Below are 72,089 nucleotides of genomic sequence, written 5' to 3'. Positions count from 1 at the left end.
TCCAGCAACTCCAACTTTCTGTGCACCCAGAAAATACGGAAGGCACGTATGGGAGGCAGAGCCTTCTCCTACCTGGCAGCCAACTGCTGGAACACGCTCCCACAAAACCTCAGGTCCTGCAGGGACCTAACCAATTTAAAAAAACTGCTGTAGACATGGCTCTTTTAATCTCACCCCCTCCTGACCTTTCTCCTGCATAGCGCTGAGAGATCCTTCCGGGGATGATTCGTTTTGCGCTCTACAAATCCACAAATAAAATAAAATTAAAATAAAAGAGGACAAGGGAGATTCAAATTCCAACTGAGTGAATACCTGTGATTCCTAGTGACGTGAACTGGAGCTTCTGATGGATAATGGCCACCACCCCTCTTCTGGGAAGCACCTCTTAATGCACATTATGTATGTCAGATGTTCCAAAACTTATGTCAGAAATTCCATATTCTGATAAGATTTAGGGCTTATTTATGGGACTTTTGCATAGGGCAGAAATACAAGGCACCTTGCTGGGCTGCCCTATGCCAAAGTGAAATGGCAGAATTTCACTGTATTTAAGTAATATGGCAGCCTAACTCCAATGTAGGCACACTTGCACCATGGGGCAAGGGTGCCAACGTTGCAAGCAGGATTGTTTTTGTGCAGGAAGGAGTACGATTTGCGAGGCCACTCAATGCAACACAGTGTGGCTTTGCATGGCTTCATAAATCGAAATTATGACTTCCTGTGGGAAAAAGTGACACACTCTCATAAATAAGCCTCTTAGTATATAAAAACTATCATTTGACCACTTGTCAGGAGAATCCCTTCACCCAGATTATCACACAAGATTCTGCTAGTGACAGCCTTACCTTCTGCCACCACACTACGAACTTTGAAGATTTGACATCTTGTCTGAAACCGAGAAAGCTGAGTCCAGTAGGAAGACTTCTACTGCAGCATGTGCTGCTTTCGTAGGGAGCACTGTCTTCATGCCTCTGCTCTTAAAGACAATGTTTGCTGTCAACAATATAAGCAGTGCGCCTTTTCTCCCTAGGAAAGTCTAGAACGCAAGTTGCTTGGCCTTTCATGTTCTTTTAGGGTAGCGCATAGAAGTAGACGTAAAGATGTTAGGTTCTAGATGACATTGTAGCCATCTAGAAATATTTATTTTATTCTCGCTATTTATAATGTGCCATCTTGCTGTTTTTATAATATTCTGTGTAGCTGTTTAGATGTACTGAGAAACAAGTTCCTCTGTAGTGAAAAAGTACTTTTTCTTCAAAGTGTTCTTTCTTCTTAGTGCAGTGTGTGTGTGTGTGATATTGTGAATAATTAAATGGATTTGTTGCTATTACCATAGTGCTCCTGATTCATCAGGGCACTTGTTAGTAACCCAAAAGTAATAACTCTTTATCAATAAAACATTAAGTAGTATTTTGCTGGGCTGCAATAATCTATCTTTCAGATTTATCGTTGGTGCATTGATCCAAGTTTATCTGTCTCACCTGTTATACTAGAATGCAAGTGAATCTTTCAATGATAGTCACTCACCCTATGGTTTGAATAACATGGAAGAATGGAATAGAATACTATAACAGTTGTATCAGATTATTCCTTCAGTAACTCCAGCTGTCCACCCACACTGGACATTTACCTGACTTTAGTAAATCATGTATAATTTATATATATCGTTTTTATGTGTATATGTGATTACATCTGCACTATGTCTTTTGATTTATTCTCTGTACTTTGTTCATTATTAATTTTCATATATACCTAATACTTTCTTGGTTTATGGATTCTCTTGTTCAGTGAACTTTGATATTTACATGTAATTTTATAATTTTGATAATTTTTTAGTTATATTATTTGTTGAAGGACCTTAGTTATTTATATATATTTCTGTATATTTTAAATTGCTATTGCATGGTTTGCATGTTGCTGAGGGTTTGTTTTAATTCATTCTCTTATGAATTTGTTTCTATCTGTACTATTTGTTTCCCCGTGAGTGCTCCATTTAAATATGCCTTCCACTCTTTCTATAGATTCCCTGGAACTATCGTCCATCTGGTGTGTTCCCTGCCCCCACCAGCAATCCATTATGACATGCCTGCATGGGTCGCGCACACTGCTGTCAGCTTTGACATTGGAAGAGAAACCTTCATTTATTTACTCACAGTTCTCACTTCCATGAAAGAAATTCTTCTAGGTTGCATGCACAACTGCTAGGCGGCACCCCTTGCTTTGGCATCTACCACCGAGAGACTTAATTCACCTGAGTGTGTACATTTGGTATGCCATGCTCCTTACATCAGCATCTGATAGCTCCAAGTTCAATCTGGTGAGCATCTTAATGAATTTGTGGTGCCTGAGCATTCCCACATTGATAGCCCTGAATGGACCTGGCAGTACCAGCGATTCTTTCCTGTGGAACTCTCCATAAGTAGGTCATTCAATTACTCCCCTTGCCTCCCTCACTCCCCTCTCTTTTTTTCCTAGCATCCATTGTTTGTTTAATTCTGTACAGGGTCTCTTCTACTACTCATCAGGAGTTCACCATGTATTCCCTGGATTGGCTCCATTCCTCTTCTTTTCAGAGGCTTGACCTGTGTAACACAAGTTATTTTATTTTAGAATACCATCCATTAGTGATTTCTGCCCAACCACTCTAGTAATTATGTATTTATTACTTATTTAGATAATTAGTGCTCCCTCCTCATCCTACTGTCCTCATGATGTTCAGAAATCAATCAAGGGGTCAAGAGTAATACCTCTTTTTGTTGTTGATGCACTTTTCTACAGATATACGTTGTTACCACGTGATGTATTACATAGCGGTACTTTACAACGCGTCTTTTACAACGCAATTCGTTACCACGACTTGTGCTGTAGAGGTGCTGGACTTAGAAATAGTTAAATTTACTATTCCAACACCAGCCTATGTTCAGTAGGGAAGGTGTTGGAATAGTGAATCTACTATTCCTTAGCCTAGAGCGCCCTCCAGCGCAAGTCGTGGTTACGACTTGCATTGTAAAAGACGCGTCGTAACTGCACTGAGGGGTAACATCCGTGTTGTAAAGGATGTTCCCCCTTTTCTACTTACCTCGCATTTATGAGCACTTTATCACTCAGAATTATTGCAGTCCCAAATGGCGTAAATAAATTGTTGTGATTTTCATGTAATAGGGTGGTCCTGTGAACTCTTTAATAAGGGTCACTAAATATTATAAGATTGTGTATATTTTTGATTTGTGTATTTTTTGTATATAGGGGCTGCATCCCCAAAAGTAATCAAACATTGGTGCTTTATGGGTCTACAGTGAACCATTGTTGCTGTAACACAATTTATTGTCCAAGGGTCATGGTTTAACAAACTTGGCTTACCCCTTGTGTCTTGGCATAGATTAAAAAGGAACAGATCTACACCTATTGGTCCATGTTATACGAGGGAATCCTCAGTAGTTTCATGTAGCAACAATAAGCCTCCTTGAAGTGAACAACCTTTACATTATTCTTGGCTCAATGAATCAGTACTCTCTACCACATATCCATAACAAACTAAATCAGTGAACTATCAATCTCACATTCTTCACTTACATCCCAAATAATATATTGTATATCGTTTTCTGAGGATTTCACTACTTGGAGTTGTGCCATCATAGTGTCCTAACTTCAATAGTATGTCCCATCTTCAAATTGACTAATTTCACTGTGGCAAAATCAGACAGAACCTTCTCGCCAGATGCCTCCATGTTCAGAAAAATTCAATAAACAATAGTATGTAATACCCATACTCTAGTGATTATGTATCAGAAATTAGTAGTAGATCTCTTACCTTTTAAACTCAACTAGTCCATGTTGTTGTTGGTCGAAGTACTGAAGTAGTGTATGGCTTGGTGATTCAGCTTCACAGGACATAAGATACTGGGTTTTAATACACACTTTATGGATGGTGGCCTTTTCTGCCCCCATTGTGGGGTGGATTTTAGGGTAATTCTTCTTTGATGCTGGTGTACTTGTGCTTTGGATGCAAGTACGAGGGACGAATAGTGCTCATAGTGTTATTCTGCAGTGTTCACAGCATACCTAAATGTTCTCACTTGGTGACGTGCAGCTGACGGTGATAGGTGTGGATGGTCAAATCATGACATGATGTGTTGTTACACTTCAATTGATTGTTGTTTTAGTTGGTGGGAATAAGTAACAGTGCCTCTGAATGTGCACAAGGCATTGTTTGTTTAGTGTTTCTTAATTATTTTTCTATCAGGTTGAAACTAAATATAATGCCATTGGGGTGCTTATGCACCATTGCATTCTGCTTTATGATGTGGGTACATTTTCCATGTGAGAAGAAAAATTGGAACACATATAGAACTTCATGGGTTTCAGTAATATATGTTTTTGATTTGATAATAGTTTAATATGTTCACTTCCTGTTCAAGAAAACATGGAATATTGGACCTTGGAACAACAACACCAATAGAGTGAATAATGTACATGAAGTATGAGTGTGAGCCATATCCCTAACACCGTACTTCTAATTGCAAGCCCAGTTGATGGGATCCTCAATGGCGATGAAGCAGGGCCTAATACCACAACCTTGCTGCTTCCACGAACCAAAGCGTCGCTTTGACTATGCGGTTCATATTTGACCCGGATCGATGCAACGCTCTACAACCAGGATTTAAGGTATTCTGTTCATCTGTCCTAACTGGGTTCCTGTAAGCGGCCTGCAAGCCACCACAGTTGCCCTGAACTTGTGACTTTGTCCAGTACCAGCTCAATGAAATATCCTCAATCACAATTTATGTTTTTGGGTGCTATTTGTACTATAAACTTTCAAATTCAATATCTTTAGCTCCACTAATTGATTGTTTTTATTTATTCAAAATTATTTTGCTTACTCTGTTTAGGGCTCCTTTTGTGGTGTGTGTTCACTGTTTTACTGTTTGAAGTGTTGCACAAATATTTTACCAATTGCCTCTAAGTTAGGCCTCTCTGCTCTGAGCCAAGCTACTAGAGGGATGAGCACATGCTAATTTGGGATTTGCTAGTGGCCTCACCCTGACAAGGATTGTGGGTGCTGCTTGACCAGGACGTACACCCCAGCCAACCAACAACCAATTTCTTACAGCAAGGGAAAAGGCCTTAGAGCATAGGTACTCACAAACTAAGTGGGGTAACTGGCAGATGGCACTAAAGACAGGCAATATGTCCACAGAAAAAAGTGCAGTAAGTGGCAGATGGCACAAAAAAAGCAGGCAGCACATAACTCACCAAGCTTGAGTGGATGTTGGTGATGGAGAAAGGTGGCAAAACAAAATTTTGTGTACCCCTTGTAAAGTCAATGTTCCATAATGTTAACATTTACTAATGGTGTGTTGTGATGAATGAATCAACAATAGTATAAGATGTACACACATGAACACGTGGGAATACTAACATTGCCTGCATGAAGCAATATAATTACCTCATTTGTATTGTTTTTGTGTTGTGAACTAATGCACAGCTTAATAAATATATAAACACAATATGAATGTGCTTATTGTACACGTTATTATGCTGGAAAGTCGTCGAAATGTAAGTATAAAACGCATTTATGTAGCTTACCCTGCTAGGTAACAACTAATAGGGAAACCTTAGTACGGTGGGAGGTAAACAGAAGGGCTTTAGTTCCATATTTAACATGAATTTGTGTTTGTTTCTATGATAGTTCCAAAAGTGGCCTCTGAGGCCTAGCCAAACATGGCCACTCTGATTCACTGTGAGCAAGTGCTGAACTGCACATGCGTGCCCAAAGCCTGCCAGCGAGAGTGAACTGCCTGTGCTCGGATGGGAAGTTCAAGGCTACCATGCCCTAGAAGCCAGGATGATTGCCAAAACATGGACGGTCGAGTGTTCTGAACGTGGGAAAGTAATGTGACGTTGCAAGTCAAGGAAGTGACCAGGCCAAAGACTGTCCTAAACAATACCCCTTTATAATTTGGTTGATTCACTGGGAATATGATGTTGTAATGGTGAGGAGATGCTCACCCATCCCAAAGTTGTCCAATCAGAACCTGATTAGAAGATGTTAGTTACTTTTTAGATAGATTAAGTTAGGAAATTAGTGTATAAAAATCCCTGATTTTGCTTAGAGGGGGTCGCTCTTTCAATTTCCTCTCGAAGTGCTGTCGGATTGCAGATCGATTCCTGGATGTAAGAACTCTTTGATTTATTTCTTGTTTTTCTTTGCAGGACTGACTGGATAAGATGAGGGTGTTAGTTAGGGACTTTAGGAGAGAATGAATTTGGAACTATCTATCCTTTGCTAAACTTTTAACTGACTTCTGAATAAAAATGACTATTTTCTGAGCTCTAAATAAAATGATCATTATGAAATAAAGTTTAAGATTTTACTGAATAAAGAATTAATTAATGCCTCAATGTCAGACATACTAAAGTTTTGCTTTTAATAAAATTAGGAAAATGGAATATTATAGCTGGTCTTGTGATTTTCCTACGCCTGATTTTCTTTCTAGCAGGTCCATTGCCACTATGGTGGTGTGTCTGAATAAAATGCATGTTTGTTAAAACCATGGTAAATCGTATAAAATATAGGTGTAAATAATAGCTGGTTAAATAGGTTTAGACACTCCACCAAATGTTACAGCAGTACTCCTTTGTGATTCACCAATCTTTGAAACCGATTTAAGTGAACAGAGAAAGTGTGCAGTGTTATGAGCTCCACTGGAGAATAAATGTATGTTCGGAGATTTCAGGGAAAGGTGATACTAATTTAAAAATGATTTTTGGAGTCCCGCTGTAGCATTGGCACACCCAGGTGAGGCTGACCAGTGTCTTTTGGTCACTGGTGGGGCTGCCAAGTTCATAGGGTTCAAGCTTGAATTTCTTGAAGTACTTTTAGTATTTGTAGGTTTCTTAGTTGTTGTAGGAAGGTTACTTGTAATATAAGTCCATTGAATTTGAATTCACGCAGGGTTTGAAGACCAGATTGTCGGCAACATTTCGTAGTATGAAAGTCCACAGGAGGCCAGGTTGTGGTTCCAAGATGTAACTTTATTCAGGTACAAGTTACAGAAGATATAAGTATAGCCAAGATGGTAAGTAGGCCTGAATGTAAGCCCCAACAGGAGCAGCCTCGTAGCTGCTCAGCCTGCTGACACCACTGACTCACATCAGGGATTCAACATTGCATGACCTAACCAACATTCCACACATACTTAGGAACAGCAAGGGGAAAGGGGAAAGAGAGAGCACAGAAAGAACAGGAACATTCACCCTACTACACAAAACTTGCCTACAAACAAGCCCCAAACCAGCAGGCCTGCCCAGAATGGAAATGAAAATCATTAAATAAAACTAAAAGCTGAGGGAAGCAATCCGACTCCAACTATACTCAACTTTTTCAGATTGATAGCAGTTTTCCGCGCTGATAATGTTTCAGACAATCTGCCTAAAAGTCCAGAAGCTGGCAAGAGAACCCAAAATAAAATAGGCAGGGAGGGAGCCTACCTTTCGAAAGGCGTCTCTGGTGCCCAGTACAAAAGAGTAAGCTAAGCAAATAGCACAAGTGGAGCAGGAAGCGGGGCAGGAAGTGCAGGATGAAACAATGCTGCATAGCCCCCATCTAAATATGCATGTTGAGAAGAAACTACACTGCGAAGGGTCAGAGCTTTGCGGATCCAGCACTAAACGTTAATATTAGTATGAGCATATCTTATTTTAGTCCCTGTGCTTTGGGTCTGGGATGTGACCCATATACATCCCACAAGGTAATTATGAATCACCACTCACAGAAAAAGTAAAAGTGAACCCGCAACCGAGCACAACAAAATATCTCTCTATAGTGTGTCTAGATATCCTAGTGCATCATATAACAACAAAGAACATGGTATTTCAATAAATAGCTTCCCAGAAAAACAAGTTAGACAGTGGCAAAACTTGATTGCAGTTTAATCTTTTTTCATTCAGATACACTTTATTCTTTTAAAACATCACAGCATTGCTTGCCACCAATCCGTTTCACTTTAATCAAACAACTGCACAGCAGATGACTGCTTACTGATATTAATGACAACACTTCACACCATTATTCAATCATTAAAATTTCACTTTGAGAAACTATAGGTTCAAGTCGGCTTGTTAAACACTCTTGCTGTGTTCGTGTCAGGTATTGACGTCAGGCTTGAAACAATTAACTCCCTCATAATGCGGGTGCAGGAAACGCCCACCACCAGAGCCAACCCACAGTGTGCTGTGCTGATGTTAAGTGTGCCTGCTCTTCCACCCTTGACACACTTTCAACTGTTCAGGAAGTTCTATCGTCAATTGTTATAGATTTTAAAGGGAAAAATACGGCATTATCTCTGAGCGGCAGTATTAATAGAGGTACACCTGCAACCCACAAGGATGTCGAGTCCAATAGGTGAATCAACAACGGAATACCATATTGATTCTTCAACCACACCATGCACCTTAATGATGTGCCCAGCCGGACCACAAATAAATTTGGCTTCAGGGCCCTTAACTTTCCAAACATTCCAAAGGAGTTGCATAGAAAGGAACCCCTCAGAGAACATCAATCCAGGCCAGGTCCATATATGATGTGCACAGCTGAAATAAATACACAACTAGACCCCGGGAATACTATTGTTTGCAATAAGAGTACAAATGCTCCAACTTCTTCACCAGAAACACAAACGTTTAATTCAAAGCAGTGAGCACTCACCCACACCTGCAACGTAGCCCGCCCGGAGGACAGCAATCCAACCCTGTAACATCACCTGTCGCCTAAAGGAAGTCCTTTTCCTAATGTGAATGTAAAAGGCTGAGAAAAGCATAGAAAAAATAGATTATCAGGCAACCAACTGCCCAACTTTGCCCAATCTTTGAAAAAAAGAAAGTGGACTCCACTGACATAACTCCACACTCCTCATGGACAATACATACTTACGGATACATAATGTCTCTCGAGTCACTAACAATAATAAGGAATTTCTTGCAACAGATGAGACACAAGATCACGCTAAAGGAAGAGCTCAGTTAAGCAACCTCTCACCCACCATAATACATAGGGCACTAACTAGGACAAGAAAGCATCATGATGCTCCCCATCAATTGGGCTGAAAGATATGCTAATGCCAATACACGGCCAAGGCCTGAAGCACCAACCTGCTCAAATGCCAGAAAGAAAATAGAAGACAACAACACGGTTTTAATTGGCAAAGATAGTCACCCTCCATCAGGAGGCCAGGGCCACTATATGGCAAAAGAATACATTTCTGCTACAGCTGAAAATTTGCCACTGCAGACTAACCTTTTATCAGGGGATGACATCCTGAAAGGCATTGGAAACATGAGCTTCACAGGAATAAATCAACATCCAACACTATCAGAAATGTAGTCCTCCAAGACTGGGGGGCCATACCCACAGGCCCTCTGGCGAAAGTATGGAGAAGCGTGGCTCAGTGGTTAGAGGCGGCAGACCCGGAAGCTGAGATCGACCGTGGCGTGGACCAGGGTTCGATTCCCTGTCTCGGGCTCAAAATTCCACGGACTCGACAATTCTCGCTCTGGTGCCTACTCAACTCACGGGGTCACACTCTGCGACTCTGGGCAATAGCTTGCTTAATCTCCACTACGGCCCCTCGCGGCGGGATGCCTGGCTTTCACCTTGTGGACACCCTGCCGGGGTTTCTCACAGGGGAATACCAGGACGGGTTCCCTAAGCAAGCGCCGGGACGCTTACGGGCAGCTGTGCGCTTTACAAGTCCAGCACATTTACATTTATGCAGATCTAAGTGCAATTGCGCAACTCCTATAATCAAAGGTACATTTAAACCCTAATCCGGGTGTCTCCCCTGCCCAAAATCTTTGCGCCAGTTTTCCACAAAGAAACAAGATTCTACTCTACACAGAATATGTAACAAGAGCACTGCACAATTTACTGAATAGGGGTAATATCATAATGTTTTTAAAAAGCCACGCGCCACTGGCACACTTAACCAGTGCAGATAGCTAAACTATTGCGTTCACACAATTAAAAAAACTAAAACTAATAATATGATCCACAGCTGATCAGGTCCATCATATGTAGCAGGAAAAAGCTCGAACGATCTGGGGAATAACATTCACAAGATTTCCAACTGAAGCATATACAACACAACCTTGCCATGGATCTATGATGGACCATCAAAATAGAAGCTGCTCGATTGTGAGATTTTCAATTCTCAAAATTCCAGTAGGTAGCAATAATCATACTATAAACCCCAGTATCAAAGCAGGAAGACCCGTCACGGAAGCAGCCTAGGACTCACAAGAACAACAATAAGAAGATAGACTGGTTATGGTTGTAAACCACACTAGCGAGTGATCTGGAATACCTTTTAAGTACATCCAGCCCTGACACTTACCTTTTGGTCTGCTCGTGGAACGTGAGAGACTTGAGTAACATAGCTGACAATGCAGAAGTTGTCGCTTATTGGCAATAATTCATTGTGATAATCCTGCAAGAAACGTGAAGCATAACATCATTACCACTGATTGAATACTTAGTGTAGTGAACTGCCCCACTAAAAATTAAGTCAAAGGCCAGACCCAAAGGTGGTCTAGCGATTTATATCTCATCTACCTTGGATGTTAAAACAGTAAAAATTGAACAACAAGAATCTTGGATCCTGGCAGTGTTAGTTGCCAACTGGGCATGCAAACTAAAGGACCCGCTTATAATTATGAACGTCTACATTCATCCACATCTCCAAGCGAAATTTGAGAGCATACAGAAACAATAATTTAGGTCAAAAGTATGTCAATGTAAATGTAAAGGTACTTGTATAGCGCACGACTACCTGGAGGCATCTCGGCGCTTGTACGAATACCGTTGAGGAACCCTTCCTGGCCTTTCCCTGTGAAGTGCCCACTCCTGGGCACCCCCAAGGTGAAGCCAGTCATCCTAGCGTTGCTAGGGCCGTTGTGGAGATTAAGCAAGCTATTGCCCAGAGTTGCAGAGTGGGACCCATGATTAGAATTGGCACCGAGGCAAGAATTAACAGGTCCGAGGAAATTGAGCCCAAGACCCGCCAGGGCGGGAATTGAACCCTGGTCCCGGGACAGACTTCTGCATCAGGGTCTGCCGCTCTAACCATTGAGCCACACTTCTCCACTGTATGTATGCATGTGGGTGCATACATGATCCGGACCAGTGATTTCAACTCAAACCTCTTTTCAGTTGTCTTGAAGACAATTTGGTGTCACTCCAAAACGAACTTTGGAATATACCTCACCAAATAAAACCTTCCACCAAAAGACTGACCGCTTCAGAGAGCAGACTCATGCATGCTGGTCTTCCATTCGTAAACAGTCGGACAAGAGAGGATCAGCTACCTTTGCCCATGCACACCTCCTCGGAATTTCACTTCATCCTTCACTACACTTTCATGAGCTTTGCTTCACTGAGATATTTGAAGTCATTCAAGATAGACGTCCACACAGAAAGCAACCCACAGTCCCTGCAGCTATACAATAAAAGTCATTTATTTTTTAGAAGTCTGGAAATAGGCATGGTATCTGAATCTGTAAAAACTAGATTAAAGATATTAAATTGAAACAAAGGCATAGCAGAGGACTTGGAGGAGCGCTGACGCCTGGTGATGGAAACTGGAATTGGGCCCAGACATGACAGGGGAAATGAGAACCAAGAATCGAATTGATGAGTTCCCTTCAAATACACGGGGAGCCTGTGTCTTCATGCAAAACAGAAGTCCATGCCACAGGCTCCCTCCTTCTATAAGGTCCATCAAAATTGAGCTCTATAAACAGCTTTGAATTTTCAGATGTACTCCAACTGAGGCCAGTCCTAGACAAGACCTATGCGGTCCTAAGAAGACCTATAAAACAGAATTGTGGCCCATTGGATGTGATGAACATGATGACTTCTGGACGTGCCTCCTCTACTGAAGCAACTCAACAAATGCGAAACAATTCTGGGAGATGGTAAATAAAAGTGACCCGTGATGCCCTGTGGTCAACTACACAAATATAGTTGCACATCAATGGGTAGATCACATTATTAAGCTTCAAAATGCCCATACAACAGCACAAACAGCCTCCAATGCAGAGAGTAAAGGAGAAGTACACACCATTGCCTCAGAAACAATGTTTGACATTATGCAGGCAAATTTATGAACTCCTGAATCACATGCTCCACCAAGCATAGAGCTTGCAGGTTTCACTAGAAAACAGGTCTGTTGTGTGTTTCCTGCATGCCCCATTGTAGTTTTCCCTGTGTTAGCCTAATAATGCTCGTTGTAGGCCTCATTTTCTGTAACACACGTTACTATATAAACACGCTTGCTTTTGTGCCACACTGTATTTTCACAAAGAACCTGCATATGTTTTTGTGTTCTGTTCGTTCCTGTGATTTAGTTTGAATACCAGAGACAAGGTCAAACAACAATGCCCCTTGTTACTGTCTCTGGTCAGGCACTTGCACCTAAATATAACACAAGAATGCAGCTGCTGTTTATGAGCACACATATCTTGTCATATAACTGAACACAGGAGTTTAAGTAGACACATGGAGCAAGGGTTCTGAAACAAGATTGCTTTGTCAGTTGAGTTGTAGAATGTCAATATACGCATGCTAAGGTATGAGGTCCACAAGATTGTGAGTGCAAGTGTAACTTTTCACTTGCCTGTTTCTGCACAGCTGAGGGTGCAACTAGACCATTTTTCCCCTTTTTACAATTCGCTAAATCAACACAAGATCAGTATTCAAAATATACTGTCCATAGAGAGAAATATGGTGGATAACATTTTTGAACACCATGTTGCCTGCTGGATTAAATGACAAGCTTGATATAGCTTGTTATCTTTAAATTGCACTCATATAGGAATGTTCACTCGACTAAACATGATCACACACACGAGTGTCCCCCATTCTCTAGTTCCATTCACTTTCTCTTTTAGTTCCATTTATGAAATAATGAGTTTACATTGTATCACCTACACTCGGGTGTACTGTAATTTTTCATGATGTTAAAAGCAACATGGTTTATGCTTGAAGACATTCAGCTTCTTGGTTGATTGTACATTTCATCAAAAGACGGCGATGATATATCTGTACACACTGTTTTTCTTTACATGTCAATTGTTCTATTCACCTGAGCTGTCACTGCATGCCTCTGTTTCTACTCACTGCACGCCCTTTGTTTTTACTGACATTACTCACAACTTTATGCAACAACTGGTCAATGTTGACAAGCATTTCTTTGGTTATTGCTTGCGACATTGTGGTGACAAGTTGGCGAGCGGACTCCTTTGTTTATTTGCACCATGTGATGGTTACATTGTGATCAGGAGTCAGCATTGCTTGTGATCACCGCTAGTGTTTGTTGGGTCATGCGCGCATGAGGTTTTCTTTTCATTTTTTGGACCATCGTTTAGATCTGTGTAGTTCTGGTTTTAGTATCATTTTAGAATGTATTTTTTGAGTCGTTTAGATGGCAAATTGTTGTTGATAGGCATTTCAATGTACATTGGATTAGTTTATACCACTACAAGATGGCCCCCACGTAAATGGGACACATCCTCTTACACACTTTCTGCCGCTGTCTTCAATCTTGGTGATTCGGATAGGTTTAAATGAATCTTTTCTCCCGGGAACTTTTACTTCCGGCAGAGGTTCACGCGGAGCCGCAGTCATTACTGTGTGAAGCTACAGGTAAGCTGGCAACGGTTGTCATTTCGTGACAGTTTAGGTGAGCTGTGATGTGGATGGATATTTATGGACATTTGATTGTTTACAGTGTGTTGAGTACTGTTGACGTGCGGGATATCCAAGGATGTTACGACCGGTGCACCACTACGACAAAAGGTATTTAGGGGTCACAAACATGACAGTGCCGCATGTTTAAAGTACGTATGGGTTCAACTTCGTTTCTAAAGGTCTCATTTTTTTAGGTAGCCATTTGACATATGCACATTGCGGGCAGCGGACACAAGCATATTTCTTTGTGAATGTAAGTTTTGGTTACTCTGTTTGAGAATTGTTTTGGGTGAACAGGTGGCAGGTCGCTGTTTAGAGCACATTCTTTGGTAAAGGGTGTATTTTCTATCACTTTTATTTGGCAGCTGGGGACACTATAATGCAACACTTTAGCATTTGGTCATTATGTTACAAGTTGACAATGTTTGATAATCCATTGGGTATTTTTTCCTCCTTGTATGTTTAACATGGGAATCTATGTTTGATTTTCAGTTCACCTGACAAATGGATAGGATTATCCTGAAATGCATCGGGAAAACAACAACAAAGATTATTTCTTTTTGTGAATATTATGTATATGATGTCTGTAGTGACTACATGTTTTTGTTTAGTACATGTTAATGACAAGATGATTACGAAAAAGTATCCATAATAAAAAAGATTCATGATTTGAGACAATGTTTGAATAGTATATTTTGAATACTGAAGTAGTGTTGATTTAGAGAATTGTGAAATTGAGCAAATAGTGTACTTGCATCCTCAGCTGTGCGGGAACAGGCAACTGAATGGTATATTTTCAATGCTGAAGTAGTGCTGATTTAGAGAATTGTTAAATTGAGCAAATAGTGTATTTGCACCCTCAGCTGTGTGGGAACGGGCAAGTGAATGGTTACACTTGCACTCTCAATCTTCTTAACACAGAGGCTGGCTGCCTCTTTCCTACCCGGCGCGCTACATTGTTACACAAATAGAGTACAAGAGATAAATTAGTTTACACGTAGATAGGTGTGCGCGGTCCCACCCACCAGAACCTAAGGTCTAAGGCGCACCACGAATCTCAGTGATCTTTGATATATAATCATCTAGCTTCAGTAGAAAGAAAGGGGGTGTAGAATATTCTGTATTATACCATGACAGGGCCTTTTATGATATATGGTTTATTGACCACGCTATCAGTACTTTCAGTATGCCATTTACAAAAGAGGACTCACCGGGGGAAAAAGACAGAACCCCAGCTGGGGAGCGGGCGGTCATTTACAAAAGAGGACTCACCGGGGGATTTGGGGAATTTCGCGTGCAGGGCGCAGTCGGCGCTACCATCCTTGCTGGCAGCTGGTCTTCCCCGCCGCCTCGACCGGAACTACACGCAGCTGCCGAGCAGGGGGACCACAACCCCCACAAACCTTTGCTTCCTTTGCTCCGCCCCCTCCCGCCCACTGACGCGCCCGGAAGGCGCAGAAAAAGACAGAACCCCTTCCGCGTCGCGGGACGCGGGCGGGTGACGCCGGGCGAAGCCCGGGCAAAGGGCGGGCCCTCTGTGGCCCTCAGAGGCCCGAAGAGGACAGGACGGGGCCACCCCCCTTGGCTCATCGTAATAAAGAGGTAAAGAAAGACACTTGCTTCCTTTGGTTCTCCGCTTACTGACTTTGCCCTTCTCCAAGTACATTCTCCCTTCCGAAGCGTAAGATTCGCTGTTTACTGTTCTGATACCCACAAATCACACTATGACTCGTAAGGGGGACAGCTCAACTTTGCCCATTGCTAGAGAAACTGACAAAGGCGTATCTCCCCAGCCCACACAAATAGTAGACACAGAGTACGCCTTTGCATGGTTAGATGACTTAAACATCCTCTGTAAAACCAAACATGTCCTAGTGGAATCGTCGCTTCCTGCTGGAAGCTCCTGTGTATTACCTGATACAGTTAGCCCCCTGCAACCCATCCCTTCATCCAAAAAAGCCAACACAGAAAATACCCAAAGGATAGTATCCCCCCAATTGCCATCTGTTAAAAGGAAACATAGTGGGGTTGACCACATTGGGAATCTATCAAAACTTCAAAATTTATGTTCTAGCACCATAGCACCAGTCAGCAATTCTTCCACAACTCCCGAGGCTGCCGAGAAATTAGTCGTTCCAGCTCCTCCCCCACAGCTGGATTTACTATCTCTTGTTGAACAACTGGTCAGCTCTATTATATCACCACTAATAGAAAAAATAAACATATTAGGGGACAGGCTGACTGGAATGGAGGAAACCATCAAATCTAACTTGATAGCCAATAAATGCAATAATTGCTTTATAACATCAAATTGTTCCCACCCATCTACTACTCCCAATGACCCCAAGCCAATTACGCAACAGAAAAGGGCTCCAACCCAATCAATAGTCCCTAACGCACCAGCCTCAATAGTCCAGAAAACATTTTTAAAACCCCTTTTGCCACAGATTATTGCCCCTAGAGCACAGTATAAAAAAGCTACCCCTATCCATCTCCCTCCGGAGGCAGCTCCTTTTGTATGTGTCCTCGCGGGAGTTCCATTACTTACACCTGGGAAAACCGAGAGACAACATGACTTGTTGAAAAAGGTCAAATTTTGGTTGGCAAAAAACAGACCCCTGCCATCAAACCTCGAGGGTACAATACTGAGTGTCAGAAGGGTGGGCTGGCTGGGTTCCCTCCCAAAAGACATTGATGGTGACCTAGTACTCGTTAGATTTAGGCAGAGAGACATTGTCCCATACCTGCGTACCTGTGCACCCCAAGTGGGTAACGGCCAATCTCCGTCTGGGATCTGCATGATTTTTACCCCAGAATGCCGTGCATCCCCACATCCAGCCTAAAAGTAGGCTGCAACATGATATTGGGCAGAGGACTCCAACTACCGAGCGGCCGTACCCTACCCACCTATACCAGACAGGAATAATTGTTTTATAGTCCCAATTAATGGAACCCCTGTTAATTACTGTCTGATTTAAGCTTGACCTGTGAAAAGTATGCTATAATTAAGATATTTATCTCCACAGGCTGGGCAAAAACTTTTTAACTTTTTATATTATGTGTTATTGTATGTATGTTTTTACTTGTAAACTGATTTTTTTAACTGTACGCTTTTATGATTTTAAACCAAAATCAAATAAAGCAATACTGACTGACTGACTAGTATGCATTTGTTTTCTAACTGTGGCACAAATCCTGCATTTTAAGACATGGTATTTTGAAAAAATATTCAAAACTTCCTTTGTGTCTATTGTTTATTTTATTGTGGACAAGTATGAGTGAGAGAGCGAAAGGGTGTGTCCAGATACCGCAATCCTTGAGTGGATCATGAGTGTTGTGCTCTGGTGTGGCATTTCACTTGTTTTCCTAGTAAGGTTAGGAGCGCAAGTGAGGCAACATAGCTAGTCAGACTCGGGCTCATAGACACTGAGGTGGTATCATGACTCAGTAACCTATACACCAATGATCTACGATCCCAAGCATAGTTCTGTTCCTGAGCAGAATCCCTTCAACAGGTCCTTGAAGTGATCAACAGGGGTCGATGAGATAGTTGACCCTCCTAACCCCATTATAAAACCACTGCATCACCACTTCACAGATCAGGAGCCGTATTGCACATTATCACTGTTGGCACCTGGTGAATTTTTCAAAAGGTGCTCCTGGCGCAAACAGTGATAATGCACCCCATTATGTTGTAAGTGCTGCCCCCAGCCGCTCTGTGTTTTCACAGTTCAGGTGGCATCCTCCTGCACTTTCAAAGGGTATTAGAGATCCCCTTGCAGGCAGGTGAAGTCAGTGACTGCACCCGTCTGCAAGGGGATGTCTGTAGGGTCAATGGAACCCCCCTTACAACCTGCAGAGGGTAGCTGTCAGGAGGCGCACTGACAGTGCGACACTTTTTAAAGGGCCCGCCGTCAGTGCACCTCTTAAGGGCTTCTTTGACTCTGCGCCCATGTCTGTAACATGGCGTGAGCGCAGAGTCAAAGGAATTCCCTCATTTGCAGATCTCTGTACTGGGGTGAATGTATGACATTGTTCTGCATTCTGTCCATCAACTGTCGTTTTTGCATTTGTCACCCTGAGTGGGACGGGTATGCCCAGACGTGAGTCCGGTGCTGTCCACACCACTGGAGTGAAGCTATCCAGGCTGATGACGGCTGATAGCCAGAAACCGGCCCTAGGATGCTTGATTCCGGTCCAGGGAAGACATGGCTTGGCAGTTCAGGCTGGACTGTTCCCATGAGGCACAGGGTCAAGGCTGATTTGCATATGGCCATGTCTGAACTGGGGTGGTGTGGAGTGCAAAAAACGATGGATTTAGGCCCAGATCTCTGTACTGGGGTGAATGTATGACATTGTTCTGCATTCTGTCCATCAACTTTTGTTTTCTCATTTGCATAGGGCATGCCTCTATGCAAATGAGGGAACACCCTCTGTTGAGAGCGCTGGTACTTTAAGTGCGCCAAAGCTATCAGTATTTTATAAGGGGGTGCACAAGCGACTGCGTCCCCTTATATAATACCAAAGTGCCCCGGGGAGGGCAAAGTGGTTGTAAATGCCCATTGCGCCCCAGGGGCAAAATCTGTAATGTGAACCAAGGATTCTTGAATAGCTGCAATAATCCACCCGGCATATGAAGGAGAAAAAAACTCAGACTCTCGAAATTATCGACAAATCTCTTGCCAGATAATGAGTCAAATATTATGCAAGCCTTCTTATTGGTGGGACGGAGTCCTGGCCAAATGCACATTGCATTGTCTCCCCTCCCCCATCACCACATCAAACAGGGTTTAGAGAGGGTATCAGAACTACATGTAAATCTTGAGGCCTTTGCAATGGAGACCGACAGAGAAATTATGATCTCTCTATGTTTTGTAGATTTCAAAGCTGCATTTGATTCACTTCCACATAGCAGCTTATGGCAGAAATTATCAGCAAGAAACATCCCACCTCTCCAATTAAAGAGTATTGCCGCACTATACTCAAATACCTGGCTCCATGTCAAACTAGGACAAGGCAGCTCCTTAACCCGTAAAATATAAATCTGGACAGGTAAAAAAAAATGCTGTACTTTAGCCCCACAGATTTTCAACATCTTTTTGGTCGATCTCCTGACAGACCTAGGAGAAGTGAATGCACATGCCCCACAGCTCGGGGCAAATCAATTAACTTCTTTCGCTATGCATTCGATGCACTTTTGATATCCAAATCAGAATGGGGCTACAAAGGCTTCTGGATAATTTGTACCATTATGCAATGTGTTTTATTTTTTTTATTTCAAAATATTTTTATTGAAAATAAATTTTACATATCCATAGAAAAAACATTCTTAATACTTGTACTGGTCGTGCAAGATTGCGGCCTGGCGGGGCCTGAGAGAGGAAAAGGAAGAGAGAAAGAAAAGAGAGGGGGGGGGGGGGTTATCGTTCCAAGTATGCGTCGAGAGCTTCCCACATGTTCTCCTTGGCCGTATGATTTGCCGCCTTTTGCTTGGCGGTGATATTATCTGCCCCCCGGAGGAAGGTTACCCAGTTAAACCAGCGCTTGAAAGTGGCTTTGCTGGTGTCCTTCCAGTTACCCAAAATCGTTTTTACTGCAGCCGTTAGAAGTACATCGACCAGGTCTCGTACTTCTTTGGACTGGAGTTCTGTTGCTAGGAAGGCAGTGGCTACCCCGGCCAGTCCTCTTTGTATCTTACTTCCCGTTATTGTGTCTATGACGTTATAGACCTTGCCCCAGAAAGCTTTGACTTTGGTGCACTCATATAGCATGTGAGATAGATCTCCCGTGGCCCTCTGGCAGTTCCAACATGTGCTGCTATCACTGGCTCCAACCCTCCCTAGTTTCGCTGGTGTCCAGTGCAACCTGTGGAGTAGCCAATATTTGGTTTGTGCTAGCTGTGGTGTGATTTTGTTTTTGGACGCTGTCGTCCATAGTTTGGCTCTTTCTACTTCGTTCAGCTGTCTCTGTATGGTCTCCTCCCAGAATGCCAGCGTCTTGTTGTTTAGGGTTGTGGTGCGTGGTGTGATTAGCTTGTAGATTTGTGCTGTTTGGTGGCCCGTCTTGTTTAGGTTTTGCGCGTATTGTATGATGGTGGGTGTTTGTTTCGTTAGTCCTGCTTTGGTGACAGCTGCTTTTATTTTGAGGAATTCGTAGAACTCCTTGTTAGGTAGGGAGGTTGTCTGCTGTAGTGCCGTGTAGGAGAGTGGGTTGTTCCCTGCCTCTAGTTGCGAAGGCGTAGTGATGCCTCTGCTTCGCCATACCTTGCTGTCTAGTGTTTTCCCTTTGTATGTGACTTTGGTGTTATGCCACAGAGATTCCCATTTGGTGCCTTTGATACTCACTGTCATTTCCCTGTCTACTCTTAACAGCGCTATCTTTGTGTTGTGAATTATTGCGTTTTTGGCTTCTGGGTGCTTGTGGGCCGTGAGGGCCATAATTGGGTCTGCGCCACCCAGAATACACCTTTCCAGGTCCAGCCACACCGGCATGTAGTCTGGCGTGGGGGCAATCCAGTGTAGACCCTGTTTGGCCAGGGATGCCTTCTGGAAGGCTTTGTAGTTTGTGAGGTTCAGTCCGCCTTGTTCTTTTCTGAGTCTGAGTTTCGCTAGGCTCATTCTTGGTTTTTTCCCTCCCCAGAGGAACATGTTGATGCTTTTGTCTAGGCGTTTGTGGAATTCGGATGTGAGTGTGAGAGGTAGCATGGAGAGCAGGTAGTTTAGCATGGGGGTGACCATCATCTTTATTGTTTCGATCCTTCCCCACCAGCTTATGAATTTGGGGCCCCATGTGTCTAGGTTGGACTTAATTTTTTTTAGCATCGCTTCCTCGTTATGGTCCAGTGTAGCTCTTAAGTCCCTACCAAAGAGGAGGCCTAGGTATTTTAGGGGTTTTGTTTGCCATGCTAGGCCGGATGTTCCCAGGACAGCCTTGGTGGTGTGGCAGTTCATCGGTTTGCACTCGGATTTCTCCCTGTTGAGCTTGTAGCCTGAGACATGTGCATACTCCTCTATTGTTTGCACGAGTGCCTTAATTGACTCTTCTGGGTTGTTTGTGGTGATCAGAATATCGTCTGCGTATGCTGCTAGCTTGAAAGCTTGCCCCTCTATCCGCACCCCCGTGATCCGGGCATTTGACCTGATCATGTGGAGGAGTGGTTCCAGGGCGAGCAGGAATAGACCCGGTGATAGGGGGCATCCTTGCCTTGTCCCTCTCTCTAGTATGAGTGTGTCTGATGTGGCTGCGTTAACCACCACTCGCGCCCGGGGGTTTTTGTACAGTGACATGACCATACCTCTGTACTTCTCGCCTAGTCCAAACTTGTGCATGCATTGGTTGAGGAAGGGCCATGAGACTCTGTCGAAAGCCTTTTCCGCATCCAATGCGATCATGACCGCCTTTTCCGCGCTGTTGGTTGTGCGGTTGATTAGGTGGCATAGCAGTCTGGTGTTATCTTGCGAGAGTCTGTTTTCCAGGTAGCCCACCTGAGATTTGTGTATGAGAGCGGGGAGAAGTGCGTTTAGTCTGGCAGCCATGACTTTTGCATAGATTTTGCAGTCCACGTTAATTAGAGAGATTGGCCTGCAGTTGTGAGGGAATTGGGGGTCTTTCCCTTCTTTGGGGATGACAATAATGTTTGCCTCCGCCATTGAGTCTGTCATATTGCCTTTTTCTGCACATGCTTGGAATACTCTGACAAGTGTGTCCTTGAGTAGCGGTTGGAATTGTTTATAGAAAGTGGCTGTGAAGCCATCTGGTCCTGGGGCCTTGTTAGGTTTTAGTGAGTCTATGGCCATCCCAACTTCCGCTTTAGTTATGTCTTGGTCTAGGGCCTCTCTTTGTTCATCGCTTATACTGGGTAGATCCAGGCTCTCCAGCAGGCTTGCCCCGCCGTCCGCATCTAGCGATGTGTCCGCGGTGTATAGTTCTTTGTAGAACTTCCTGAATGTTTCGAGGATATGTTTATTAGCTGTGTGTGTTTTGTTGTCTGCGTCTGTTATCGTGGCGATGCAGTGCTGCCTTTGCTTGGCTTTCAGGTAGCCTGCTAAGGCCTTCCCTGCTTTATTGGCCGAGCATACGTTTATGGCTTTGTATTTGTTGATCCACGTGGATGCTCTCTCGCTTAGGATTCTGTTTAGCTCATATTTTTTCTTTGTTAGCGTTGTGAGTGTGTTCCTATCTGTTAGGTTGGCTGTGTGGTTTCTTTCTAACCCCTTGATCTGCTCCTCCAGTTCCTTAATTTTCTTGTTTCTGCCCCTGTTCATGCGTGCTTTGATGTTTATGAGTTTCCCTCTTATTGTTGATTTAAGCGCATCCCATAGTGTCGCTGCCCCTGTGTCAGCTGTGTCATTAAATTGGAGATATTCATTGATCGCTTCCTCTATTTCGGTGATGTTGGCAGGGTTTTCGAGTATGTCACTGTTAAGGCGCCATCTCCTGCTCGGTGTTTCATTATGCTTGCCACTCAGGGAAAGGGATATGTGTGCGTGGTCTGAAATTGTGATGGGTCCTATTTCCGTCGTATCAGTCAGGTGTGTGTGTGTGTTGGACATGAGTATATAGTCTATCCTGCTGTATGAGTTGTGGGGGTGCGAGTAGAAAGTGTATTCTCTGGCACTCGGGTTTTGTAGCCGCCATGGGTCCGCTAGTGAGAGTTTGGCGCATAGGTTTTTAAGTATGTGCTGTTCTTGTGAGGTATGGCTAGGTCTGTGTGGGTGTCTGTCTGTGGCGTTGTCCATCGCCTGGTTCATGTCCCCTGCCACGATTAGTAGTTCGCCCAGTGGGACCTTGCTAAGCTCAGTTTCTAGATCCTCCCAGAAGTTTTTGTCCCCCGTGTTTGGCCCGTATATATTGGCTATGTGTACTCTCTCGTCGCCTCTATTGATTGATGTGATCAGCCTCCTTCCCATGGTGTCTGTTGTGTTGTCGTTAACCTGGAACTTCCCTTTCTTACTGATTAGGGTGATGACCCCTCCCTTTTTGTTGACTGCCGGTGAGCATAGTACTTCGCTTATCCAGCTGGCTTTCATCCTGTTCGCGTCCTCTAAGGACACTCTAGTTTCTTGAAGGACGTATATATCCGCCTTCAGTTTGTTTAGGTAGTCTAGTGTTTTTCGTCGCTTGACGGGGTGGTTGAGCCCTTTGACGTTAAGTGACACTATCTTTATGTCTGAGGCTATCTGTGCCTGGCTACTATTGTCGGGTGACATCATGGTGTGATATTTGTGTCGCTATGCCTACATGCACCAGTTATGTATCGCCTCTTTGCTCTATGCTTGCTAGCTAGCAGCCAACACACATAAGCCCCCCCCGGGGTGTTGGATGGGATGAGGTGATGTATGCGGGTATAGAAAAGAGGAGAGAGAAGAGAAAGAAAGAAGTGTACTTCCGCCAGGCTCCGATTGTCCATGCAGCAGGGCCTCCCCCCCAGCCCTCTCCCCCCCTCCGCCCTCCCTCCCCCCTCCCCCCTGTCAACGTACTGTAAACGTGCGACAGCAACGGTTCCCGCCCTCCGCTTCCCCGGTTCCTTAAAAAGTCAGAAACATCCCCGCCCCCTCCTTGTCCCCGTGCTGCGCTTTTAGGCAAAGGATATGGTTGTCAGGTGTCCAAAGCCCTGTTATTCTCTTTGTGTGGTTGTCCATGTTCCGCTGGGTTTAACAGGGTAGGAGAGTTCAGTGTCTCTACACAAGTCCAAAATCAAATTGTTGAGGTAGTTCTTTTCTCCGGTTCTTTTTGTCCTCTCCTTGAGGTAGTTGTTGTTCGCCTTCCGCTTTGCAGTGTTATTTGCCGCCTGCTGCCCCCTTCTCTTCCGTCTCTGAGCTATCTGATGATGCTCTTCTTTTTGCTGTCCCGGGCGTTGTTTGTTCCATCTCCTCCAGCTCTGGCTTCCTGAGGTATCTGCGTAGTTCCACTGGATCATCGAACATACGTGTGTCCTGCCCGTCTGTTATCCTCATTCTTGCTGGGCCGACAAAGCTGAACGTTATCTTTGCTCTCTTCATAGTGTCTCTCAGCGCAAGGAACCCTTTCCGTGCTTCCACTGTGCTCCTTGAAAGGTCTTGGGTAAAGATTATCTTCTTTCCTTTCCAGATGGGGGTTTGCCCTCTTCGGGCAAAGGTGAAGATCGCATCAGTATGGCTCGACCTTAGGGGTTTGCAGATGATCGTTCTAGGCCCTTTCATATGCAGTTGTTTTGTGGCAGGGATCCTGTAGGCCTTGTCGATCTCCAAGGCTCTTTCGAATTTTATGCCTGTCAGCTTGGGTATCAGTGTTTCGAGTAGTGCTGCGCATGAGCCCAAACCTTCTTCCTCATCTTCTGGTATGCCTAGAATCCTGATGTTCCCCCTTCGATTTTTGTCTTCTTGCTCTGCGAGCCTTTTCTGCAACTCACTGGAGACTTTGGAGATGTAGCAAATGTCTTTATCCATGATGCCTGATTTATCTTCTATGTCGCTGATCCTTCTTTCTGTCTCCGCTACTCTGCTTGCCGTTTTGTTCTGGTCTGCTCGTATGGCTGTGAGCTCTAGCTGGACATTGTCCATTGAGATCTTTGTGGCCTTTGCTAGGTCGTTGGCTTCAGTTATTTTTTTTACGAGCTGGTCCATCGCAGACTCTGTGCCTTGCAGGTTTTTCATTTTGATCGGTGATTCCAGGTCTTTCCTAATTTTTTTATTATCGCCGTTCATTGTCTCTAGGCCTCTTCTTCCTTGGTGTATGGACAGTCTCTCTTTCTTCTGCAGGTTATATTGTGCTTCCTTCGGTGGGGTGGTTTTGGCAGTCGTAACCGTGTCTGCTTTTGCCGCGCTGCCGAAAGTGAACCTGCTTGGCCACCTTATAGACCTTGTCCTGGTTTTCCCGGACGCCAGGGCTACCACTCTGAGTCAGGTGCTGGACCCTGGTTTGGTCTAGCGTTCCCACCTATTTGTCGCCGCTCGTTTGGCTGTGCCTCCCCTGTGCTTCGCTCACTTCGCTGTGCCTAACCTGTTCCTCCCCTAGGGAGGCGGCTAGGTATGTTCCGCTCTGGCCAGGGAGCTGCGTTGATGCGGTCAGATGTTGGGTCGCTCTCTGGCTTGTTGTCGCACTGTGGCTGAGAGGCGCCAAGCGTGATCGTGCCCTTGTCCCTTCTGTCTCTGTCAGTTGTTTTTGCAGCTTTGTTGTGCCTTCCTTTTCCACGCTGTGGAGTTTGCCTGTTGTGCTGTTGTAATGCTCCTCCCTTCGAAGATGGCCGCCACTTTGCTCGCCTTCTTATGTGGGCCTTGGTTCTGCCCTATTTGGTGGCTGATGTTTGGCGCGTGCACTTACAGCGGGCCACCTGAGTGTCGGGTGGGTAGCGCCACCTTGCAGCGATGCTAGCGTTAGCTTACTCGCAAGTCTGCGTCTCCGATCTCCGTGTTGTTGTGTGCCCGCGCTATTGTGTGGTCCGCCCCTCTCGAGATGGCCGCCGCCTTTCTCGCCTTTCTCGCCTCCTCTTCGGGACAGCCACGCTTTGATCGCCGGCCGCCCCTCTGGAACACCCTGGTACACCCTGGCTCCCGCGAGGCATTTGTGGGGGGGTGACAACGATGCTGCGCTTCTCTCTTTCCTTGGCTTGCTCGCAGCGCTGTGCCTGTCGCCCCTCCCAAGATGGCCGCCGCCGTTGGATTCCGGTTCTCTGAGGCCGTCTGCCTCCCCGGCGCTACGTGTGTTGGGACGTGGGCTTAAACCGGCGATGCTTCGCTTGTGCCTCCTGGGGGGGGTATTGCTCGTTGCTCGTGCTGGTGCTTCTTTTCTACCGAGCACTGGTTACCCTGCTCTTCTGCCCCGCCTTACTGCCGCTCCGCTGCACCTCCCTCTCTGGAAGGTCGCTTGCTCCGCTGGCCCGCTCTTGTGCTTCCGCGCGGCTGCTTTTCTTCCTGGTGCGGGAGCCGGCGGGGGGGCACCTGCTGGGCTGCTACCTCCCCTCCGTGTTGTGCCTTCTTGTTGCGCTTCTGGGTGAGGTCAAGATGGCCGCCACCGTTCTGCCTTTGCGCTCCTCTTGTATCTCTTATGTACGCTCGACACCTCCTTGCTCTCCGGTGCTTCCGTGGGCGCCTCCACTTCACCTCGCTCTTTGCCGCGCCACCACGTGTGTTTCCCACCGGGAGCGTCTTGCGGTCCTCTCAGTGCTGTGGCGTCGCCTTGTCCCTTTTTTATTGCCCCGCCATCTTGGGCTCGCTCACACTGCCTTCGCTCCCCTCGAAAATGGGCTTTTTAATGCCTTTATCTTCGTGTCGCACACTTCAGCTCCTCATCTCCGCCGCTCCTCACACTCCCCCACACTACCGTCTGTTCCGTGTGTGGTACCGAGGGCTATCGCTGGAAAGTAGAACGTAACAATTTGGCATTTTCAGTACCAAAAATCTATTATCTTGAAATTTATTTTGAAAATGCACAAATAGCATCGACTGAGGACAAGACTGCAACTAAAGCAACGAAATACATTTAAATTAAAACAGGTTTTAATTAATCACTCAAATAGTACCATCAGGCTTTCCATAACATGGGGTTTTGAATAATGTTGGCTGACGGTCAGATTCTTGGTTGATGAGACATTATGAACCTATCCTTTAACTTCATCTCTTCCATGGAGGTGATTTTGATGTAAAGTTGGGTGTCGCCCACGTACATGTGGTAGAAGATGTTTGACTGCTGTAGAAGATTAGTGAGTGGTTCAGCATATGAATTGAAAGGAGTGTGAGACAAGATTGAGCCTTGAGGTACTCCTAGCAGGTTAGGTGAGGATAGAAAAAGGATCTTGTTGGTCATGAATGATTGTGTTCTGTTTTCCAGAAAGGATTTGAACCATTTGAGGATTGTGCCAGCGAAGCCCATCCTGTCTTCTAGTCTTCTTAGCAGTTTGTCGAAGGCTGATGAGAGGTCAAGCAAGACTAGCAGGCATGTCTTATTGTGATCAAGAGCTGAGAGGGCATCGTCTACTATATGTAGGATGGCTGTTTCAGTGCAATGGCCAGGTCTGAAGCCCGATTGGTGTATGTTCAATAAATTGAAATTTGTGATCTGTAAGTTCAGTTGTTGTTGAACACATTTTTCCAAGACCGTTGCTAGCATAGGGATGTTGGTTATTGGTCGGAAGTTGTTGGGGTCGGCGCTGCTAGCTGTCGTTTTTTTTTAGGATAGGAGTAACTTGACCAGATTGTACGCAGTCTGGGATGTGACATTGTGAGAGCGAGGCATTTATGATCTTGGTCCAGAGAGGGGCTATGATATGATAGATGTGGGGTAGGCACTTTGCTGAGACAGGGTTATTGAAGTGGTTGTTGAGTTTAGTAGTTGTTAGAATTTTGGTGATATCATCGATATCATAGCATTTGAAGTTGGACCAGTGAGAATTGTTTTTGGGAAAAGATCGCTTATTAAATATCAAGTTAGTAGCTAGACTGAGCTTAGGGGTGGCTAAGTTTGTCGCTGCCATATTGAGTTCAAGTTGAAGGGAATTCGTTTTTGCTGTAAAGAAAGAGTAAAATTCATCACTACTTAGTTGTGAAGTTGATGTTAAGACTTAAGATTTGGCCAGTTTGTTCGATTGTTGATTCAGAATTTCGAAGAGTTTTTAGGTCTATTTTTAGCATTCTCTAGTTCTGCTTTGAAGAAGTATTTTTTTGATCTTAGAATACTTTTATTGTATGATTTTCTCGCTTTTCTGAGTAGTTTCAGCTCCATTTCCATTTCCTCCATTTCCATTCAGTTGATCTGAGTTTGCATCTCTCCTCATTCAGGGCTTCACTGAACCATGGGTTTTTATCCTTGGCAGGTATTCTTTTGAGTTTTGGTGGTGCAGCTTGGTCGAACATTTTTGACATTGTGGAGTTATAGTGATCGGTAAGGGCAGTGACATCTCCTGTGTTGCTGGGGGAGATAAGAGCCTTCTCACATTGGGAGGCTAGCTTGATCCAGTTGTTGTTTTTAGTCTCTTTTATCCATTGTTTAGGTTTAATTTGTTGAGGGAGGATTTTCTTGTTACAAGAGGGGATTTGGAAGGTGATAATATGATGGTCTGACCAGTCACAAGGGGTAATCGAGATCGAATCAATAGTATTTAGTTTGGAGATGAGCCAGTCTAGCGTGGCACCTTTAGAGTGAGTGGGCTCTGAAATAGCTTGGACCAGGTAGTGGTCATCAAGGAAGGTTTTAAGGGTGTTGGCCTGCTTATCCAGTTTGTTCTCCCAGTGGAGATTGAAATCACCCAGGAAGATGTCCAGGGCCGGACTGGCTACCGGGCAGATTGGAATGCTGCTGAGCTGGGGGGTGATTTCGTTCATGGAGACCTGCGTGTGCTAAACGAAATTCGTTTTGCATTAATTATTTCGAAGCACACGCAGGTCTCCATGAACGAAATCAGCCCCCACCGCTGTGACATCAGCCCCCAGCTCGGCAGCATTCGAAACTGCCCGGTAGTCAGTCCGGCCCTTAAGATGTCATTCGAGTGAGGGGACAAGTTTGCTGTGATGATTTCCAAAAAGTTGTTTATGTTTTGACCAGGAGGATTGTAGAATATATGTAATTTGAGGGGGTGTTTGCTAGATGAATTCACAGAGATCCCAAGGTATTCACAGAAGTCCAGGGGTTCCGAGTGAAATTTTGAGATGCTGAGGTCAGAACGATGTATACAGGTTAAGCCTCCGCCTATTTTGTGTGGTCTGTCTAGTCTAATGATGTTGAAGTCTGGGGGGACCAGGGGGGTCAAGGCATGGAGAGGATGATTCCATGCCTTGACCCCCCCTGGGGGGACCAGGGGGGTCAAGGCATGGAGAGGATGATTCCTTGAGCCATGTTTCCGTGAGGATAATTATGTCCATATAATTATGCTAAGAATGAGGTCGGCAATGTCAGAAGCATGTTTATGGGCTGAATGGCAATTTAATAGAAGGCAGGAAATCTGGTTTGGGGGATTCTTTTGACTAGGCTCCTGGTTATCTTGAATTGGGGTTATGGAGTGAAGATTATTCATGTTTATTCCTCTATGGATAGGATTTGAGGTTCTGCAAGGGTTGATGGAGATTAGGTGGATGGCGTATTCCTCTTTGTCTAAGATTGTCTAAGATATGGTCGGAAGGAGATTCGTACAACCGTAACAGAGATTGCATTTCCTGGTCCGTAATGGAATTGGAGCGATTGCGCATGCGCAAGTATCGATTGTCTAGAGGCAGGTGGATAGTGTTTGTCACATTGTCAGCTGTCTTTAGCGAGTTTTGGAGATACTTAAGTTTAGTATGCGCTTTTTCCGCAAGTTGTAGGATGGTTTCGATTTCAAGGATAAAGTTTTGAAGGTTTGTAGAAGGGCGGTAAGAGGTCTTGAGACATTCTTGTTCCATCTGTTGCTGTGTGGAGGATAGGAAATGGGGTGTCAAGGGAGTAGTTCTAAAGTTGTTTCTCATTGTAGTTCTAGTAGAGGAAGGTAATGAGGTGCGAACTAATGGTGGCAAGTTGTTTATCTTTCTTTCACTGAGTGTGGGTACATGATGGAGTCAAGTTTTTTCCAGAAAGGAAGTATTGCGAGCGAATGAAGAGGATAGCGGTGTATTGTGTGCTAAGGAGAGAGATGCGTTACCTCTTTCATCGAAACTAGTTGCAGGATGTGGTCGATTTTCATCCAGAGAAGAATGGGCAGTGGGGGTAGTAATAGGGGCTGCATGGTGTTAAAGATGCTGAGGGTGTCTGTGCAGTACCTGAATAGGAGATGTGGTTGTTGCTTCTATCCCCATTTAATAGCGATGGGGGTTGATGTTCTATCTGAATGGAAGGAGTGGCGGGGATAGTGATAGGATCCAGACCAGTGTTACTTGCGGTCGCTGGAGTTGTCCGTACAGTACGTGAAAAGGGTGAAAAGTTGGCATTGCCTCTTTCCACGGAACTAGGTGAAAGAGAAGGAAGGGGTTGAGGAAAGGAGCTGAGTGAAGTAGCAGCAGGAGTCAATGCAATGTGTGCGTAGGCCACAGCTTTGGTAGTGTCTCTATCGTCTTGTCTGGGGTGGGAGGGTGGTACCTGATCATCAGTAAATCACTGCCCAGTACTTTTACATAAAAATACAAAATAGTTGGTTAGTATTTTAGTTTGCTGGCATCCAAGTGTGTTTGGCTAATCTGAATGAGACCCGAACACTATTTGTAGAAGTGGACCCCTTGTATCCAAAAGGACGGTGTGACTCCCAAGACAAATTCTTTTTTACAGCTGGGTGATCACAATTCATCTAGACCTTTTGAGCCCTACTCTCTTGTGCCCCTTGTTGTGATTGAGGTTAATATATTAATATTATTTTTTATTATTATATTAGAGCCTCTATTGGTCTATAGCTGTTTCCTCTCCAAGAAGCATGTTTCACATCTTTTTCTAGTGCTCTTGAGGATGCACTTGCTACAATCTGTGTATATTTGGACCAAGCCAACATCTCAGAGTAATAATAACTCCTGGTGAGATGCCCAACTGCTGTACACCTCATGTAAAATTGGTTTTAAATGGCTAAATTACATCTCCACTGCAGCTGGGTTTAATTCTGAGACAACAGTCAAACCAGGCAGTAGATCGCTAGGTTCAGAACCGACTCTTGAAGCTTTCTACTTACTTCTGTTGCTCAGGGCCGTAGCTTAGTCTGTGAGAATTGGGTGGATTGAATCGCAAATGTCTTAACCAAAAAAAAGCCATGGGCTGCAGTGTGGAGGCGTGAGATGACCAAGGATCAAACTGATCTGTTTCCATGAAGAAAAGAAATAGAAAGTATGCTGTTCCTAATTACGAACAAGGGAAAACTAGGGGAACTGGTTTTGCGTGGTCATGAGGTGTAGGCGCACGGGGCTTCCTCCTCTTGGAATTTGGGGCCCTCACATGAAGAACAGGATCAGTACTGGTTTGCAGAAGTTGGGTCTCTGTCCATAGCGGCCCAGTGGGCGGAAAACAATGGGCTGGAATGCTACCCCAAGTGATTATCACTCGTTAGACTATTTGAAAGCACTCATCCCATCACCTTTTTGATGTATGAGTGCCTACAGCATGCATGAAAGCCTGAGACTTGTGCAGCTTTCCAACACTACTACTGCCAATGTTGTGAATTTCAAAAAGTAGCAGATTTTCCATATTTAAGAAGTACTTCTGGGGGTGCAGTTTACTGCTTTTCTGGTAAACTGATCACTATATATATATATATATATATATATATATATATATATATATATATATATATATATATATATATATATATATATATATATATATATATATATACATACATATATATATATACATATATATATATATATATATATATATATATATATATATATATATATTCACTGAAAAAACATCATCTAGTGAATGTGGTTTGCTTTGTTACTTAAATATGTATTATATATATATAGCAATTTGCATTGAAGAATGACTAGATATATAAATATAAATATCTGGATGGAGGATTTAGTAGCAGTATGATTAACTGTTTACTTGACTAATTTAAAGTGTCTTCACGGAGTGGTTTTTTAGAAACTTGTGTTGCTGTGTCAATGGATTTAAATATGGTACTCTGTATTTTACAGTGAGTGACAAAAGGTTATACTAGTGTATGATGAGGTGTATCGTCACGTGGATGATGTAATCAGTGATGTCATTTGAGATGTCATCAGTGATGTCACTGACCATGTCATGAATGATGTAATATGTGACATCATCAGCAGTGGATTGCGGGTGCGCGAGATATAGTTAGTACAACTAACTATATCGGAGGAATTTCAATGGTTTTGTATGAGTGAAATGTCCAGCTAACTATAACACCCCCAAAATCTACAGTTTTTTCAGTGAATTTCTAAGGTTTATTAAATGCTAATTCCTAAATATATCAGACCTGAAAACTATGGTTTTTTCAGTGAATTTCAAAGGTTTTTTAAATGCTAATTCCTAACTATAATGTGTGTGAAATCTGTTTTTTTCAGTGATTTTACTAACTTTTTTAAGTGCTTTTTTTTTTGTGCAGAGTTTTATATAGCGCAAACTAGACCCGAACTGAATCAGGTATCAGAGCGCTTTACATAGCACCAGTTACGTTACATGAGGACACGCATTAATTTTAGGCACGGGGAGATTAAGTGATTTGCCCAGAATCACAGTAGGTTTTTGGCGTCGTTACCGAGACTCGAACCCAGATCCCCAGGTCCGAGGTCGAGAGCCCTAGCCGTTAGGCCAACCCCTCTCCCCTAATGTGCTACTTCCTAAATATAACATGTGTGAAACCTATGGTTTTTTCAGTGAATTTCCGAGATTTTTAAAATGTTAATTTCTGTATCAATTTTTATATTTTTTATATATTTATTTTCCAACTAACTGCCTTTGTATATTGTAATACATTGATGGTATCCTGTAATATGCAACGGCACAGCTAGTTTTTATGATTTGGATAAAGTTAAACAGTATAGTCTACATCTTCAATCAGAAAATAAACAGTCAAATTTGTCAATGAATTTTTTTTTCAACGTGCGCACAACGTGCGCACATCTCGTGATTTAAAAAAAATATGGTATTTTTGCCCTTCGGGATCCTTCAGAGACCACCTGAGAAGGCCTAGGGGGTAAGGGAGTCTCTACCCTGCCCCCTTTTCATGTTCTCCACTACTGTTTTTGACTCAGTTCTGCCTCGAGGGTGCGAGCAACGTGCCCGCACCTCTCTATTTATTTATTTTTATTTTTATTTTTATTTGTTTTGCCCTTCGGGGTCCTTCAGGGACCCCATGAGAAGGCCTAGGGGGTCTGGGAGTCTCTTCCCTGCCTCCTTTTCACATTTTTAAAAGCTTTTACGAAAATCGGGTAAAACGTCATTTATATGCGACGGTCGGGCAACGTGCACGCATGCGTGCGCACACGTTGCGCGCACATAAAGTCATGTGACATGAAAACAACTCTTTTGATTGGCTTAAAGTAGTTTCTTTTCCAGAATCTTGAAAACCCCCTTTGTTCCAGCTTTTTTCATATCAAAATGGCAGAACAGCAGCCACAGGATTCTTCTGAGTTTGTGTGTGAGTAACTCTATAGATGAGTGTCCGTGTGTAATAAGATGTATAGGTGTATGAGTACATATGATGAGTGAGTATATGTATGAGTGCCCATATAGAACTGTTAGTGAATGACTGGATGTGTATGTATATTTTGGAATTACTGAATAGGTTGTTCTAACCGGAATTGGTATCTCCATTTTTTTTAAATTTTAGTTTCTATTTTTGAATGTGTGTATCAAGGGTCCTATTACGCTGAGAGGAGGTCTGCCACTCTTTCACAAGGATGATGTCATCAGTGATGTCATTTGAGATGTCATCAGTGATGTCATCAGTGATGTCACTGACCATGTCATGAATGATGTAATATGTGACATCATCAGCAGTGGATTGTGCGCGCTAGTTACAGTGAGTACAACTAACTATAACGGGGGAATTTCAAAGGTTTTTAAATGGTAATTCCTAACTATAACGTGGCTGAAACCTATGGTTTTTTCAGTGAATTTCAATGGTTTTGTAAATGATAATCTTTAAATGTTTTAATTGTTATATTTTTTATAACTGATTTACTACATTATTTTAAATAATTTATTTTTAGATATTTTATTTTTTAAATTACATTACATATTTTTAATATAAATTGAAAAAAATTTGTTTTTACACCTCTCTGCAATGCAGCCCCCTGATGCGTTTGCAGAGGGGGAACTAATTCCCCTTGCATACTGGGGGTCCCTGGGGGACAACTAGCCCACCAGGAACCTCCAGTATTCCCCAGGAGAGGTGTAATGAGCCGACACCCTTTTTTACACCTCTCTGCAGCACAGCCCCCGGGCGCGTTTGCAGAGGGGGAACAAATTCCCCTTGCATACTAGAGGTCCCTGGGGGCCAATTAGCCCACCTGGAACCTCCAGTATGCGCCAGGGGGCTGCATTGCAGAGAGGTGTAATGAGGCTATGCCCCTTTTTACACCTCTCTGCATTGCAGCCCCCTGGCGTGTTTGCAGAAGGGAAACTAATTCCCCTTGCATACTGGGGGTCCCTGGGGGCCAACTAGCCCACCTGGAACCTCCAGTATGCGCCAGGGGGCTTCATTGCAGAGAGGTGTAATGAGGCCACACCCTTTTTTACAACTCTCTGCAATGCAGCCCCGGGCGCATTTGCAAAGGGGGAACTAATTCCCCTTGCATACCGGGGGTCCCTGGGGGCCAACAAGCCCACCTGAAACCTCCAGTATGTGCCAGGGGGCTGCGTTGCTTTGCCCTGGGGGACAGCGGTCCCCGGGGCAGTGGGGAGGGATTTGGGCCCCCCCACACTTCTTTATCACTATGCCCCCGCGATTTGGTCCCCCGGGGGTAATTTGAAAAAAAACCAGACCGGGTTTTAAAAAAAAATTTGGTGGGACTTGGGGGTTCTTGTGGGACCCCCTGGGCAGGCCTAGGGGGTCAGGGTGTTTCTACCCTGCCCCCTTTTTGTGTTCTACATGTTTGTTTTTCTGATTTCTTGTGCCTCAGTCTACCGAGCAGAAGATGGCTGCCAACACTTCCTGGTTTGGAGTGTTGAAAGCCAAGGAGCATGCAGCTCGTGCTGATTGGCTGCCACTGTCTGTCAACACTCCAAAACAGAAATTGTTGGCAGCCATCTTGTGCCTCGGTAGACTGAGGCACAAGAAAGCAGAAAAATAAATGTGTAGAACTCAAAAAGGGGGCAGGGTAGAAGCACCCTGACCCCCTAGGCCTGCTCAGGGGGTCCCACAAGGACCCCCAAGGCCCTAAAAATGTTTGTTTGTTTTTTTGAAAAATTGCGGGGTACACGTACCGTACTCGTACGGTACTCGTACGGTGCGCGCACGGTGCCCGCTTATAGATATATATATTTTTTCTCTTTTGATTTTCTCAGGAACTACTGGAGGAATTTACACCATTTAAGCAAAAGCGTGATCTGCGAATCAGACTCTTCCATTTTGGCAAATTTCTTGTAATTCCGTTCAGCCGTTCGGGCTGTAGCCGTGTCTAAACGTCCTATGGAAAATAACATGGGGAAAACCCCCCCTTTTTTCTCAGCCCCCACTTGACGAATCCCCCCCAAAACTTTCAGGGAAGGAGCAGAGCGGGCCATCTTCTTTGAGAAATTCGCGAAGATTCATCAACCGGCGCCAAAGTTATTCCAAATAGAATGTTGTGGATTTCCTATGGAAACTAGGTCCTAACTATATCTACCTACTGGCGACCGCCAGTAGGTAATATATATAAACTGGTATTATCAGTTTACCAGAAAGCAGTAAACTGCACCCACAGAAGTACTTCTTAAATGGGGAAAATCTGCTACTTTATTATCCTGATCCCAAAAATTAACACGTAAATTCTTTGAGTGGAATCAGAATTAGAAGCAAAATGGCACACTATTCAGGGACCCCAATCCCAACTACCAAACCAAGAAAGCATTTGCGGGTTGTCACACCCCAAATGCTCCCACTGAACCTATGCCCCCGCTGTACCTCCTGGGTGTCTTTGAGACTCAAGACTGCAGTCACATTACAACACAACACAACTGACTGGAGTCCCTCCTCTGGGATCGCTTATTTTACATTTATTTTTATTCCGTGCACTCTTCTTTGTCTCTGCTGAAAGAAAACCTTGAAGGTGGAGTGGTCAAATCTGTAAACATGGGCAGGATTCTATGGTTCTAGACCTAATCTTTTACAAATCATTATATCCAGTGACTGACTGCTCCCTGTACTAAGGCCAAGCCACAGAGGAGTGCACTCAGAACCGAACCAGACTCATGGCTTAGCTTGCTCTATTAATTGGTCTAAGAGTCCATGCACAAGCAGAGCCATGAAAACATTTGGCATGTATATCATGCAGCAAACAACATAACAATGTAATACAATCTCTTCAAAATTCACAAAAGTGTGTTCCTTTGACATGAAGACCTGTTTCTCCTTAGTACATCAGATTGTATGACTGAATAGACAGACAATTATTTGAGGTTTTTAGAAACATTCATTGTTCGCCTCTTAATGACAATGCCATTAGTGAACCGAGAGGCAAGTCAGCAATCTTCTAGACCATAACCGTAGCCTAGATTCTTATTATGGATGGAACAACATTAAACAAAAGAGGTGCTTATACAGTGCAAATCCTGAGCTCAAGAATGTAAAATTACGCTCAAACGTGATAATAAAATAAAAGGAGGCTCTGTGAAATAAAATATTTGCAGGTAAGGCAAGCTGGGAAACTGATACTGATTCCTACGTATTTGGTTACACATTTCGGGAAATTGAGCCTCCTGATGGGTATCTATCTTTTAATCTCTTTTTGCATCAAAGGTTACTGTTTTGTCTTGTGTTATTAGCTAACAACGAGAAAAAATGACACAGATATAGCAGACCAGAATTGGGACTCCCAAAACCCAATACCAAGCCAACAATGTATTTATTCATGGGTGTCACATCAGAAAAATACCTCTAAGGCCACGCCCCTAAAGCCACTTGTGATTGGAAATGCAAGTACACTGATGTGCGTAACTAGTGCAGATGCACTATTTTAGTACCAGTTTTGTTTTATTTATTTTGATTCATTAATTATTAAATGTAAATGTCATTATTATTATTAATAATGATACTATTATGACATTCAAAAATGCAAGAAAATTATTAAACGGTTCATAGTGAATAAATATACAGAGAGACCAATTTCAGGCAGCTACTATAATACCAAAAGAAGCAATGATTTTTCAGACTATCTTTTCTCGAGAAGATATCATGTGGTAGTTGATATTTAAGATGCTCCCGCAGAAGACTCTTTATCAAAAATCCTAGAAAGTGCTACATTCACACTACAGTGAAGACTACAGCCAAAACAGGATATAGAAGAGAATTATCAGACAATGGAGCAATGCAGCTAAATATATCAACTTGAAGAACTTAGGCACTGACCTAACATACTTCTAAGAGCATAAACACGATACCAGCTATCTTCTGTTTCTAATCGGAGTCCCCATGCTGCCGTCATATGTACCCTACATAGGAAGCTCAAGTAGTGTGTCCATTAGAACTTTAATATAAACACAGGGAAAGCAAAGCTAGCAGTTGTTTGAAATACATATAAAGTTAATATGAGTTGAGATTTAACAAGCTCTTATGTAGAACATGTATAATGTGAGTCTACATAAATTAACGAAAACTGTAAACAAATTAGAGGATATGTCAATGTGGACTCAGGTAGCTTTGGGGCAGACAAAATAATGGAATAACCAGCAATAACATTTAATGGTGTTTGGGATACACTTGGATAATGGAGGAATTAGTGCAATAGGTGACCCATCGAAGAAGGAGCAAGCTAGCAGTTTGAAAGAGCTACAAAGAAAAACATGCCTGGTTGAACCAGGAAACTAAAGATACGAAGACCAATACCCAACAGGCCCTAAAGGAGAACAAACGACCCAGTGGGACTTTCAAGTATTGAACAGGAATAATAAGAAGCAACTCCAAAAATGGCGTTGGAAGTCATGGAATCGAAACTATTAAAACAAAAGGAGTCGAGAAAACTCTGGGGCATGGAGGCACAAAGCAAAGGGAACTACTGACAGAAATCAGATCCAAATCACAGCTGCCAACCGAGTAATGAACTACAAAAAAATCTTCTACGTTTTATCATATAACATACAGGAAAAAATGGGCCAGTTAACTAGAAGCTCCTGAAGTGTATAAGCTCCAGAGCACATTGCATGCAGATAGTGGTTAATCAAAGGAAAAATAAGTTACTTTATCCTCTCTCGCAATGACATACAACCCTGAGTTATTGCTGAGGTGCCAACGAAGAATCTGGGATCCCAAAGCATACCATGCCTATTACAGTCGCATTATATGCCTAATTGGTAAGCATTTTTTGGAACCCAGCTATGGCTAGATTTTGACATACATCAGAAAATACAGTCATTGTATAAGCTGTAAAAAAACAAAAATTACCTCAACCATCCTACTTTTCTCTTCCCTGCAGTGCAGATTTTTTCATCTCATTTTCTGCAGTACTTCAGACTTTTTGTTTTACACATATTTTAATAGTTTTGTCAAAACTTGGCAGTGGGTGTTGTGGTGAGCGTTCCACCGTAACACCCATTCAGTTTGTTGCTGCCCCCTAGGCATAAATAGGATGCAGCACCAAGATTAAGACCAGGTGAAACTTGGTCTTAAGTTGGCAAAACAAGGAGAAATACATTATGCCTCCTCGTTTTTGCTTTTTCCATGTGTGATGTCTAGTGCAGCACACATAGAAAAAGCAAAATGCCATGGATTGTTATGTACAGGAAGGTGTCCCTTTCGTACATAAACAACCCTTTAAAAAAATGCCATTTTGTGACCTGAAAGTGCGCTGCATGAAGCAGCACACATGACAGTGACAGAATGGCATTTTAGGATTGTTTATTTGCAGGGAGGAACACCTTACAACACATAAACAATCCTCCCCTGCACGCCGACATGCTTGCACTATGGTGCAATGGTGCCTGCGTTTGCGCTAAGTTGCTAAACTTAGTGCCATCGCAAGAGGAAAAGCAAGGCTGCACAACATTCTTGTAAATATGCTGCAGCCTTGCGTTTCAGAAGTGGTGGAGACAGGCGTTATGCCAGGAAGGCTAACGCCTCTCTTCGCCACTTCCTTGTTCATATCCCCCCATTTGTGCCTCAACTTATGTTAAAAGCTCGGTGCAGGTCTTTGTGCTGTACTAGTTTGGTATGGAGGACACTTTCTCATCCGAAGCTTTGGTACAATCAAGCGGCAGAATTAAAATTGAAATATTACAGCTTGAAAATTGAAAATTTGCATTTTGACTTGAGCTTATGTGTAGAAAATGGTTAAGGAAAATATAGAGAAGACAATAATAAAAAATGCGAAATATATAAAACACTGTGGGGCTTTTTGACCTGGTAGGTCAGGGTGGATCAGTTTATTTTATTTTAAAAGTTTTGTATAGTGCAAATATGACCCAAGCGGGTATCAGAGCACTTTACATACGGGTTGCGGAAGACATAGGATGATAGCTGTAGGAGAAAAGAAAAAAAAGCAAAATACAACAGGAAAAAGAAAAACAATATACAACAGGAACAAAATGACTTAGTGGCAGGCGACACGGGACATAGGAAATGTCAGGTAGTAGCTGAAACAGCTAAACAAGATAGGAGGTAGAAGGAGAAAAACTTCTAGTTCAGAGCATTGTTCATTAGGAAGGCCTTAACTTCCCCTTTGAAGGCACATGTTGAGGGAGTCAGTCTTGTTTCCACTGGTATGGAGTTCCATATTTGCGGGGCAATGCCAGAGAATGTACGAATGTATGTTTTCAGTTTCTAAAATTTCTTCGGCTTAAGCAGCCGGTTGCAGCCTGAGAGTTTGAGCTTGTTTTTCAGGTAGAGTGGGGTATTGAAGTGTTGGGCTCTGTGGGTCATACATGCAATTTTTAATGGATCCTTGCCTCAAATGGAGCCAGTTGAGCGATTTCAGGTCTGGCGAGTTGTGGTGGGTGTTCTTGGAACCAGTGATGAGTCTGGTTGCCGCATTAAATGAAGCTCTGAGGGGGCTAAGCTGAGTTTTGGCCGTCCGCATAGAGTAGCACTGCCGTATTCTAGTCTAGAGATGAATAGTGCTTGCACTGCCAATTTGAAGTCATCTTGTGGAAGGTAGGATTTGAGTTTTCTTAGGATGCTCAGTTGGAAGTTTGCTCCTTTGGCAGATGCTCTTATGAGATCTTGCATGTGAAGGTTCTTATCTAGCCCTACTCCCAGTGATTTCGTAGTCCGTAACGTGTGGTGTACAGTTGAGAGCGGTGGGGTTACTTAGATATTTCACAACAGTTGGGGTTTGTGGGTGAGATGAGGAGGTATTCCGTTGTGAGAGCGTTCAATTTGAGGTGGTTGGTGGTTAGCCAATTTAGGGTTGTGAGCAGGGTTCCGTTGAGTGATTTGATGTCTTCAGGGGAGGATATTTCATGTACAGTTGGGTGTCACCTGCATACATGTGATATTGTATGTTGGATGCTTTGAGGATTACAGGCAGTGGTTCAATTAAAAGGTTAAAGAGCATGGAGGAGAGTGGGGATCCTTGGGGGGACACCCAGAGTACAGGTGCTGGAGTTAGATAGAGTTTGATTGGATTTGACTCTTTGCGTTCTGTTGAGAAAAGAGGCAAACCATTTAAGGACGGTGCCTGAGAGCCCCATCCTGCATTCCAAGAGATTAAGTAGATTGTCATTTTTGACAGTGTCAAATGCAGCTGAGAGATCAAGGAGTAGGCAGATTTCATTCTGGTCAAGCAGAGTGAGAGCATCATCCACTATATGAGTGATGGCCGTTTCAGAGCTGCAAGACACAGAAACGCGCGTTGGCGCCAAATAACCTTCTGTATCTGGATCTAACTACTATCTTCAATTGAAAGAATACACGAGAGCCCCTCATATCGACATCATTTGACTGTATAGGAACTCTGATTGTTTTGTAACCTTATGGATTTGTTTGTTAGAATGTCTCTGATTGTTAGTGATGTTTGAGTGTGTATGTATCTCTGGAACCCTGAATGAGTGCTGGTTATGAGTCAATATGTGTGCTACCTGTTTTATATTTATATATCTAGTCTGTATTATATATTTGTCTTTATCTTTGTTTTTGCTTATTTTGATAAACTAAATGAATGACAATAATGAAAATGAATATTTAGAAATTTTGTAAAAATTGCTTTTTTGAACTTATTGTGATTAATGTGTTTATGTTAGCCCAGTTTTGTTAACTATTTAGTGACCCTTTAAGGGCACAAAATATTCTATATATAGGCAGGTTGATCTCTTTAGTATTAATCTGGTCGTTTCTGTGTTGTGACCCGTGCGGAAGCCTGATTGGAATTGATCGAGAAGTTGGAATTGCTCAATGTGTTTGCGCAGTTGTTCATGTACACATTCCTTCTGGAGTTTTGCAAGGATAGGGATGTTTTGTGATTGTTTGGTAGTTATTCAGGTCTTCAGGGTCTGCTGTGGGTTTTTTTAAGAATAGGGAGCACAAGGCCAGCCTTCAGGAAGTCGGGATCTCACCTTGAAGAAGAGAGACGTTGATGATCTTGGACCAGAGCAGGACTAGTGATCCTATCAATTCTTTAAAGAAGTCTGGGGGAAGGGGGTCATTGAAATGATTAGAAGGTTTCAGGGTAAAGATCATGTTGAGTCTGGCAGTGGTATAGAGAGGTGTGAATTGACTCCAGGAGGCATTGTTTAAAGGCAGAGACAGGGCGCGTGGGAAGGGGGCATGGGTAAAGAGGAGTCAGGAGAGGATGCAAGTTCAATTAGAGCAGACTTAAAATCTGATTTAATCTTGCTCGCCTTACTGAGGAAGAAGTCAGTAACAGCATCACAGTTTGGTTGAGGGCAGGAGATTGGATAGAGGTGTTATTGGATTGTGATTTAATCAGCTCAAAAAGCTGTTTCTGGTGATTTTTGGCTTTGTCCAGTTGGGCTTTGAGGAAGGTTTCTTTGGCCATTCTGATGAGTTTGTTGTATCTACTTCTTTTTGGTCTTAGAGATTTTAGAAGAGGTGTGGATGGAGAGGATCTCCAGGCGCGTTCTGCTAATCTCAGGCTGCACCTGTCATTATTTAGGCTGTCATTGAACAAAGGTTTGAAGTCTTTGATGGGTATTCTTTTTAGTTATGGGTGGCAGTTGCATTCAGGGCAGACATCATGGAGTTAATATAGTGCTCAGTGAGGTCGTGAACATCGACCATGTTTGTATGCGGCGGTAGGGAGATATTGCAGCGAGAGATGAGCTCATTAACATTTGTCTTATAGAGCGATCTTTTTCACTGTTTTTATTTTATTGGTTGTGGTATTTTGGAGTTCCAGCTTTCAAAGATACAGAAGTTGATATAGTGATGGTTTGACCAGTCACAGGAGAGAATATATTCAAGGTGAATGGAGTTGGGATTGGAGATAATTAGGTCATGGATTGAGCTTAAGTTGTGCATGGGACTGTCACAGAATTGAGTCAGAGAGAGGTCAGTTGGGAAGGTTTTAAGAGTGTTACCCACCTGATTGTGTGGGTCATTGCAATGGAGATTGAAGTCGCCAAGGAAGATCTGGGGACAGTGTCGGCCCAGGTTGGAGGAGATGGTCTCCATAGTTTGTTCAATGAGAGGGAGGTTGTCTCCTGGTGGGTGGTAGAAGATGTGCAGGGTGCAGAGGGGTCTATGTGAGGTAGTGATGTCTATGTATAAATATTCACAGGATGAGTGATTAGCTGAAGGGGACTGTTTTGCTGAAAGAGAGTTGTGGTAGATACAAGCTATGCCACCTTCTGTTTTCTTAGCTCAATCGTCTGATAATGTTGTGGCTGGGAGGGACTAGAGTGTCAAGAATGGGGCCTGAGGAGTCATTGAGCCAAGTTTCGGTAAGGATAAGGGGGTCACGTTCTTGAGCAAGCATGAGATCTGCAAGGTCCGTGGCATGTTTCACCGCTGATCTACAGTTGAGTAACATGCACTTCAGGTGTGAATTGTTGTCAGTGATCAGGGTTGCGTAGTGGGGATCTGCTTGAGGTTATTAAAATTTAAGGCATTAGTGTTCAGTCTGGGTGCTCTATGGGGGTTAGATATGATGCTTTGGATAGCCTCCGAGTTCCCTTGCTTGGGATAGGCCGAGCCCTGAGCATTTAACGGGGCGGTTAGTGATGTTCTGGGAAGGATTGGGATGGGCAGAAGAGGGGCGTTATAAGCTCAAAGGAGGGAGAGAATGTCTGGTTCTGATAATTTATTTTGGGATCTGGTGGGTCTCGAAGGGGCATTTAGGTGGGGAGTAGTATTCCAGGTCTGGGTTGGAGGTTTCAGCCCAGGGCCACTCAGTAACATGTTGGAGGGACGTGGGAGATTATGGTGAAGTTGGATCATATGTCAGATCTTCTGCGAGGTCTTGTTGGAAGAGAGATCAAGGGCCAGCTCCTAATTGTAATTAATGAGATTTTGAATGATAATTTTGAGATTTAGAAGTTCCTGGTTTATTTCTTTGAGCTTATCAGCAGGGTTGGGATGTGGGTTATGGTCTTGTGGAGGGGAGGAGTGGGGTTGCTCACTAGGGAAGGCATAGACGAGTTCAAGGCCAGGGGACGCAGGGAAGGGGGACATCATCTGAGGGAGAAATCCATCTCTGATGTATGGGGAGAGCAAGGTGAGAGGGCATTGGAAGGAATGATAGAGGGAGCTGTGTTCCTAGTGGAGAGTGGGTGAGTCAGCTGTTGGGAGAAGGAGGTCTGTGGGCTGGAGCTAGTGAGCGAGGGAGTGGGGGAGGTGTAATTGAGGTGATCAGCGCTAGGGATAACAATTGCTCCAGCATTACGGACGTGTGGTAGGTCAGGTCAGGGAGTGATGGGTGAGTCTGGCGTGCCTAGGTTTGGGGGAGCCAGGTTGGCCCTGTGAGTGTTGACTTAGGAAAGTGGGGCAATCATCGGGTGGTTGTGGCACTCTAGAGTGGGATCAGGGTGGGCCTGAGTCCGAGTTGGAGGAAGGACATTTGTAGAGTGACTAGGGGTGTCGCTATGGTCCATCGATTTTTTTTATGGAGGCAAATCTGTCATCAAAGATGCCCAGGTTGTGATCTGTGGCCTGAATTAATATAATCCCATTGTTATAGATGGATATAGTAGCATTTGCTCTAAATGTGGGTGACGTCACGGCCAAGAGTCTAAGACTGTGAGGAAACTTCTTGGTGGAGGCGATTCTGAGTGAAGAGTGTAGCGCCATTCTCCATTGAGCTCTCCTTTTAGTGTAAAAGATCAGTTCAAACATCTTCTCATTCTTAAGATGCAATGACTCGTATGACTACTCGCTCACCTCATTAAAATCTGAGAAATATTCTTCTTTTATGAACCCGGAATTTTACGTTCATACACCGGGTATCTGTCCTCATACTACACCCATGCCAGCCTTGGACCCCTCAGTTGGGCTTGCAGATGCACGGAGAAACCACCTGCCAGCCACACAGGCATACACTTATTACTCTGGCGCCCATGGCTCCTACTCCGGGTTAAGCCACTTCTTCCTTCCCTCTGCCCGCAATACATTTCTCAGCTATTCTCCCCAGATGGAACTGACCCTAGTAAGTCTCCCAAACATCTTGGATCTCCAGTGGCAACTAAACTCATAAAGATTGACCGATGGCTGTTTTGGAGACCAAGTCTGGGAACATATTGAGGAGTAGTTAACTGTCGATGTTGCCTCTGCCTTGTCAGCAGTAACACTTTGGGAGGCGCTGGAAAGAATGATCATTATCTCTTTCACTGCTGTACACCAAAGGAACGAGGAGAAGGATATCAGTAGGCTGAGCCTCACACCACAAGGTTGAAGATGAGGCGATCTGCCATGTGGATATCTTCAGATTAGAGCTGAAGGGTCACATAATGGAGAAGGCTAGGAGGTGGTGGGTTTCCTCTCAACACTGAATATATGACATGGGTGACAAAATGGCCAACTCCTGCACTAGGGCACAGAGTGGTGGTGGGAATCTGCGACCCCATGGGTAGCATGACAACTGTGATGCAGACATTGCCAAAATATTAGCAGACTACTACAGCGGGTTATATAAAGCTTTCATCTCTACTGTGGCGGAACATGAAAACCTGATATTAATTGATCTCATTGCAGCACTTCAATTAAAAAAGATATGGATGCTCTATTCATGCCCATTTTGGACATTGAAATATATGCAGAGATTGCTGCCATGCCAGCGGGCAAAATCGCTGCCCCAAATGGCTTTCCATCCGAATTCTACAAACGATTTGCCAGTTTACTGTTCAGCTAGTTAGAAGCCTTGTATACAGAAAGCCTTTGTATGGGAGACTGGCCACAAGATCTTGGAAGGGCGACCATAGTGATAATTCCCAAAGCAGGGAGAGATTTCCTTGAGTGTACTTCTTATCGACCCATCTCCCTTATTAACACTGAGGTGAAAATACTGCCCAACGTCCTAGCCTTAAGGTTCGCTAAGGTGATCCGCACTCTAGTCCACCCAGACCAAAACGTCTTCACGCTGACATGAGGTACCAGAAACAGTATCAGGTACCTGTACATATCTCTCGGCCTCCTTCATTATTCCCCAAGACCTGCAGCATTACTAGCCTTGGATTTTGAAAAGCCATTTGATTCTGTGTCCTGACCCTTCATGTTTCAGGTGCTTAATAAAATGAACTTCGGGCCATGGTTCATCTCATACGTCCAACTCCTCTACTCCTGTCCCTGGACTCAGGTGCACCGTAACTTCCCATTCTCTCACCTCTTCCCCATTGACTGGGGGACGAAACAGGGCTTCCTATTATTCCCACTCCTATTTGCTCTGGCGATTGAACTGCTCAGAGCATGGATCCATCTAGAGAACCAATTATGGGGCATTGACTGGTCAGGAGGTGGAATATTGTTTTTTCCTCTATGCGGACAATGTGTTATTGTCCCTTAGTTTCCCCAAATCTTTCAGATGCTGTCTATTTATGGAGACCGTCGTCATGCCGCAGGAGAATTCCCGGGTCGGATCTTTGCCATATTCAGGCAGGATCACGTGATTGTCCACTTGTACTTCCAGCGCTCATTTATTATGATGAAACTGATGGACACACCTTTGCCAGTATTAATATTTGGCTGGTTGTCTTTACCCCTAATTAAGGATTACACATACCGCCATTCTCAAAAACTACTGTGGACTTGCTTTGCTACTATTGTGCTTGAAGTTGCCATACATTACGGACACCCTGACATTTACATCTCTCAGGACTGCAACCAATATCTTTTATACCCTGAAGAAGTCCATCTGTCTGGACGAAACACCTGTTCTTTAAAATTAACCGCATCGCTGCGGCGGCTATTCTGCCGCAGCGCTAAGGTGTGAGCACTCAATTAGTGGGATATTACCACTATATGTATATTAACTTGGAATATCGGGTCATGTGCTAGTCTTTGCAGGGTTTACTGTTTAAGCATGTTTCATGTTTATGGAGAAGCCTCAGGCCTCAAAGTTAACTGACACAAATCAGTTGTGGCTCCAGTGGAAACGGTTAATGAGGTGGCTGTACCAGCAACACTGGCTCTCTGACAGTCATCAAACCCCTTAAAATATCATACAGATCACACAGAGACTGGAAGACTCAATGTAAAACTATTGCTACATAACCTCAAACTAGAGCTCATGGCATGGAGAGGGCTCCCACTTTCTATTGCGGGATAAATGGCTCCATATAAGATGATTTCTCCCTCATAACTGCTCTACATACTGCAAAGCAAACCACACCTGCTACCCACTATTTTTTTCAGCCAGCTACGTGCCACCCTTTTTGCATATATGTGGGAAAGCGGTCACCCATGAGTTCCATTCACAAAGGTGATGCAGTCGACATAGGATGGGGGGCTCGGAGTACCAGACATACAGCTCCACAACCGGGTGGCCAGCATGCTCCCTATTAACGACTGGCTACATACGGATAGAGGTGATCCTGCGGTCAGGCTTGAACTTCAAAAAGCTGAGAGGTGCAGGACGTTGGCCCTACTTTATGGGAGAATACATCAACCACTGTCTCAGCTTCCACCAACCTGAGAGACACTTGTGCTCCGCCTCCCTCGCACACACTATCCTCACCTGCCTAAGCTACAGGGGAGGACGATCCTTCTCCTATATCAGCACCAAGTCCTGGAACAGCTTTCCCATTCACCTCGGAACATCATTCTCTCTCATTGGAATTCAGAGAGAGGATGAAGACCAGCCTTTTCAACTGATCCCATCAAGAACCTAGTGTCAGGATACCTTTTTGGGTGATTAGCCATGATTTACAAATCTGAGCTGATTGATTGATGGATCTAAGATACCGACTGACCTTCTTTCAACCACAAGACTTATTATCGAAAGCTGGACTAAACCTTTGAAACATGACACCCTCATAGGTGGACTGACTACCCTTTTTTTATTATTTTTTTATTGAGAATCCATGAAGCATAATAAGAAAACAATATACATGATTTGAATGAAAAAAGGCGAGATACAATATTAACAATCCAATTAAATTGAAAATAGGAAGGTAATATACACATCGGTTATCAAATTTCATAACTTAGTGTCTGATTAAATAGTTCTTTCTTTTAGGACCTCAAATATTTAATGTTAATAATATAAATATTGTAGATATAGAGCTGGCTATCGAGAACGAAAAGGAGATAAGAAAAAAGATGTAACAATTGAGAGCATTATCATAACCATAACCATGGACCTAAGAATCCTATGATCTTACTGCAATCTGCTAGCACGCCAAGCAGCAACAGGTGCCCAGATCTTCATCCCCACCGTAATACAGGTTAAATAATGTTTTATAGTGCTGAGCTCTTAAATTGGAGGAGCGTAGAAATCGTCTATCCATTAAAAGAGCTCTGTTCAAGTCAATGTCCGAATCCTCCAATTTCGAAGCCTAAGCTGCCTCAGTTTTGCCCATATCATCCTGGGATTCCTCCACAAACAACCTATACACTCCGTTGATTCTCAGTTTGCTCCCCTTCATATAATCCAGTAGATTACACCTCTCCCTTAAGATGATACAAGGTCTTATTGATCTGATTGTACTGACCACCTGAGCATATTTATAATCTTGACTACCCTGGAGGGAGTGCCTTTGTCTCAATTCTTCCAAAGTTCTACACTCATCTTTAACCATTACTTGCCAAAGTGTCAAAATACCCTGTCGCTCCCAGTGTCTCCAAGATCCATCAATGCTTAAGTTAGGAAAGAGGCCCGAGTTCCAGAGTGGGGTGTGGTGATTGTATTTAGAGATTGCCAGTGCTTTCTGAGCTGCTGCCCAAATCCCCCTTATCCCTTCAAGTGTCTTGAGTCTCGACTTATTGTAGTATCTTCTTTCTGTTCTCCTTAATAATACCCCAGTAGCCTCACTGCCAAGCAGCAATTCAAAGATAGATGGAATAACATCTTCTCTACTCGCGGAATTTATGTTATTTCCCACTGGATCAAATAATATAGCCATCTGTGTAAGAAGACAGGACCAATGATAATATCTGAGGTTTGGCAGTCCCAAGCCCCCTCTTTCCTGAGGCAAAGACATATATTTCATGGATCTTCTAACCTTTCCATATAGCCACAAGAAATTCATAAAGATGGATTCTATTTCATTGATAATTTTGCGCTCGATTTTAAATGGGATCGAACTGAATTTATAAATCACCTTGGGGAACATAGACATTTTGATGACATTAGCACGACCAATGATTGAAAGTTGTAATGTATCCATTCTTTTCAGATTCTCCCTCATGGATTTCATAAGAGGGATGAAATTGTCTCTGATTATCAGCTCCGGCTGTGCGTTGATCGTTATCCCCAAATAAACCACAGAATCAACGAATCTGGAGTCGGATTTATTTATATTTTTAGAACAGAGCACCTGCGTCTTAGCGACATTTAGACGATAACCTGATTGTCCACCAAATTTGCTCGTAATGTCCACCACTTCGCGTATAGCTGCGTCGGGGTCGGTAGTAATAACAGCCAAATTATCGGCATATGCCAACATTTTTGTTTGAAATCCCATCGTAACTACCGGTTTAATTGCGATGTTATTAATTATTTGGCGTATTAGAGGATCGATATAAAGTGCAAATAAGATGGGTGAGCATGGGCATCCCTGCCTAGTCCCCCTTGTAATAAAGATCCTATCCGAGCTCTCACCCATCATTTGGATTTTCGCGACCGGGGTAATATACATAGCCTGAATAGCCTTCATAAACCTGAGTCCAAACTCCCTTTCAGCAAGCAAGCTCCACAGAAAGTCCCATCTGACGCGGTCAAAAGCTTTCTCCGCATTTAGGAGGATCATTGCGACCCCCCCTCCCCGGCAGCATGGATATCAAACAATGTAATAGCTCGTCTGATATGATCGATGGTTCCCCTACCGAGGATAAAACCATGCTGCCAGGGAGAGACCAAGGTCCCGATGATCCGTCCCAAGCGGGTTGCCAAGATCTTAGAATATAATTTATTATCCGCGTTTATTAAAGATATAGGTCTATATGAACCCGGATTTTCCGTGGGCTTGCCCTTTTTATGAAACACCACTATATTGGTGTTCATCCATGACTCAGGGATTGAGTCTGTATTTAGAACCCCATTGAACAAGTCTAACAGAAATGTAGACGTTTCTTCAAATAGACATTTATAGAGTTCGATTGGTAGGCCATCGGGGCCCGCCGCCTTCCCTGCTGCTAGATCTTGTAAGGCCTCCAAGAGTTCATCCATGGTGATGGGTTGTTCTAAAATTTCTCTATCATCCTGAGCCACTTTGGTCCCCAATCCTGTCCACTCTGTCACTGGTTCCTCAGTAACCGATTCTTCCTGGTACAATGTTTGATAGTATCTTTTGAAGACATTATTGATGTCCTTTGGGTCCTCGTAGGCCCTACCCTGCTCTTCTATATGTGTTATAATATTTTTCGAGGCTGCTTGTCTAATACGTAGAGCCAATGCTTTCCCGGCTTGTTACCCCGTCTCATACATATTCCTTCTTTGTGCTTGATATTCAGTGGCTGCTTTTTTAGATAATTGCTTTTGTATCTCGGCTTTAATAGTACTCACTCTTTCTAAGCTTTGCGTTCCCTGTCTTCCCTGGGATATATCTTTCCTGTGCTGTTCCTCAGCCACTGTTAATTTAGTCATTATTTGCTCTCTCTCTAGGGTAAGTTTTTTCCAATTGCGAGAAGTGTAGCTACTGGTTTCTCCCCTTAAGGCAGCTTTATAACTATCCCAAACACAATATATGCGATGCGCCCATTGTTAATAACAATGGGTTATGGTCTGATATTATCATGGGCAGTTTACTGATTTCTGCTTTGCTAATCTCTGTGGTGGAAATCATAAAATAATCGAGTTTAGAATATTTCTTAAATGGGTGCGAAAAATATGTAAAACATGGATTCCCTGATTCAATGCTACCCCAGACATCCCTCAAACCGTGTGAATCCATCATTGAACATACTGCCCGATACACCCACGGTTTACGCCCGGTATATCCGTTTCCCCCTTCAAAATCTGCAGAGATATTAAAATCCCCACAAACCTCTATGGGTGCTGGCCAGCCTGCTAACTCCTTCTCCATACGGTCGAAAGTATCAGGGTCATCGCTATTGGCCCCATAAATGCTGCAAATAGTGATGCCCAGATTCATTTCACATAATGCCCACTGCCCCATAGTGTCAGCCTTAAATCGTTTAACTCCCCCCAGACCAACCTTGCCAATTATAGCCACCCCCCTAATAGAAGATGTTTGGGAGGAACAAGAGAGAATCTCAAATCCCTTCAATTTTAACCAGTGCCTTTTCCCCCATAATAGATGGGTCTCCTGCATACACATAATATCCGTTCGTGTGAATTTAACAAATTCCTCTAGTCTTCCCCTTTTTTTCCAATCATTTAGGCCCCCTGTATTCATAGAACAAATCCTAAGCTTTGACATACTTCTGTCTTAGATTCTTCCTTATATTCAGCCTTCCATTTAACATACTAAAAACACATATGACTGCATACCTTGTTGCAATTTTAAATCTCAGCCTGATTATAATTACGATAGTATCATGAATTCTCTTTTTCCAGTTTACGCCCCCCCAACGCCAGCCCGTCCCTCCCCCACCCCCTTCCACCACCCAATCCCTCCCACCCCCCCCCAACCACCCATTGAGGCATCCTGGGTCCGGCCGGATCCAGGTGTGGGCGTCTATGCGATCCGTACACCGACGATCACTCTCAGAGCCTCTGGCCCCTGACTACCCTCAGTGACACACTTACAGGCATTTGAGCAGTGGGATAAAATAGGTATTAATACACTCAGCGATTTTTAAACTGCATCTCACATGAAATCAGTTGCAGCACTAGCAGCAGGGTATGCTGTCCATAGATCCCAATTTTTTTGATTCCTCCAGATCCTCCAGATCTGGAACCGTATAAAATGGTCTCAGCTGTATCGCCAACCATAATCTTCTTAAATCCAACTTAAACCTTGGCAATTAACAATAAGAGAATGTCTAAATTGTGCAAAACATTAATCAGAAACACCCTAGACCCTTTTTCACTGTGGAGGGAACGGTGAACATAGAAGTTCTGGATGACTACGACTGACAAGAAGCCAAGGTGGCAGTCAGGATGCAGGCAATCTTATCTGGACTGTGCCTAGTACAATTTAAATACTTTCGTCATATATATATATTACACCCTAGAGAAATTATTAAAATGCACAAGTCCCCAACTCTCAAATGCACTCACTGTGTGCGAGAGATGTAGGTACTCTGCTGCATATGTTATGGGGTTGCCTACTGACACTAACCTATTGGTCTAGAGTGCACACCACTCTACACAGCATCCTGGGCTACCCAGTGGACTGTAAACCTTGCAGGGCTCTGTGGCGTAGTTCCATGGGGTGGGACGGTCCAACCGGGGGCAAGATAATGTACAATATCGGCTGCCGAATAGCCAAAATAACTATTGCTAAGCATTGGCACTCGCCAGAGACGCCCACAACTACAGAATGGTTACGCAGCATGTATCACTGTACCTTGGTAGAGGTATTAGTTTAAAAGACCTGTGGCTACCCTGGGAAGCATAAAAAGATATAGGGCAAATTGAATACTGTCAGGATGTATTGTTATAATCTACTGTTGATGTATCCCAAGATCTCTGGACACTGCTTTGTTATGTATTCCGATATGCTTTTGTCATGACCAGCTGCAAGGATGTCATGTTGCAGCATTCTCAGGTGTTTTGGTAAAGGCTGCCTTTTGTTTCTTCAGTTACAAAATACAATAAAAAGAAAAAAAAGATCCCAAGATAATCAATAAAGGCTGTTTCCTTCTTCACACTCCCCAGATGTATGTATTGAACCCCTTAACTAAAATAAATAAAAATGCAGTGATATAATTCATTTTGAGTTTAAAATACGAGCTCTGTATGGGGATGACTTTATGATTACCCTAAAGATCCAAAAAGGTAAACAATGTTCTGAAGAATGCCACCCATTAAGTTTGTAGAACATAATTTTGCAAGATCAGTCGAATTAGAGATCTGGCATTTACATCTGAAAAAGAACACTAGCGTCCACTGCAATTCTCAAACAAATGAATGCATAAATATACATAGTACTCATAGTTTGTTGACTTGTTTAAAACAAATTTAATAAACTTTACATCGAAATGAAGGACCTAATTAATCACTGAATAAGATTGCCTTTGACAGTTGGCTAGATAAACCTAAATACATTATTTCTGCTGCCTAAAATGAACTTTCTGCATGAGAAACCTGTGTAGGTTAGCAAAGCAAGAAATGGCAAGATAAAAGGGACACTTCTCGAATTTATTTTAGCAGTCGAAAGTGTAGGTATGAGAGAAATTGAAGTGGCATTTAAAAACAAGCGCTGGCAAAGCCAATAGGTCTGGAGTATGATATTCTTGTTTTGTTTTGTCACGTTTTTTGCAAAGATGTATTGTTAGGGAATAATCCAGGCACTCAGTCCCCAATTTTTTTTTTATTGCTACAGGCAAAAAAAATGTTTACTCCAAAAATGCACCCACATTTCTACACAGTGGTCCCTGGCACTGAGGGGAACTCATTTGTGTGTGGATGTGTTCCTCGTTAAAGGGCAGCATGCCGTAAATCATAGCGAAGTCTGCCGATGGCTGAAGTGGGCTGACGCATTGCCCCGTAATGCATGCTGCAGTGGGTGGAAGGAAAATGTGAATTCCTCAATTATGTATAGTATCTGGTGGACTATTCAAGTGAAGTACGTACAAGAACTATAACTATTGCAAACCGGTTGAAAAAAACACAATGAAAGGAATGACACCAAAACAGAGGAGAGATGCATGCATTAGAGGATGCAATGTTCTTTAAAAAGATATTTGAAACACTGACAACGTGATTGCAATTTAGTATGATTGTCATCACTGCAACACAGTTTTGGGCTTTCAACACAATCAGCCCAGAAGTGACACACCTGGGACCTCAGAACTGTTTAAGGATCCATTGCCAGTAAGGCTAGGTAACTGACATATTGTGATATTGGGCAAGAAGGAATATAGGCAACTTAAAAAAAAAATTATAACCAGATTTTATTGGATTTTCAAACAATCTCATTTTACATGAATCTCAGTTACATTATACATGAATTGTTATGCACTTACTCTCTGGTATACTTAATCTAACTACTAAAAATGAACTCTCTCCCTCCCGCCACCCTCCCTCGAGTTGCAGTTGATTCCAAGGAGGTGTGCCGTCAAGTACTACGGATTCAGGTGCGAGGCATGTCACCACAGTAACTAAACTTCGAATAATAAGGAAAGAGATATTAAAATGGTATAAAACATTTATGCCAAATAACTCTATCATGGTCACTCTGAAGTGAAATATACTGCGACAAAAAATACAATCTAACTGATTCATGACTGATGTATTACTGAATTCATTCTCAAAAGGATAGGGTCAATGATTGCCAACCCACCCCAGAAACAACCTGCAGAAAGCATCGTTTAGACTTACCAAATTAAGATAACTCCAAAACACCACTCGAAACCCTGAATACTGACCATAAACATGCAGTGAACACCAACATTATTTATCACTGGATTACCCACAGGAAGGCACATACTCATGCTAGTCTAGGGCATATCTAAATACTGTGTACCCAGCTCTACTCTCTACCTAACTAGCTCAATTGTTTACCTAGCATGGCAACAAGACACACCTGCACCAACTCAAGTGTGGTCCTCATAGTGTAAGGCACGCTACCCCGTTACATGCCTCCAACTAGTTCCCTTGGCACACAGCCAGCTTTAGGATGATGCGACCGGTGCAGCTGCACTGGGTGCTGACCTGGAAGGGGGCACTGGACTCAGGGGGAGGGGAGTTGTGGTTAGCAATAACGTACGATTAAAAAACAGATTTATTTGTGAGTCCAGCTTTAAGGCAGCAATAAAATTGTCAAGATACCTCTTGATATTTAATGTTGCTGCTAGAGAGAGTGACAACAGAGTTTTAACTAGTGGCAGTTTTGACTCGCCATAAAGGCAGTTTTGACTCTCCATAAAGTAGCACAGAGGGTAAATATGCCTGCTGCACAGAACAGATCTGTATATTATATGGATAGCTGAGTGGATTAGTAAAAGCAAATGAAATGTATTTGAGAGAGGGGTTATGGAGAGAGGAGTGCAATTTTGCCTGGTGGTAGTGAGGAAATCTGAGGAGAAGGTCATGTGGGGGGAGACAAAAAAGATTGTCGCACTGGGCGCCACCAGTGCTAAAGTCGGTGCTGCCCTGGCTAACCAAATCATGATAATCCATCAGAATCCTACCATAATCCAGCCTTCCTCAACGGACTCTTCCCTCCATGACATCCTATGCAGACTGTGACAGTGCAAGCCAACCCAAAGCACTTCAAGACACCCACAGTGCTGCCTGTGTTTTCATTACAATTTCTCTTTCAAACTTACACCACCTCAAACAGTTCTGAGTAAAATGTGTCATTATGGGTAATGCATATAGTAGCATTACTTTAGTGACCCACTCATTGATTACAAAAATACAATGCTTCCGGTTCAGGGGACTTCGTCTGGCAGCAGCAGATCTCACAGAGAGACACGGTTTCAGGCTGGAAAGATGAGGCTCAACAGGCTGACTCACGCTCAAGTCCCCCCCCCAAAAAAGTTATCATTCCATGTATTTTGACACCCTCTTTCATATGCACCCCCTTTTTCAGAAAAAATATTGGGCCGTGCCTTTTTTCAGAGTGCTACACCAGTACAGCTTTTTGAAAAAAGAAAAAACGTTTCTGTGATGCTCAAAAAAATGAAAACATATTGACCCAAAGCCTAAGTTTACTATGAGCTAAAAAAACTCACTTTTTTACACTAAAACTCACATTTTTTTTTAAAAGAAAAAAAAAGGCAGGACATTTTTTATTGTCCGATTTTTGGGAAAAAAGATGAGTTGAACGCCTTTTGGATTTAGGACACAGAAACAAAAGGAATTTTGGAAAAAAATATTTCAGATTTGTTTTATAGCGATGTCCTTTTTTAGACCTAACCTTTCGTTGCACCAGTGCAACGGGTGTTTAAAAACTGAGCTTGGGAAAAATACAAAAAAAGCAAATTTTGTGATTTTTTTCTTAAGGGCAAGTCAAACATCATATTAAGCCTTTTGTCATGCTGATTCTCAAGCCAGAAATGTTTCTTTAATTTATATTCCACTTTCTCAGGGGGTGTTTTATATGCATGGTAAAACGAAAAGTGTAGGAATTTTTAGGGGGAAAGTAACATATTGGTTTAGACTTGTTTTCACCTTAGGCTTCATAAACAAACTAAAAAACACCTCTATGTGTCATGCTCATTTTTTAATGGCACATTTTCATATTACGCGTAAGCTAAAAGCTGAATAGGGTCTATTTCAATGAGGATGTTTAAGGTAAAAAAAGACATGGTTTACAATGCATATTCATCTATATATGAATTTCAACTCATTATAAACATGTTAAGGATTCATTTGATGCATTATAAGGAAAACAGCATAAAAACTCATGTAATTATAAACAACATTAGTTTCAATGGGTCGACCAGATGGCCGGAGATTCAAAATCGCCTCGTATGGAGTCACCTTCAATTTTACGTATTGTCTCTGCATCCCAGAGGCATATAATTTGGCACACTGTAGTGGGCTATTCTATAGAATGTGTTGCAGTTGCAAATGAAGCTCTATCTGGTATGGATCATGACTTATGACACAATATATGTGACATATTGTGTAAAAACTGGAGATACATTTATAAAAACATGCATGTAATCATGGAAAAATTCATACTTCTTTGAAACAGACTACAGGCATGAAAAGTGGCACAGAACAGCATATGGCTCAAGATTGTACGGTTTTAGAATTATGTGACAAACTGTAAGGCATACTTTTTCAACGTGACCTAATTGAAAAGCATCATATATTCAACTTCACATTATGACTACTTTCCAATAAGCCACATACATGATAATTCACATGGGTAAGTAGACCAAAGCCTAAGACAGGTTGTTCTTTGAATTAGGTCTCTATTGTATATGGATTGTGAGTTATAGGCAAAAGCATAAGGTATTCTTCAACCTACCTGAAAGAAAACTTACCTGAAGGTTATACTTAATGTGTACCTTGCGCTATCAGCCACAAACACCAGAATTGGCACAATAAAGCTATTTAAATTAAGTCAGTACCTTATACGCTTCAAGTATTATAGCGTACCACATACTGTGTAGTACATCTTATCCATTTCAATGGGGTGACCAGGTGGCTGCAAATTGGAAATCACCACGTATGGATTCAAGATACATTGTATGTACCTTGTGCATGAGCCACATGCATTACAAGAGGCACACTGTAGTAAGCTATGCTATAGAATGTGCTGCAGTTGCAAATGATACAAAAGGGGATGATGGACGGAGCGTTTGAGCAAATCAAACACTCACCCCCAGTCAACTGATCTGGGTTTAATCCATCACCATTCTTTAGCCCACTCAGCCACCCCATTTCAGACATGGCTATATGCAAATCAGTCTGACCCTGTGCCTCATGGGAACAGTCCAGCCCGAACTGCCAAGCCATGTCTTCCATGGACCGGAAACAAGCATCCTGGGACCGGTTTCGGATTCATAATCCTCATCAGCCAGGCTATCTTGAATCCAGTGGCCAAGTGAGCAAGGGACTCACGTCTGAGCATACCCTGCCACACTTAGGGCGAACAAAGCGATACAAAAGGGGATGATGGACGGAGCGTTTGAGCAAATCAAACACTCACCCCCAGTCAACTGATCTGGGTTTAATCCATCACCATTCTTTAGCCCACTCAGCCACCCCATTTCAGACATGGCTATATGCAAATCAGTCTGACCCTGTGCCTCATGGGAACAGTCCAGCCCGAACTGCCAAGCCATGTCTTCCATGGACCGGAAACAAGCATCCTGGGACCGGTTTCGGATTCATAATCCTCATCAGCCAGGCTATCTTGAATCCAGTGGCCAAGTGAGCAAGGGACTCACGTCTGAGCATACCCTGCCACACTTAGGGCGAACAAAGCGATACAAAAGGGGATGATGGACGGAGCGTTTGAGCAAATCAAACACTCACCCCCAGTCAACTGATCTGGGTTTAATCCATCACCATTCTTTAGCCCACTCAGCCACCCCATTTCAGACATGGCTATATGCAAATCAGTCTGACCCTGTGCCTCATGGGAACAGTCCAGCCCGAACTGCCAAGCCATGTCTTCCATGGACCGGAAACAAGCATCCTGGGACCGGTTTCGGATTCATAATCCTCATCAGCCAGGCTATCTTGAATCCAGTGGCCAAGTGAGCAAGGGACTCACGTCTGAGCATACCCTGCCACACTTAGGGCGAACAAAGCGATACAAAACGGGATGATGGACGGAGCGTTTGAGCAAATCAAACACTCACCCCCAGTCAACTGATCTGGGTTTAATCCATCACCATTCTTTAGCCCACTCAGCCACCCCATTTCAGACATGGCTATATGCAAATCAGTCTGACCCTGTGCCTCATGGGAACAGTCCAGCCCGAACTGCCAAGCCATGTCTTCCATGGACCGGAAACAAGCATCCTGGGACCGGTTTCGGATTCATAATCCTCATCAGCCAGGCTATCTTGAATCCAGTGGCCAAGTGAGCAAGGGACTCACGTCTGAGCATACCCTGCCACACTTAGGGCGAACAAAGCGATACAAAAGGGGATGATGGACGGAGCGTTTGAGCAAATCAAACACTCACCCCCAGTCAACTGATCTGGGTTTAATCCATCACCATTCTTTAGCCCACTCAGCCACCCCATTTCAGACATGGCTATATGCAAATCAGTCTGACCCTGTGCCTCATGGGAACAGTCCAGCCCGAACTGCCAAGCCATGTCTTCCATGGACCGGAAACAAGCATCCTGGGACCGGTTTCGGATTCATAATCCTCATCAGCCAGGCTATCTTGAATCCAGTGGCTAAGTGAGCAAGGGACTCACGTCTGAGCATACCCTGCCACACTTAGGGCGAACAAAGCGATACAAAAGGGGATGATGGACGGAGCGTTTGAGCAAATCAAACACTCACCCCCAGTCAACTGATCTGGGTTTAATCCATCACCATTCTTTAGCCCACTCAGCCACCCCATTTCAGACATGGCTATATGCAAATCAGTCTGACCCTGTGCCTCATGGGAACAGTCCAGCCCGAACTGCCAAGCCATGTCTTCCATGGACCGGAAACAAGCATCCTGGGACCGGTTTCGGATTCATAATCCTCATCAGCCAGGCTATCTTGAATCCAGTGGCCAAGTGAGCAAGGGACTCACGTCTGAGCATACCCTGCCACACTTAGGGCGAACAAAGCGATACAAAAGGGGATGATGGACGGAGCGTTTGAGCAAATCAAACACTCACCCCCAGTCAACTGATCTGGGTTTAATCCATCACCATTCTTTAGCCCACTCAGCCACCCCATTTCAGACATGGCTATATGCAAATCAGTCTGACCCTGTGCCTCATGGGAACAGTCCAGCCCGAAAAGCCAGTGTGGCAGGGTATGCTCAGACGTGAGTCCCTTGTTCACTTGGCCACTGGATTCAAGATAGCCTGGCTGATGAGGATTATGAATCCGAAACCGGTCCCAGGATGCTTGTTTCCGGTCCAGGGAAGACATGGCTTGGCAGTTCGGGCTGGACTGTTCCCACAAGGCACAGGGTCAGACTGATTTGCATATAGCCACGTCTGAACTGGGGTGGCTGAGTGAACTAAAGAATGGTGATGGATTAAACCCAGATCAGTTGACTGGGGGTGAGTGTTTGATTTGTTCAAGCGCTCCATCCATCATCCCCTTTTGTATCGCAGTTGCAAATGAAGCTCTGTCTAGTATGGATCATGACTTATGACACAAAAAATATGTGACAAAGTTTGCAAAAATGGAACCAAATTTTAAAACCATGCATGTAATCAGTGAATGAATCATACTGCTTCTGAACATGCCACAAGCATGTACATTGGCACAGAACAGTAGACTGATGTTAACATTATGATGCTCTTTGAACAAAGGCTCCATATTGTGTGGTTTTAGAGTTACGTGACAAAATGTAAGGCATACCTTTTCAAACATGTGACATAATTGAAAAACATAATATATTCAACTTCACATTTTGACTACTTACCAATAGGCCACATACATGATAATTCACATGGGTAAATAGAACAAAGGTGCAACTTGAGTTGTACTGGTGAAGGATCGGAAATACCCCGGGGCATGATGGATGTACGTTTCACCCTGTGTATCTAGCTGTGTGGGAGGAAGAGATAGTCCAGGTGTGAAAGATTGGGGTGGACAGCCGACGCATATGTGAACCCAGCTTCGGAAGGGTGAAACGCCTGCCATGAGTCTGCCCAGCCCAGTGTATGTGCCAGTATGTTCAGTTTGGATCTAGCAGGCTGTATATCTGATGGTCTAACCTGCCACCTATCTACGGGGCCCATGATGTTGTTCCAATCACCTCCCAGTATCGTCAGGCCACCTGGAAGATTTCCCCATAGCTGTGTTAGTTAGTCTATGAATGTCTGGCCTAGCGGTGGAGGGGCATAGATGCTGCCAATTGTGATCTGTTCACCGGCTATATTGCCAGAGATCACCGTAAATTGGCCACCTGGATCTACCCAATGCTGTGTAACCTGGAGCGGCACTCTGCAGTGAATAAGCACTGCTGTGCCACGCACCCCTCTGCCAGAGTGATACACTATAGTGCAACCATATCGGGAGAGGCAAGAGGCTTTAATGCCCAAAAGATGTGTCTCCTGAAGCAGTAGGATGTCGGCCGAATTTTGCTTTGCCTGATGGAGCACCGCCCCAATTTGACCTTGTTCAGGAAAGCCCGCACATTCCTGGCAAGAATGTTGAGTTCCCCAACGGAGATACACCCACTGTTTAGGCCATTCCTAGTTCTCAGAGTGTATAGTGATGGCCGATGTAAGCGTAAAATGGAAAACTAACAACTAACAACTAACAACCCCACCAACCCCAACCCCAATCCCATACTTCCAGGAACATGAAGTATCTGTTGGGGTGGAATCCATCCCAGGCCCCAAACGTGATGACCCAAGCGGTTCCTCCAATGGATCCCCCCACCCAACATCACCCAACAGTATCCAAAACGTTTAGGGCTTACTATTTCTGTTACCTTCAGGGCTGATATTAAAGATCCCAAACCAAAGGACCCAGAGCAACCTAGCAAGGGGCCACCGCCAGCGACCCTGCCCAACTAATGAAGAGAAACAGGATAATATATGTCTATACGTCCCAAACTACCTCAGTCCTCAGCACTTCTGTCTCTGGGCACGCCAGTTGGAGCAGGCTCTAGGTTCCTCTCATTCTTATGGAGTTCTTTTATCTTGTTTAGTCCTTCATCCACAGAAATTATATGGCCATGAAAATTGCACACCAAGTATCCTTTATGAAAAATGCAATTTGTTATGACCATCATTGTACCTTCTTCATCAAAGACAGAGACTCCACTCTACGTTGGCGATTCACACATGCCTGAATGTGCTTATCAATCATTGGTGATGTGGCTTCTGCCATTAGCTTCCAGCTGTGAATGACATCTTGTACTTCTGGGGCATTCTTCTTCCATGTCATGTTTGAAAAAAACTTCAGCACCAGCTTTTTTGTTGGTTGCCTTTGTGGAAATTGTTCTGTGATTTAAACACACAAAACAAATTGAATAATGCTTTCTAAAATGTATATTTGTCAATACATTTCAGCAAATCTGAATGTTCACTTACTCATGGTTTCCTCCTTTCTCATTAGTTGCTGCCTAATACGTTACTCATCATACACCTGCCATTCATGAATTCCAGCGAGCTTAGTTTGATCTTTTTTGTTTAGTGGATTCCCATTCAGTGTTACTGGGAATTTGTTTTCAATGTGCATAAGCATATCATGTCTATTCTCTTGGAAATAGACATCTCGCTCTGATGTGCGCTTTAAATATAAAAGAACATTTTGAAATTATGGCACCAACAGATCACAGTAGTGCTGTGTGCTAAAAAGGAAATGCAGGAAACTAAATGTTAGTAGCTGAATTCTGAAGCAATATCTTACAGAATATATGTGTAAATTAAAAAATAGAAAAAAGTAAAATATGACCTACACCGTTTTCATAGATTTGTGACATAGAGAATCATATATGAAAAACAAAAGAGAACATATTACATTACATACCTTTGATGTTGCTCATTAGGGAGGGCTGCAAAATACACAGTAGACTTTTGTTTCAAGTCTCTGTAAATGAAAACAAACAATATTAATGGCTAGTGATTGTTTGAAATAAAGGTCTAAATATAACAATTATTTTTCATTTAAGTATAATGATTATGGGTATTGCAACTAGCTTTTCTAGAAGTCAGAGAGAACAAAAACAATGTTTTCTCACTGTGGTATTTCCTTGGTAAACGTATTCAGCAGTTTTGCTGCTTCACAGATATTGTCCATTCTCATCATGCGGTAATGCTTTCAGCAGTTGGTGTGGAATGTGCCATATAGTCAGCAACAAGGCTCTTTTCCGCCTCAGAGCAGTCTCTTTTTGTTGCTGTCTCATATACACGTCTCGCTTGCTGACTTGTGATCATAGGGACATTGTATCTGTAAGAATTATTAACATGTGACACCAGTTCGACATGCTATGAATATTTATTTAAAGGATTGATATGGCTCATGAGCTGACGCCATTCTCAACAGAAGTAATACTAAAGCCATCTATTTGGATGCCAAATAAACCCCTATCCATATTAAACCTGTAGACAAACAGACATTAGGAATATGTGAACTCAATCGTGTGCAGCAATCACTGCAATAATACCTTTCATGAAATTGATCATTAGACAGATTATATATTACTCCCCCAGCGAATGATATAAAAAATGGATCATTTGTTCAAGCAGTCTTCCTTTTCCTTAACATCTCAGGCCTGATAATTGTGAAATATTGCTCAAACCACTGCAGGTAAAGAGGGAAACTAATATGAAGTCACACTGAAAATGTATCTGTGACTGATGTATTCTCAACGTGTAATATATTAAAGGTCAATACAAATTGATCTGTCTATACACTAAATGAATGGCACTCAAATAAACAGTTTTAAAGCAAACACGTATAGGGATGTGAAGATTGTATCTAACGTAGTAATCAATCAATCAATTACATGTTTGTTAAGCGCGACTACTCACCCGTATACAATACGGTGAAAGATATGCTTAGCATATCAAATTAAACTACTGTTTGAATATTAAATGTAACTGTATTGCAATCTGCTATGCTACTGATACCACATGTACCTATGTCTGTATAATGTATACAAATTGGAAAACCCAATAAAGTGTTTTAAATAAAAGAGATCATTTCTGAGGCTCAATAATGTGCTACAGATAACGTATGTCTCCAATTAGTTTTAAATCCCTTTATTAAATAGTTTCTCTTTTGTGCTCCACTGGTGCAACAGCTCAAGTCTGAAAAGCTGCACCAGTGGAGCAATGTCGTGGAGCGCGAGTGAAGCTTCTTGACTTCGCCAGTGGTAGGGATGCTCTTACAGGCAGCCTTGGCTTTTCAGCTCAGGATGAAGGTAGAAAAAGCAATGTGAGTAATAAGACAAGAGTTTTTGTTTTGTGTATTGTGTACTTTTAATAAAATCATTAAATTCCCAAAGACCTTGACTTGTATCATGGGCTTAAGATATCTCTCCTAAACGGAGAATTCGTTAACAATATGCTGCAAAAAAGATAGGAACTTGCACTTGGCATTTTAAACAGCGAGATACTTTTAGATACATGTCCGAGGCCACAATCTGTAAAATAGAGTAACAAAAATTGATACACATTGATGGTAGATAAATGATGCTGCAAATGTAAGCTAGGGAAAGGAAGGGTAACATATTGTACACAACAGAGAGGGTTCAATGTACAAGTACATTTTATCCATAAAAGGACTCCTTTGGACTAAAATAGTTTTATTTACACCTACCAGGTATCAACAAGTAAGACTCATATCGGCCAGAATCTTAAATGCCGGATTGTTATCTGCCTCCTCCACTCCAGAGGTTGCCACAAAATGGAGATCAGCGAGGGAAAGAGAACAGAGAGCAGCATGAGTAAGATGGTTACCCACGTAAAATTAAAAAGCTTAAAATATGTGTTTGAAGGCATGCCACCCATACAAAGGAAGAAGGGAAACAGAGAATCAGAGGCTAGCCAGAACATGGAAGTGGGCTGCAGAAACAGGTCATGCTCAATTCCCAGTTTGTGGCTCACCGCGTTTCAAAAAGTTATCAAAATATGCCTTCTTTGGCCAAAATATAATAGCTCCATGGAAGGATTGAGAAAGCTGTAGAGTGGATCTTCATGTGGACACCTTGAAAAGGCCTTGGATGCATTACTTGTACTGGGGACTTTAACACAGTGAGAACACATAGACCTCACCAAAGTATACTGTTTGTCAATGCTCTTACAACTGCATAATTGTGCACCACAAATGCATAGAGTTATGCCGAAGTAAATACCACCATCTGGTGACAGTGAGTTGCGCAATGCCTGGTTTGCCATGAGAGTTTATGAATGTTCACACACTTGTGAGTTTGTGGCCATCCACCTTCCGTTTGTTTCCTTCCCTGGAAGTTGTGTTCGATTTTGACCATCACATGGCTACAGTAGGGCTGGAGTAAATCTCCTGCCTGGATCAGAAGAGGAACAGGGCACCCATAAATGTCAGCGGAGAATGTGTGAGGATTTACATGAGGGAAAACGTTTCCCTGTGGAGAAAACAAAAAAAATCAGAAAAAGTGCATATATACAATGGGCTCCGTTTCCCAATCCACAGTGGAATTTTAAGGACCACGTCCTTAAAGTTGTTTTCTAGGATTTATGTAAAGAAACCTTCACTATAGTACATTAATGGTTTATTAAGTAGGTGTTAAGGTGTGCATACGGGTGTCTTTGAGCATGTGATTGCCAAGCGAGGTCGGTTTAGATGTAAGCCTGGAGTCAGGCTGGTGAGTATATGGGTTCTGATGTTTTTGTAAAGTTCTGCAGGCGATCTTAAATGGTTGTCAGTGATGTGTTCTGATGGCATCACGATAGTTTAGAGGAGTTGAGGAGGCAATGGGTGGTTATGAGACAGGAACTGACAGCCCTTGACCTAGTGAATTGTTTCCTAATACAAGTTGAACAGAGTGTATTGAAAAATGTATTGGTAGCTGCAGAGTAGTGGAAATACAACTTCTGTTTTGATTTGTTTAATTGAACTTCTGTTTTGACCACATAGGTATATCTTTCATTGTTTTTACTTCAAAAGTAATACATTTATATTGCACATTCTGTTAATTACCCTTCACCTGTTCCTTATTCCTTTTCTTCAAATATGATAAGCAGTTTATTTAGCTAGGGTAATAAATCATTTCCCCCAGTAGATGCCATGCACAAATGTAAAGAGTTTACATTTCTCTATCTTCTTCCTGTTCACATAAATACAGAGCAGTGAATTAAGTCAAACGTCGGCAAATATTTTCTGCAATTCAGTAGACAGTTCAATTACATACCCTTTCAGAAACAGACTGGATAAATTACTTGTAATCAGATACAAGCTGAAAATCCACTTTGGTGTTAGTCTCTCTTCATTTTCCTTCAACGGGGACATCACAATTTGTCAAAAGTAACACAATGTCACCGATTCTTTGTATCATATTTTGTATGACATCGATTTAATATAGAAAAATACTAATCTATTCTGATCTGTTGATTTCACTGATTAACTACTCCGCAAGTTATTATTTTTTAGTTTTTGCATGGACATTAATTTAAACTAAAATGCCAAAAGTGGGAACAACTTTTAATAACACAGCTTTTTTCAGTTTACAGTTTGGAAGCTTTTGGATCCTTTATGGGGGACACTCAGTAACCTTCAGCACTTTTTCTTCTGAAAGGCCAGTGGATAATATCTTTATTAAATGCTGTAATATTTCTCATCGCAATGTGTCATAGCTGATCATCTAATCTCAGAATTTAATATTTAAAATGTGTTAAGTGACTTAGGGCCATATGTATCATCATCCAGTTTTGTGATTCTCAAATAGCGATTTTTAAGAAATCGCTATTTGAGAATCGCAAATAGGTATGTATGTACAAAATCGCTTTTTTTTGCGATTTCTTAAAATTCCTTAATTGCAATTAGCAAATTGCGAATCGCAATTAAGGAATACTTTCCCATTCATTTCTATGGGCCAGGACGCCCATAGGAATGAATGAGAAGTTATTCTCAATTTACGATTCGCAATTTGCTAATCGCAAATTGAGAATAATTTCAAGGGTGCAGGGGTGTCCAAAGGACACCCTGTTGCACCCCTGAAATATACATGGGTGCACATGTGGCGCACGTCACATGGCACTTAGAAAAATGCAAAAATGTGCATTTTTCAAGGAATTTGCAACTTACCACCAACTAGAAGTTGGTGGTAATTTGCGATTCCTTAAGGACATTTGGCAAATTTTTTGGGCTTCTTCCATTGCATTTAAGGAATCGCAAAATTTGTGATTCCTTAAATGCAATCGCAAAATAAGGAATCGCAAATTTTGCAGTTCCTTATTTTGCATGCAGATTTGTGTGATACATACCATTTTGCGAAAATGCGTTCGCAAACGCCGAAATTCTGCCAATTTTGGCGTTTGCGAACGCATTTGGACATGATACATATGGCCCTTAATCGCTACAGGCCCGATTCGAAAAGTCCGTAAATCAAGGGCAGAATCATCTGCAGCTCCGCCTGCAACCTGATTTTCTGACTTTCTGCTCGTCACAGACATTCCCAAGATTAAGGCAGGAAAGAGTTCATATTTCCAGACTTTTGCATAGGAAGGTCGCGTCCATTTCCTGTATGGACTTCTCCATTGCAAAGAACTCTACACTGCTAGGAACATATTTTTCCTCGTGAAAAAAATCTCTTTCCCTCTCTCTTCATCAAACTGGGGGTGATTCATTCCCCTTCCCACCCTGGACTGGGGTTCATGCCAGCCCTTGCAAGGAGTATAATTCCTACCATTACCAGAGAGAAAACGGGAATGAAAGGTGTTTGTCAATGCTCACAAAAGTACTTGTTCGAAGGCATTCATTGTCTAGCAAGCTTAACCCCACCTTGGTAGACACAGGGAGATTATGTGATTTGCTCAGAATCACAGGATGTTGAGCCAACGCAGAGACTGGAACCTGGTTCCCCAGCTCCAAAGCCGACAGCTCTGGACATTACACCACATCCTCTTTGAGGAGATCTCCGCACATGTAAATGTTATGTTATGAAGATGTGTTGAATGCATTATGACCTGAGAGGGTATCCCGATGCTGAGCAGGTGTGAGTCAAACCTAGAGCCCAGTGGGCGCTACTGGAAAATCTGGAACTAAATGACTATGGTAGATGCTGTGCCGGCAGCCATTTATTATGGTAACATGCACCAAAAAGATGACAGTGAATAGGAGATTAGGATGAAGGCAATGACCTAACTGTAAACATTTTTGTCTGCTAAGTGACTGAAATGAGTCTGTCACTTGGTGGTCAGAGACGAGAATAAATCATCTTTGGCTATAGTAACCTTTAAATGAAACGTTTGTTTGGATAATTAATTTGTTCTGTTTTTTAATCATACTCTTGTGATTAATGGTGGGTGGAAAGTGTGACACATATTATGTCCATCAGGGTAGTGGAGGACACAATGTCCAACACGCTGATGAACAGAAGAGCACCATATTAAGAGAAAAAGTGTAAACCAATACGGGATCACCTGAGTCTTGAGCAACGTTTTGTTTGGGTTGTTTCCCTTTGTCAATGGTTTTCTGGACTAACAACTGGCCACTATTCTTTCTCTGCAGGATGATACCTCTAAAAATAAATTCAACACAGGGCCTGAGTATTGTAGGATTAACTTTTATTGGGTACCTTCACCATCACACATGAAGTGCAAATCCAATGTATGATTGTGATAGATAGAAGGTCTGGGAGAGTAAACAGGCTTCCTGCTAAACCAGTAACCCTAAGAATAATCTGGGTATCCCAACAGTGGAAAACCCTTTCCACCCCAGATATGTGGTGTAATCAGTACATTTCTCCACTTGCCTGTTGGGACCACAGCTCCTATCTCAGGGATGCCGCTGCACTTCTCCAGCACATCTTCCTCATGGTCGTCTGTCCCTGGTTCTCCTTCGGTGCCCGCCTGGATCAGTATCCCTCTGCACGTTTGCCCCCAAATAGCTGGATTCCGCTGTCAGCTTCGGTATCCTCTTCTTCCGTCATCAGCCTGCTCAGTCTCTTCTGAGTTATCCATGCCCAGCAGCGAATAACCTCCAGATCTGGAGCCGACTCCTCATATTCCAGTGGTGCACTTACAGTCTCAAAGTGTGCTCTGGAAGCTAGCATGGTTATCCCTCCTCCTTTAGTGCAGCCTCCTAGGCCAGCCATGTTGGATTTCTTTGGTACAGCAGGCAAGCCTATCTCACAACGGCCAAGCAGATCCCTGAGCTTTGATAGGAACCACCATCATCTGAAGGCAATGCAAGTTTGGAGTAAGCCAAACACAAATCATTTTTTTTTTTAAAACAACCTCCCAAAGAGGGACTTCATTATCATGATGATCTGGGAGTTTTATCCAAAAGTGTGTCTTTTAATACATTTTTCTGTTCTAGACCATCAAGTCTTTCCTAGCAGCGACAAACTGGATACAAAATATCAGACCGTCCACTCATAATAGAATGGAGGGTCTGATGTCCTTACTCCAACTGCCCCAACTCCATCAGCCCCTCAGAGTAGGCTTTCAAATAGCAGGGCTAGCGGGAGTACTGCAGTTCGAAAGATGATGACCTGACAAACTCATATTAGAGCAGGTGGACTGAAGGTGTGACCTAGAGGGTAGCAAGACACATTTTGTGGCAGTGAACCCTGTCAGGCAAACTCTAAATCGGGCCCTAAATTGGTACATCACCATGTGTAAAATTAAGTATCCCTTTTCACATGTATAGGAAAATGTCTGTACAAAATAATAGAAGAGTTATAAATTATACAAGGCAATTCTAGTCGTACACTCATGATCTTCTCTTATTAATATTTTTAAGGTCCTGTCATCCTGTCTGTTATAAATTGGGTTTCTGGTTGGCAGAGGTATGCACTCTGTCCAAGTAGGAACCACAATCCTAGTCTGGGTAAGCTAGATACACAATAAAAGATAACCTGTGCTCACCCTCTTGTAGCTTGACACAGAGCAGTCAAGCTTATATAAAGAGGCAATGTGTACAGTATCTGTGCAACACACACACAGTGACCCAATGAAAACAACACAAAAAGATTCCACACTATGATCCTTGTGACCCCAGGAACGTACTGGAGGGGTCTGACCCTCAATGACACACCAGCGGGAAGTTAGAATTCTTTAGTATTTATTTTTGAATATAGTATACTCCCAATACTTCTTGGGACAGCCAGTGGAGGTTAGGAAAACCAAAACAAGAGCAGCACTGAAAAAACTATTATAGTCTCTGTCCGGTTGTCCAGATAGTTAGGGGGATAGGTCCTGATCCCTTTTCATATTGCGGAGGTTCAGGTCATCAAGGTCATCTCATTCCACAAGGAACTGGAAAGATAAAGGAAAGATTGGGTAAGGGGTAGTCCAACTAATACTCTCTTGATAAAAGGGGGGGTTGCAGTGCTTAGCCTTCACCAGTGCCCTAATGGGCTTCGTTGCCCACCAACTCTTCAGTGAAACCAATGGCATCCCCTTCACTTGCCTGAACCCATGACCCTCCTGGGCCATGGGGAGGGAAGTCACAGCCTCTGCTTTCACTGTAGGAGTGCTGGACTCAACCCTGGTGCTCCTTGAGGGGTATGTCTTTGTGTCCTCCTGTGCTTCTTCGCACTCGGTGTCTCAGTCCTGCTTGTCTTTGCCTTTTGCGTTTCTCTGTTTCCTTGTGGTCTTTCCTCGTAGTCTGTGCTTCTTCGCTCTGTGCAACTCTCTTGTCTCCTTGGGTTTGCTTTATCCTCCATGGCTTAACTTGGCAGACTTTTTTCTGGCGTTTTTCCTCCCAGCGTTGTTGACTGTAATAGAGCGCTGACCTCGTTTCCGGGCTGAGTTAGCGCAGCCGCCATCTTGAAATTCTCGGGATCGTCCTGCATCCCGAATCGATCACATACACCAAATTTGAAAAATAGACAACACTTTTATGAAGAAAACAGGGCCCAAACTACAAAAATCCAATAAGTAGAACCCCAGTTATTAATTTTTAAAGAATATTTGAAAACATAGTCTTAAAGCGCCAACCGGGGATTTCTGGTTACGCTTGACGGGGTAAATCCACACGTTGAGGCCAATAAATCATAGGTCCGATACAGGGACCAGCCTTGGCCTGCTGAATGGGGCTGCATCAATGTCAAGGATGAGATGTGAGGAGCAGGGAGGCGGTGTGTTGTCGTCAATCCATGCACTCGAAGAAACCTTTGTCTTCAAGCAGCACTTGAGATGGGTGATGTGTCATCATCAAGCCACACACTCTGCATCAAGCAATACTGAGGATGGTCAATGCGTCATTGTTGGATGAAATGCGCCGTTTCTGATTGGCGCAGCAGCGGCAGTGCTTCGAGGTCGAGAGTTGCAGCACAGAAAATCTAACTTCCAAGGTCTGAATAGGCACCAATTGGCAGGTCAGGACTACCAGATGGCAGAGTAGGAGGGTTGTAGGGAGTCTTTGATGTCCCTGAGACTTCAGAACAGGGGTAAGCCAGCATGCCCTATGAGTCACTCTGAGTTCAAGTTAGATGGGTCCAAGCCTTTTCCTCAGCAGGACACAGGGTAGCAGGCAGCAGGGCAGCACAGCAGAGCAGAAAGTCAATTCTTCCAGAGCAGCAGTCCAACAGAGTGACAGTCCTTGTAGCAGCACAACAGTCATTCATCCTGGCAGAGTTCTTCACATGTCAATCAGTGTTTGATTGGTGAGGCCATAGATCCTGTTCTAATACCCAAGTGTGCCTTTCAAGTGGGGGATGAGTTCAAAGCAGGATGTTTGAAGTGCACAAAGGTCCTTTCTTCCCAGCCCAGCCTCCAGACTATCTGTAGGGGGTAATCAACCTTGTGTGGAGACAAGGCAGGGCCTGTTAAGGTGTGTCGGCCCCTCCCTTCTTTCCTTCCCAGGAAGAGCTATCAGAGTCTGGATGAGTATTCAGATACAACTAATCATCCTGTGTTTGTGGCTTTCTAGATGGAATGCACAAAATGTAGCTGTCACTCACCCCAGACGTGTATTGGAGATAAGCAGCAGGAACACAGCGCTCCTAGAGCAGAGAAATATCCACAGTGGAATTTCTAAAAAAGTAATGTTAAATCCAACTTTACCAGTAAAGAGAATTTATCATTACCATTCCAAAGATATAAACATGAGACAGCTACTCCTTTCTATTCAGGAATTACGGCTAAAAGTGTATTAAGGAATTCCCAATGTTTACAAATGAAACAAATAGGCCTCACAGTAGTGTAAAGTTAATTTAGGTACCAGGACATGCAAAACTAAAAACTACTTGGGCTACCGAGGGCCTACCTCAGGAATTACTTGTATGTAATAAAAGGGAAGTTCAAGGCTAGGCAAAGGGTTTTAAATGCCAAGTTGAAGTGGCAGTAAAACTGCACACACATACTCTGCAGTTGCAGGCCTGAGTCAAGTTTAAAATGCTACGTGTGTGGGGGGCACAATCAGTGCTGCAGGCCCACTAGTAACATTTAATTTACAGGCCCTGGTTATATGGTATACCTCTGTACAAGGGACAAGTCAATTAAATATATCAAGTCTGTAGAGACCACTTGTAACAATTTTAGGGGAGAATCTTATCATTTTAGCACTGGTCAGCAGTGGTAAAGTGCTCAGCATCCTAAGGCTAACAAAGAGGAACAGCAAAAAGAGGAGTTAGGCAACGGAAAGGTTTGCAGTAGGACCAACCTAAGCTTGACACGCCTAACACTGTCATCTGCTGAGGCACTTACAAGTCACTGGTAATCAATCAATCAATCAATACATTTATAGAGCGCACTACTCACACGCGAGGGTCTCAAGGTGCTGAAGGGAGAGGGGGGGCGCTACTGCTCGAATAGCCAGGTCTTGAGGTTTTTCCTGAAGGTGAGATAGTCCTGGGTCAGTCGTAGGTATGCAGGGAGGGAGTTCCATGTCTTGGCGGCCAGGTAGGAGAATGATCTTCCTCCGGTGGTGGCTCTGTGGATCCGTGGGACTGTTGCGAGGGCAAGGCTGGCGGAGCGGAGCTGGCGGGTAGGAGTGTAGAACGAGAGGCGGTTGTTGAGGTATTCGTGGCCCATGTGCCCACTCGTAGACACTTTTGGATAATACACAGATATTACCTTCAGAGAGATCGGCAGTGCAGAACTCTCAGTCTTTTTACTGGGAATTTTACTCAGGTAGTGAAACTCACTCACAAAAAAACAGACAGTCAAAATGGAAAAACCCAGGGGGACGAAATGGGTAGAGCCTAGTTGCCACAGGAGCATGCACACATTCTACAAGGGTAGAAAGCCAGAGAGTGCAGAATTAATGTCGGAAGTTATAGAACTTAGTGCGACACATAACTAAAACCTGTACTGAGTTTACATTCAGATTTAATGAAGCGGAAGATCGCATTTCATGTCTTGAAGATGAACTGGTAGCACAGAAAGCCCTGGCTGAATTTCTGCGATCCAAGAAAGATGATACACAATGGAAAATTGCTCCTCCGGAATAATCTGAGAATCTTGCAGATTCCTGATGGCCGGGAAGGACAGGATCCTCACAAGTTGGCTTGTTTAAAGAGGCCTTCCCTGAGTTGACTAAGTGGGATTGGCAGAGAGAATTAGAAAGAGCGCAGGGCTTTCCATTTGTTCTTCGCCCCAGAGCTGGCCAAACTCTAGATAGACCTAGAGCATTTTTGATATCTTTTAATAGCTTTTTGGCTAGAGAAGATGTATATCGGCTGGCTCAACCGGATAAAAAGAGGGCTGGGAATGATTTGGAGTTTTTTGTGAGACCTGATTTCTCGCATTTTACTGTTGAAAAGCGCTAGCAGTTACGACAGCTTATCCCTACATTCCAGGCCAAAGGGGCGTAAGTGTTTTTATTAAACCCAGCCAAGCTGAAGGTCGTTCATAAAGATCACACTCGATTCTTCATGTCGGAGGTTC

The sequence above is a fragment of the Lissotriton helveticus genome, chromosome 4_1 (assembly GCF_964261635.1).
Source record: "Lissotriton helveticus chromosome 4_1, aLisHel1.1, whole genome shotgun sequence".
NCBI lineage: Eukaryota > Metazoa > Chordata > Amphibia > Caudata > Salamandridae > Lissotriton > Lissotriton helveticus.
The sequence above is the reverse complement of the archived record's forward strand: the minus strand, read 5'-3'. Positions refer to the sequence as shown.